This window comes from Pseudophryne corroboree, chromosome 9 (genome assembly GCF_028390025.1).
Source record: "Pseudophryne corroboree isolate aPseCor3 chromosome 9, aPseCor3.hap2, whole genome shotgun sequence".
Taxonomy (NCBI): Eukaryota; Metazoa; Chordata; class Amphibia; order Anura; family Myobatrachidae; genus Pseudophryne; species Pseudophryne corroboree.
In genome coordinates, this window is record NC_086452.1 from 475,197,288 (window position 1) to 475,269,376 (window position 72,089).

Here is a 72,089-nt window from a genome sequence, read left to right on the forward strand (position 1 = left end):
TACGTTATATGCATTCAGTTGTCACGCAGTGTCCTCTATGGCTGAGGGACACCGGTTCCAAGCATTCTGCGTGTCATATAACAAGGTACCAGGCCCAGATTTTAAAGATCTGTCTCAGAAAATTTCACTTTTTTCCATATTGACCAACTACATACTGTAATACAGTTGTTCTTTTTCTACATGTAAATGCAGGTGTGACCATAGTGAGAGCATGCATCAGACTGCAGGTTGTGATGGCTTCTGTCAGATTGCAGAGGGATCGCTTGCACCCTGTACAGGGCTACCTTACCAAGCGCATGCATAGGAGCGATGTGGCCGCTTGGCATACGGGCAAACATACGCATCTACGGGGTCATTCCGAGTTGATCGCTAGCTGCATTCGTTCGCTGTGTAGCGATGAGGCAAAAAAACGGCACTTCTGCGCATGCGTATGTGGCGCAATGCGCACGCGCGTTGTACTATTACAACAAACAATGTAGTTTCACACAGGGTCTAGCGATGTTTTTCAGTCGCACTGCTGGCCACGGAGTGATTGACAGGAAGTGGGAGTTTCTGGATGTCAACTGACCGTTTTCAGGGAGTGTTAGGAAAAACGCAGGCGTGCCAGAAAAAACGCAGGCGTGGCTGGGCGAATGCAGGGCGTGTTTGTGCCGTCAAATCCGGAACTGAATGGTCTGAAGTGATCACAAGCGCTGAGTAGGTTTTGAGATACTCTGAAACTGCACAAAAAAAGTTTGCAGCTGCTCTGCGATCCTTTCATTCGCACTTCTGCTAAGCTAAGATACACTCTCAGAGGGCGACGGCATAGCGTTTGCACGGCTGCTTCAAACTGCTAGCGAGCGATCAACTCGGAATGACCCCCTAGTTCCATGAGGGCAACTTGCGTGCAAACCCACATTTGGCACAGCTATGGCTGGCACGCTCAGTACATGTACAATGCAGACTCAGCTCCGCCGTTTGGGCTCTGCCCCCAATCTCTCTCTCTATCTTCCCACTGCGCCTCCTTTGTGTCTGATCCTCACATCTCACATAAACGTCACTTTCATTAGTGTTTGCAGTCAGTGGATTCTCTCTGATTACAGCGACACTGTTATTACCGTGGATTGCAGTGCCGGAGATGTGACGTGAACTGCAAGCTGTGTTTTTTCATTTGTGTCTGCCATCTGCCAAGTCTTAGCATGTCTGCATTACATACATGCCAGCTTAGTACACGCATGTGTAACACAATCAGCAGAGCCAGATTAAGTAAGTACCCCCGGGCCCCCCTTGTCTCCAGGGCCCCCCTTCCCTGGCTGTAGCTACTCTGCCCCAGCTCTGATGCTGCTGCCTCCCCTCTCCAGCCTCCACTGCCAGCAGCAGCATCTCTCCTAACAGTAGCGGAGGCCGGAGATTACAGATAAGCCAGAACGGTTATGGCTAAATTCAAGTTGGCGAAAGGACTTGGTGGCTCACCGGGTTACTAAGGGGAGTAGTTGATGGCGTGGATAGTGACACCCGGATCTTCTGCATCAATGCCCTGATCTCCTGCTGCTGGGAGCATCCCAGACTCCTCTGTGTCCGGCCACTTCCACACGGGGAAGGGGGGACACAGTCGCACATGAGATGGAATTTGCAGAAACTGGTCCCAGGCACTCGTGTCCTAAAAGTTATCAGATCTCAGTGTATATGAAAATACATTTGTTTCACCTTCGCTCTCAGAAGGAGACATGCATGAACAATGACAGCGCTGCCTCTGTATATTCCAAAGTAACATCTGTCTCTCACTAAGTCCTGTGCCTGCATAGCAACTATTCTATAGTGTTAGGTCCTGTGTCTGCATAGCAACCATTCTATAGTGTTAGGGCCTGTGTCTGCATAGCAACCATTCTATAGTGTTAGGGCCTGTGTCTGCATAGCAACTATTCTATAGTGTTAGGGCCTGTGTCTGCATAGCAACCATTCTATAGTGTTAGGGCCTGTGTCTGCATAGCAACTATTCTATAGTGTTAGGTCCTGTGTCTGCATAGCAACCATTCTATAGTGTTAGGGCCTGTGTCTGTATAGCAACTATTCTATAGTGTTAGGTCCTGTGTCTGCATAGCAACCATTCTATAGTGTTAGGGCCTGTGTCTGTATAGCAACTATTCTATAGTGTTAGGTCCTGTGTCTGCATAGCAACCATTCTATAGTGTTAGGGCCTGTGTCTGTATAGCAACTATTCTATAGTGTTAGGTCCTGTGTCTGTATAGCAACTATTCTATAGTGTTAGGTCCTGTGTCTGCATAGCAACCATTCTATAGTGTTAGGTCCTGTGTCTGCATAGCAACTATTCTATAGTGTTAGGGCCTGTGTCTGCATAGCAACCATTCTATAGTGTTAGGTCCTGTGTCTGTATAGCAACTATTCTATAGTGTTAGGTCCTGTGTCTGCATAGCAACTATTCTATAGTGTTAGGGCCTGTGTCTGCATAGCAACCATTCTATAGTGTTAGGTCCTGTGTCTGCATAGCAACCATTCTATAGTGTTAGGTCCTGTGTCTGCATAGCAACCATTCTATAGTGTTAGGTCCTGTGTCTGCATAGCAACCATTCTATAGTGTTAGGTCCTGTGTCTGCATAGCAACCATTCTATAGTGTTAGGTCCTGTGTCTGCATAGCAACCATTCTATAGTGTTAGGTCCTGTGTCTGCATAGCAACCATTCTATAGTGTTAGGTCCTGTGTCTGCATAGCAACCATTCTATAGTGTTAGGTCCTGTGCCTGCATAGCAACCATTCTATAGTGTTAGGGCCCGTGCCTGCATAGCAACCATTCTATAGTGTAAGGGCCCGTGCCTGCATAGCAACCATTCTATAGTGTAAGGGCCCGTGCCTGCATAGCAACCATTCTATAGTGTTAGGTCCTGTGCCTGCATAGCAACCATTCTATAGTGTTAGGGCCTGTGCCTGCATAGCAACCATTCTATAGTGTTAGGGCCCGTGCCTGCATAGCAACCATTCTATAGTGTTAGGGCCCGTGCCTGCATAGCAACCATTCTATAGTGTTAGGGCCTGTGCCTGCATAGCAACCATTCTATAGTGTTAGGGCCGTGCCTGCATAGCAACCATTCTATAGTGTAAGGGCCCGTGCCTGCATAGCAACCATTCTATAGTGTTAGGGCCGTGCCTGCATAGCAACCATTCTATAGTGTTAGGGCCTGTGTCTGCATAGCAACCATTCTATAGTGTTAGGGCCTGTGTCTGCATAGCAACCATTCTATAGTGTTAGGGCCTGTGTCTGCATAGCAACCATTCTATAGTGTTAGTGCCTGCATAGCAACTATTCTATAGTGTTAGTTAGAGCCCATACCACGGGCTACAATATGGGATGGAGAAGTTGGGGGACATGATTGTAGCACCAAGCCCCCTGTACCTCCCACTTCTAAGCAGGTGCTTTCAGCAGGCAGGCATGGGGAAATGGTGGGAAATGCTTGCCAAAGGCGGGGACAAGGATGGTGCACAGTGCACATGGGGAAAAGGAGAGGCAGGAGTGGGGCTGAGGTAGGTGTGTGTGGTAGGTTCTCAGAGCTTTAGCTACACTAGGCATCACGCTGTATGACACTTGGGCCTCATTCAGAGGTGGCCGTAATTTTCACGTTGCACACAAGCAGCGCACAAGCGGCGGTAGTTTTAGGTCTGTGCATGTGTCCAAGCCACAGTGCAAGCATGCATATGTCACATCCTGCGCAGTGCTTACGTGGAGCCTAGGGCAACAGTACAACTGCGCAATTCAGTGCGAGCGCACATGTTTCAGATAATGGGGGAGATTCAAATGTTTCAAAAATCAGTTGGGAGTCAGTTTTTTCCTATCTAATAGACAGGAAAAAAAAGACACCCAACCAACTTTTCAAACATTTGAATTCCACCCAATGTGTCCTTTATTGCACGCTTAATGTGGCCAATTCCTGGTTTACGTTCATCTCACGTTTGCTGAACTGCACATGCGTAGATCGGGTCCTGCGCTGTGATTGTCATGCAGCGGCGGTTTGGGGGCGTAGCAGGGGCGGCGATGGAGAACATTTTCGAGGCCTGGCGAAACCTCTGTATGCTTCTTGCAGCTGCACTGGCCCCGGAGGCGTGATGATACTGGTTATCCCGAGTAACTCGTGAGATGCTCAGATGACCGATGTTCATGCAGATGTCTATTCACACAAGACGCCTCCTGCGGCATTTGCATATTATCGCACAGCGGCTGCGCAGACTGGCACAATGCAATGCCGGTGTATAAATCACACGGTGATGACTGAGCGTGGGAGCATGGAATCCATGTGCTGAACCTCTGCTGCCATCTAGTGGACATTTCACGGCTCAGACGCACAAAGTGCCACAGACGCTATGCACTGGTAATCTTAAACATAGAAACAGAGAATTTGACGGCAGATAAGAACCACTTGGCCCATCTAGTCTGCCCCCTTTTTTTTTTTATCCTTTAGGCAATCTCTTATCCAAAGCCACATCCCCCTCCCACAGTCATGGGGGCCTCTTTATTAAATGACTGTTGTGGACAGACCCCTGTAAATGGAAGTTTTCAGAAGTTTGACACATTATTTAAAGTGCTGTGGGCAATCATTATGCGGGAACTGCAGCGGGTAGTAGAGATATCTGCGGCAGTCATTGCCATCACAATATAATAATGATCTATAGGGTATCTATCATCTATAGGCTCCCCTGAGAACAGACCTTCTAATGGCCCCAGCCAATAAGAAAACACGCATCGTGTGACATCATTCCGCCTAACAACGGCATTTAATTAATGTATAAGAACTCTGGATAGCACATCTATAGTCTAACTGTACAGTGAGCGGCTGACCGTGGATGGGGCTCTGTGGGATACATACATACAGGACAAACCCCCTATAGGAGTCATTGTCAGGGGGCCACCCAATGTGTAACCTTCTACAGGACTCTCTGTACAGCCTCACCAGTATATACAGATAACAGGACAGGTTCTGGAGTGCTAAATGCATAGAACGGGGGTTCAGAGCTGTGTTTGTATAAAAGTGGAATGAGGGCTGATATTATTACATGGCCATTGCAGATACAGTGAGCCTCCTAATCTCTGGGTGCTAGTATTATATGACCAGCACTGACGCTCAGGGACTATTCCAGGGCCACATCTTGGGGTGTTTTCCAGTCTGCTACAAAAGTGCATTATAAACAGGCTAGCAGCCCCCCACCTGGATCTGCCCCCATTTCTGGACCAGAGAGGTCATCAATGTCTGTATCTCTCCATGGTCACTGACGTGCAGCACTGGACAGGTCTTATGGCGTTTGCAGGTGGCGTTTGCGTTCCTCAGGCAGACAATCTGGTGGACGCTAACACAGTAATTTGTACATTATAGCGGTATTATGCAGGAGGGAAGCTGTACAGTGGATATCTACATGGATTGCTGTGTCTGGACACATATTACCGATGGTGATGTGACGTACAACGCTCTCGCTGGGAAGGATTACTAGCAATGACTGCAATGTTATTAGACAGTTGGCGCTACTGAGGGCTTATTCTCTACAACCCTCTACTTTCTGCTGTATAAAAACAATAGAACAGGTGCAGCATCATTCCGGTGGCTCCATCGCTGTGAGGCTCAGTGAGCTCGTGGGGCAAGAGGACGGCACGGGCAAAACCCTCCGATGAAATTCTGCGGCGGTCTGTCAGAGAGAGACATGAACAGAAGGTGAGGACGGAGCTGTGACAATCACACCCTGCAAACATCCACGCCCGCAATGCAACCACCATTCTGTGACTTTGGGCCTAATTCTGAGTTGATCGCAGCAGCAAATTTGCTAGCAGTTGGGCAAATCTATGTGCACTGCAAGGAGGGGGGGGGGGAGATGTAACATGTGCAGAGAGAGGTTAGATTTGGGTGGGGTGTGTTCAAACTGAAATCTAAATTGCAAAGTAAAAATAAAGCAGCCAGTATTTGCCCTGCACAGAAACAACATAACCCACCTAAATCTAACTCTCTCAGCACATGTTACATCTGCCCCCCCCCCCCCCCTGCAGTGCACATGGTATTGCCCAGCTGCTAACAACTTTGCTGCTGCGTTCAACTCTGAATTATCCCCTTTATATACACCCATCTTTATTGGAAGAGTGAGGCCTTGTATTGTAAGATGTATGGATCAGTGGCAGAGCGGCGTGAACTAGAGAATCTTCTCTTGGGACAAGTGGGGGGGGGGGGGGGGCTGATAAGAACAATAATAAAGTGCTTAGGCCATCTGAAGCATTATGGTAAAGGATAAATTAATTCCTGAAACAATAAAAAAAAAAAAAATCAGTGCTGCTTCATCCCCAGCGCTACTGGCCCGACCAAGTAAAGGTTAAATTACCACTTTGCCTGGCCACTCTCTGCAGAAATGTGCAGCAAGCGCCAATGCTATCGCCAGCGGTTACCACTGAAACAAAAAAAAAAACATATGCATGTAAGAGCCAATAACACCCTAGACCCCTGAATGGACACTAAACACTCCCCAGTCTGTCCCCGAGAGACACCTGTAGAAGGTTTATAGGGAACCTAATCAGGGGCTTCTGCCTGGCTGTTGGGAAAGACATTATTGTGTGTGGAGTGAGGGACCGCCATGGGGTCCATACCTCCTTAGAACAGGCCGCAGTCCTTCAGGTTCTCTTTGATGATAATGTCTGTGACCGCATCAAACACAAACTTTACGTTCTCTGTGTCGGTGGCGCAGGTCATGTGGCTGTAGATTTCCTTCACGTCTCGTTGCATGTTCAGTTCCAGAAACTGAGTCTTGATGTAGTTCCCGGCATCCTCATATGTGTTTGGACCTGTGTGACAAGATTAAAACACTCACAATTGGGGCGGATGTACAAAGTGTAGGACAGTCTCCCTGCCCGGGATTGCACCGCTCACCGTCATAGTCTGGGAAGCAGATGCTCAGGTGGGCCTTCTTGATCTTTTCTGTGAACACATCTTTCTTGTTGAGGAAAAGTACAATGGAGGTAGCGGCGAAGTAACGGTGGTTACAGATACTGTTGAAGAGGTGCAGGCTTTCATGCATTCGGTTCTGCGAGAGGAGAAAGTGTGCAGCAGATTACAGCCAGACCCAGGTCTGCCTTCTAGCCAGATACATGTAACATTATGTGTGTGTTCTGCATTGTGTAGTGCTTGGGGCCTGGTGCAACTGTATAGAAGTGTACTATGCCAATGCACAGCAATCATCCCCTATTGTTCCTTACTCAGTGTCATTCCCCAGACAGTGAGATCTCGGCTAGGGATTTGTCCATGTAACTCTGGCTCCATCTTTGTATAACTGGAAAAATGCACAAGTCAACCTTTCTGGTTCCGGATGCATCTGTCTTCCTCTATAAATTAATATCCGATAGATCGTAAGCTCTCATGCACAAGGTCCCATCTACCCTCTGTCTCATGTTCGCAGTCGCTCCTCAACCTTACCTGTGATTGTTTTGTATTATTTGTGTTGAGAGTTTTGTGGCATCTTACGAAAAAAGGATGATGATGTACTAAAGGATCTTTGTGAAGTACAATAGAATTGTGTCAGGGAGTCACTTCATACTTTGGGGTGTGGGTCGCCCCTATTATAAAGAATGGAGCAAACAGCACCCAGAGTAATCTCTCCGTCAGAAACTCAGGGCCTAATTCAGACCTGATCGCAGCAGCAAAATCTTTCTCTAATGGGCAAAACCATGTGCAGTGCAGGTGGGGCAGATGTAACATGTGCAGAGAGAGTTAGATTTGGGTGGGTTATATTGTTTATGTGCAGGGTAAATACTGCCTGCTTTATTTTGACACTGCAATTTAGATTTCAGTTTGAGCACACCCCACCCAAATCGAACTCTCTCTGCACATGTTACATCTTCCCCACCTGCACTGCAAATGGTTTTGCCCATTAGAGAAAAACTTTGCTGTTGTGATCAGGTCTGAATTAGGCCCACTGTCCGTACAAATTGCAATCTAATGACGCCTCCTTTCTGTGCTGTACATGGCGCTTGTGGATTCCTTACACTCCCACTGTCACATCTGGTCTCCTCTTCTCCTTCTTACTTCTAACATTTATCAGTGTATGGAAATGTGACTATGATGTATTGTATAAGACCCTGTTCTGTCACTTACCACCTCATCATCCTCTACCAGAACCATATCGTACGCGCTCAGTGCAGCAATGAAGATGATACAGGTGACACCTTCGAAGCAATGGATCCACTTCTTACGCTCGGATCGCTGACCTCCCACATCAAACATCCTGCAACGAGGCAAAGTGTCAGCAGTACAGGATGAGCGGGGAAAAGCTGTGAAATGGGGTACAGGGGTTACACTGGGTTACTGGGTAGAAAAGATGCTAGAATATGCACATGTATACCCTGCACGCAGTGGTGACACTACAGAGATTGTGGGCGATACGGAGGCCGGAGGTAAGGGAGGCCTACCAATTCCATGTCATCCATCTCTCTGAGGATTCCGCTTTCCCTGAAGCCCGAATAGAAGAGCAAATGGCCCAGTAGACTATAGTGGCATCGCAGAGCTATTACCCAAATATACTGTAGCTATATTTCCACCCCGGTTTGTACAGGAATTGAGTTTACCTAAAGTTAAGATCTTTTAAGCCAAACTGTGTTTCGATAATACCAGTGGTCTTCACTCTGGACCTCAGCACGTCCTGCTCCGTAGGGACATACCCTGGGGCCACAAGCCGGTCCAGATCATTGAGATAACTAGAATTGGAAAAGAATGCAGACAGTCTATAGAACACACACTTCCCATATCAGACAGTTCCTCAGGGGGATATAAGTCATTGGAAAACTGGGAATAATGTAATCGGGACATTTATGGAAAGATCTATTCCAGACATTACTGTATAACAAACAATAGATAAGTGACTGTTATTAAAAGCACCCATGTACATGTAGATTGTTTTCGTAGTGATAGCTCATTATAATGCTGCGTACTGTGATAGCTCATTAAAATGCTGTGTGCTGTGATAGCTCATTACAATGCTGCGTACTGTGATAGCTCATTACAATGCTGCGTGCTGTGTTAGCTCATTATAATGCTGCGTGCTGTGATAGCTCATTAAAATGCTGTGTGCTGTGATAGCTCATTACAATGCTGCGTACTGTGATATCTCATTACAATGCTGCGTGCTGTGTTAGCTCATTATAATGCTGCGTGCTGTGATAGCTCATTATAATGCTGCGTGCTGTGATAGCTCATTACAATGCTGTGTGCTGTGATAGCTGATTATAATGCTGTTTAATGGTAGCTCATTATAATGCTGTGTGCTGTGACAGCTCATTATAATGCTGTGTGCTGTGATAGCTCATTATAATGCTGTGTGCTGTGATAGTTGATTATAATGCTGTTTACTGATAGCTCATTATAATGCTGTGTGCTGTGATAGGTCATTATAATGCTGTGTGTTGTGATAGCTGATTATAATGCTGTGTGCTGTGATAGCTCATTACACTGTTGTGTGCTGTGATAGCTGATTATAATGCTGTCTGCTGTGATAGCTCATTATAATGCTGCGTGCTGTGATAGCTCATTACAATGCTGTGTGCTGTGACAGCTTATTATAATGCTGTTTACTGATAGCTCATTATAATGCTGTGTGCTGTGACAGCTCATTATAATACTGTGTACTGATAGCTCATGATAATGCTGTGTGCTGTGATAGCTCATTACAATGCTGTGTGCTGTGATAGCTAATTATAATGCTGTGTGCTGTAATAGCTCATTATAATGCTGTGTGCTGTGATAGCTCATTATAATGTGGTGTGCTGTGATAGCTCATTATAATGCAGTGTGCTGTGATAGCTCATTACAATGCTGTGTGCTGTGATAGCTCATTATAATGCTGTGTGCTGTGATAGCTGATTATAATGCTGTGTGCTGTGATAGCTCATTATAATGCTGTTTACTGATAGCTCATTATAATGCTGTGTGCTGGGACAGCTCATTATAATGCTGTGTACTTATAGCTCATTATAATGCTGTGTGCTGTGATAATTCATTACAGTGCTGTGTGCTGTGATAGCTCATTATAATGCTGTGTGCTGTGATAGCTCATTATAATGCTGTGTGCTGTGATAGCTCATTACAGTGCTGTGTGCTGTGATAGCTCATTATAATGCTGTGTGCTGTGATAGCTCATTACAATGCTGTGTGCTGTGATAGCTGATTATAATGCTGTGTGCTGTGACAGCTCATTACAATGCCATGTACTGTGACAGCTCATTATAGTGCTGTGTACTGCCATAGCGCATTATAATGCTGTGTGCTGTGACAGCTCATTATAATGCTGTGTGCTGTGATAGCTCATTACAATGCTGTGTGTTGTGACAGATCATTATAATGCTGTGTACTGCCATAGCGCATTATAATGCTGTGTGCTGTGACAGCTCATTATAATGCTGTGTGCTGTGATAGCTCATTACAATGCTGTGTGCTGTGACAGCTCATTACAATGTCGTGTACTGTGACAGCTCATTATAATGCTGTGTACTGCCATAGCGCATTATAATGCTGTGTGCTGTGACAGCTCATTATAATGCTGTGTGCTGTGATAGCTCATTACAATGCTGTGTGCTGTGACAGATCATTATTATGCTGTGTACTGCCATAGTGCATTATAATGCTGTGTGCTGTGACAGCTCATTATAATGCTGTGTGCTGTGATAGCTCATTAAAATGCTGTGTGCTGTGACAGCTCAATACGTTGTGTGCTGTGACAGCTCATTATAATGCTGTGTGCTGTGACAGCTCATTACAATGTCCTGTACTGTGACAGCTCATTATAATGCTGTGTGCTGTTACAGCTCATTAGAATGCTGTGTGCTGTGACAGCTCATTAGAATGCTGTGTGCTGTGACAGCTCATTAGAATGCTGTGTGCTGTGATAGCTAATTATAATGTTTTGTGCTGTGACAGCTCATTATAAGGCTGTGTGCTGTGATAGCACATTATAATGCTGTGTGATGTGACAGTTCATTACAATGCTGTGTGCTGTGACAGTAGATTGTAATGCTGTGTGCTGTGACAGCTCATTATAATGCTGTGTACTGATAGCTCATTATAATGCTGTGTGCTGTGATAGCTCATTACAATGATGTGTGCTGTGATAGCTCATTATAATGCTGCGTGCTCTGATAGCTCATTATAATGCTGCGTGCTGTAATAGCTCATTACAATGCTGCGTGCTGTGATAGCTCATTATAATGCTGTTTACTGATAGCTCATTATAATGCTGTGTGCTGTGACAGCTCATTATAATGCTGTGTACTGATAGCTGATTATAATGCTGTGTGCTGTGATAGCTCATTACAGTGCTGTGTGCTGTGATAGCTCATTATAATGCTGTGTGATGTGATAGCTAATTACAATGCTGTGTGCTGTGATAGCTGATTATAATGCTGCGTGCTGTGCCAGCTCATTACAATGCTGTGTGCTGTGACAGCTCATTATAATGCTATGTACTGATAGCTCATTATAATGCTGCATGCTGTGACAGCTCATTATAATGCTGTGTGCTGTGATAGCTCATTATAATGCTGTGTGCTGTGAATGTGATAGCTCATTATAATGCTGTGTGCTGTGATAGCTCATTATAATGCTGTGTGCTGTGATAGCTCATTACAATGCTGTGTGCTGTGATAGTTGATTATAATGCTGTGTGCTGTGACAGCTCATTATAATACTGTTTACTGATAGCTCATTATAATGCTGTGTGCTGTGACAGCTCATTATAATGCTGTGTACTGATAGCTCATTATAATGCTGTGTGCTGTGATAGCCCATTACAGTGCTGTGTGCTGTGATAGCTCATTATAATGCTGTGTGCTGTGATAGCTTATTACAATGCTGTGTGCTGTGATAGCTGATTATAATGCTGTGTTCTGTGCCAGCTCATTACAATGCTGTGTGCTGTGACAGCTCATTATAATGCTATGTACTGATAGCTCATTATAATGCTGCGTGCTGTGACAGCTCATTATAGAGCCATGTACTGTGATTGCTCATTATAATGCTGTGTGCTGTGATTGCTCTTTATAATGCTGTGTGCTGTGATAGCTCATTATAATGCTGTGTGCTGTTATAGCTCATTACAATGCTGTGTGCTGTGATAGCTCATTATAATGCTGTGTGCTGTTATAGCTCATTACAATGCTGTGTGCTGTGATAGCTGATTATAATGCTGCGTGCTGTGCCAGCTCATTACAATGCTGTGTGCTGTGATAGCTCATTATAATGCTGTGTGCTGTGATAGCTCATTACAATGCTGTGTGCTGTGATAGCTCATTACAATGCTGTGTGCTGTGATAGCTGATTATAATGCTGTGTGCTGTGACAGATCATTACAATGCTGTGTGCTGTGACAGCTCATTACAATGTCGTGTACTGTGACAGCTCATTATAATGCTCTGTACTGCCATAGCACATTATAATGCTGTGTGCTGTGACAGCTCATTATAATGCTGTGTGCTGTGATAGCTCATTACAATGCTGTGTGCTGTGACAGATCATTATAATGCTGTGTACTGCCATAGCGCATTATAAAGCTGTGTGCTGTGACAGCTCATTATAATGCTGTTTACTGATAGCTCATTATAATGCTGTGTGCTGTGACAGCTCATTATAATACTGTGTACTGATAGCTCATGATAATGCTGTGTGCTGTGATAGCTCATTACAATGCTGTGTGCTGTGATAGCTAATTATAATGCTGTGTGCTGTAATAGCTCATTATAATGCTGTGTGCTGTGATAGCTCATTATAATGCTGTGTGCTGTGATAGCTCATTATAATGCAGTGTGCTGTGATAGCTCATTACAATGCTGTGTGCTGTGATAGCTCATTATAATGCTGTGTGCTGTGATAGCTGATTATAATGCTGTGTGCTGTGATAGCTCATTATAATGCTGTTTACTGATAGCTCATTATAATGCTGTGTGCTGGGACAGCTCATTATAATGCTGTGTACTTATAGCTCATTATAATGATGTGTGCTGTGATAGCTCATTACAGTGCTGTGTGCTGTGATAGCTCATTATAATGCTGTGTGCTGTGATAGCTCATTATAATGCTGTGTGCTGTGATAGCTCATTACAGTGCTGTGTGCTGTGATAGCTCATTATAATGCTGTGTGCTGTGATAGCTCATTACAATGCTGTGTGCTGTGATAGCTGATTATAATGCTGTGTGCTGTGACAGCTCATTACAATGCCATGTACTGTGACAGCTCATTATAGTGCTGTGTACTGCCATAGCGCATTATAATGCTGTGTGCTGTGACAGCTCATTATAATGCTGTGTGCTGTGATAGCTCATTACAATGCTGTGTGTTGTGACAGATCATTATAATGCTGTGTACTGCCATAGCGCATTATAATGCTGTGTGCTGTGACAGCTCATTATAATGCTGTGTGCTGTGATAGCTCATTACAATGCTGTGTGCTGTGACAGCTCATTACAATGTCGTGTACTGTGACAGCTCATTATAATGCTGTGTACTGCCATAGCGCATTATAATGCTGTGTGCTGTGACAGCTGATTATAATGCTGTGTGCTGTGATAGCTCATTACAATGCTGTGTGCTGTGACAGATCATTATTATGCTGTGTACTGCCATAGTGCATTATAATGCTGTGTGCTGTGACAGCTCATTATAATGCTGTGTGCTGTGATAGCTCATTAAAATGCTGTGTGCTGTGACAGCTCAATACGTCGTGTGCTGTGACAGCTCATTATAATGCTGTGTGCTGTGACAGCTCATTACAATGTCCTGTACTGTGACAGCTCATTATAATGCTGTGTGCTGTTACAGCTCATTAGAATGCTGTGTGCTGTGACAGCTCATTATAATGCTGTGTGCTGTGACAGCTCATTAGAATGCTGTGTGCTGTGATAGCTAATTATAATGTTTTGTGCTGTGACAGCTCATTATAAAGCTGTGTGCTGTGATAGCACATTATAATGCTGTGTGATGTGACAGTTCATTACAATGCTGTGTGCTGTGACAGTAGATTGTAATGCTGTGTGCTGTGACAGCTCATTATAATGCTGTGTACTGATAGCTCATTATAATGCTGTGTGCTGTGATAGCTCATTATAATGCTGTGTGCTGTGACAGCTCATTACAATGCTGTGTGCTGTGATAGCTCATTATAATGCTGTGTGCTGTGATAGCTCATTACAATGATGTGTGCTGTGATAGCTCATTATAATGCTGCGTGCTCTGATAGCTCATTATAATGCTGCGTGCTGTAATAGCTCATTACAATGCTGCGTGCTGTGATAGCTCATTATAATGCTGTTTACTGATAGCTCATTATAATGCTGTGTGCTGTGACAGCTCATTATAATGCTGTGTACTGATAGCTCATTATAATGCTGTGTGCTGTGATAGCTCATTACAGTGCTGTGTGCTGTGATAGCTCATTATAATGCTGTGTGATGTGATAGCTAATTACAATGCTGTGTGCTGTGATAGCTGAGTATAATGCTGCGTGCTGTGCCAGCTCATTACAATGCTGTGTGCTGTGACAGCTCATTATAATGCTATGTACTGATAGCTCATTATAATGCTGCATGCTGTGACAGCTCATTATAATGCTGTGTGCTGTGATAGCTCATTATAATGCTGTGTGCTGTGAATGTGATAGCTCATTATAATGCTGTGTGCTGTGATAGCTCATTATAATGCTGTGTGCTGTGATAGCTCATTACAATGCTGTGTGCTGTGATAGCTGATTATAATGCTGTGTGCTGTGACAGCTCATTATAATACTGTTTACTGATAGCTCATTATAATGCTGTGTGCTGTGACAGCTCATTATAATGCTGTGTACTGATAGCTCATTATAATGCTGTGTGCTGTGATAGCCCATTACAGTGCTGTGTGCTGTGATAGCTCATTATAATGCTGTGTGCTGTGATAGCTTATTACAATGCTGTGTGCTGTGATAGCTGATTATAATGCTGCGTTCTGTGCCAGCTCATTACAATGCTGTGTGCTGTGACAGCTCATTATAATGCTATGTACTGATAGCTCATTATAATGCTGCGTGCTGTGACAGCTAATTATAGAGCCATGTACTGTGATTGCTCATTATAATGCTGTGTGCTGTGATTGCTCTTTATAATGCTGTGTGCTGTGATAGCTCATTATAATGCTGTGTGCTGTTATAGCTCATTACAATGCTGTGTGCTGTGATAGCTCATTATAATGCTGTGTGCTGTTATAGCTCATTACAATGCTGTGTGCTGTGATAGCTGATTATAATGCTGCGTGCTGTGCCAGCTCATTACAACGCTGTGTGCTGTGATAGCTCATTATAATGCTGTGTGCTGTGATAGCTCATTACAATGCTGTGTGCTGTGATAGCTCATTACAATGCTGTGTGCTGTGATAGCTGTTTATAATGCTGTGTGCTGTGACAGATCATTACAATGCTGTGTGCTGTGACAGCTCATTACAATGTCGTGTACTGTGACAGCTCATTATAATGCTCTGTACTGCCATAGCACATTATAATGCTGTGTGCTGTGACAGCTCATTATAATGCTGTGTGCTGTGATAGCTCATTACAATGCTGTGTGCTGTGACAGATCATTATAATGCTGTGTACTGCCATAGCGCATTATAAAGCTGTGTGCTGTGACAGCTCGTTATAATGCTGTGTGCTGTGATAGCTCATTACAATGCTGTGTGCTGTGACAGATCATTATAATGCTGTGTACTGCCATAGCGCATTAAAATGCTGTGTGCTGTGACAGCTCATTACAATGTTGTGTGCTGTGACAGCTCATTATAATGCTGTGTGCTGTGACAGCTCATTACAATGTCCTGTACTGTGACAGCTCATTATAATGCTGTGTGCTGTTACAGCTCATTATAATGTTGTGTGATGTGACAGCTCATTAGAATGCTGTGTGCTGTGACAGCTCATTAGAATGCTGTGTGCTGTGATAGCTCATTATAATGTTTTGTGCTGTGACAGCTCATTATAAGGCTGTGTGCTGTGATAGCACATTATAATGCTGTGTGATGTGACAGTTCATTACAATGCTGTGTACTGATAGCTCATTATAATGCTGGGTGCTGTGATAGCTCATTACAATGCTGTGTGCTGTGATAGCTCATTATAATGCTGTGTGCTGTGACAGCTCATTACAATGCTGTGTGCTGTGATAACTCATTATAATGCTGTGTGCTGTGATAGCTCATTACAATGATGTATGCTGTGATAGCTCATTTTAATGCTGTGTGATGTGATAGCTAATTACAATGCTGTGTGCTGTGATAGCTGATTATAATGCTGCGTGCTCTGATGGCTCATTATAATGCTGCGTGCTGTAATAGCTCATTACAATGCTGCATGCTGTGATAGCTCATTATAATGCTGTTTACTGATAGCTCATTATAATGCTGTGTGCTGTGACAGCTCATTATAATGCTGTGTACTGATAGCTCATTATAATGCTGTGTGCTGTGATAGCTCATTACAGTGCTGTGTGCTGTGATAGCTCATTTTAATGCTGTGTGATGTGATAGCTAATTACAATGCTGTGTGCTGTGATAGCTGATTATAATGCTGCGTGCTGTGCCAGCTCATTACAATGCTGTGTGCTGTGACAGCTCATTATAATGCTATGTACTGATAGCTCATTATAATGCTGCATGCTGTGACAGCTCATTATAATGCTGTGTGCTGTGATAGCTCATTATAATGCTGTGTGCTGTGAATGTGATAGCTCATTACAATGCTGTGTGCTGTGATAGCTCATTATAATGCTGTGTGCTGTGATAGCTCATTACAATGCTGTGTGCTGTGATAGCTGATTATAATGCTGTGTGCTGTGACAGCTCATTATAATACGGTTTACTGATAGCTCATTATAATGCTGTGTGCTGTGACAGCTCATTATAATGCTGTGTACTGATAGCTCATTATAATGCTGTGTGCTGTGATAGCTCATTACAGTGCTGTGTGCTGTGATAGCTGATTATAATGCTGTGTGCTGTGATAGCTTATTACAATGCTGTGTGCTGTGATAGCTGATTATAATGCTGCGTTCTGTGCCAGCTCATTACAATGCTGTGTGCTGTGACAGCTCATTATAATGCTATGTACTGATAGCTCTTAATAATGCTGCGTGCTGTGACAGCTCATTATAGAGCCATGTACTGTGATTGCTCATTATAATGCTGTGTGCTGTGATTGCTCATTATAATGCTGTGTGCTGTAATAGCTCATTATAATGCTGTGTGCTGTGATAGCTCATTATAATGCTGTGTGCTGTGACAGCTCATTATAATGCTGTGTACTGATATCTCATTATAATGCTGTGTGCTGTGATAGCTCATTACAATGCTGTGTGCTGTGACAGCTCATTATAATGCTATGTACTGATAGCTCATTATAATGATGCGTGCTGTTACAGATCATTATAATGCTGTGTGCTGTGATAGCTCATTATAATGCTGTGTGCTGTGATAGCTCATTACAATGCTGTGTGCTGTGATAGCTCATTATAATGCAGTGTGCTGTGATAGCTCATTACAATGCTGTGTGCTGTGATAGCTGATTATAATGCTGTGTGCTGTGACAGATCATTATAATGCTGTTTACTGATAGCTCATAATAATGCTGTGTGCTGTGACAGCTCATTATAATGCTGTGTACTGATAGCTCATTATAATGCTGTGTGCTGTGATAGCTCATTACAGTGCTGTGTGCTGTGATAGCTCATTATAATGCTGTTTGCTGTGATAGCTTATTACAATACTGTGTGCTGTGATAGCTGATTATAATGCTGCGTTCTGTGCCAGCTCATTACAATGATGTGTGCTGTGACAGCTCATTATAATGCTATGTACTGATAGCTCATTATAATGCTGCGTGCTGTGACAGCTCATTATAATGCCATGTACTGTGATTGCTCATTATAATGCTGTGTGCTGTGATTGCTCATTATAATGCTGTGTGCTGTGATAGCTCATTATAATGCTGTGTGCTGTGTCAGCTCATTATAATGCTGTGTGCTGTGATAGCTCATTACAATGCTGTGTGCTGTGATAGCTCATTACAATGCTGTATGCTGTGATAGCTGATTATAATGCTGTGTGCTGTGACAGCTCATTACAATGCCATGTACTGTGACAGCTCATTACAATGCTGTGTACTGCCATAGCGCATTACAATGCTATAGTATATAATGGGGCAGGTATATAAGGGGAGTCTGGTTGGGGAGTGGGGTAATGGGGGACAGTACATTATACAGTTGCTATAGTATATAATGGGGCAGGTATATAAGGGGAGTCTGGATGGGGAGTGGGGTAATGGGGGACAGTACATTATACAGTTGCTATAGTATATAATGGGGCAGGTATATAAGGGGAGTCTGGTTGGGGAGTGGGGTAATGGGGGACAGTACATTATACAGTTGCTATAGTATATAATGGGGCAGGTATATAAGGGGAGTCTGGTTGGGGAGTGGGGTAATTGGGGACAGTACATTATACAGTTGCTATAGTATATAATGGGGCAGGTATATAAGGTGAGTCTGGATGGGGAGTGGGGTAATGGGGGACAGTAGTTCCTTACTATCCTGCTGAGTCATTAAGCTGATATTCCGATGCCCGATCGTAGCACGCCTGGATGCCCGTGTCTTTCCACAGGCGCCCGATAATCTCTGCCATGTCTTTAGGCATGCTGCCTTCATCGATGGTGTCTGCCAGGTGCATGAGTTTGCGAGAATCGTCCTGAAAGCATATTGCGGTTGTTACCAGGTACAGTCACAGCTGCGATCTGTCTCCATATTGTGATATAACAATCAGTAACCAGTGGCGGATGTTACCCCCATCCCCCCAGGTAATATCCGCCACCCAGCTCAGTGTCAGTGAGTCTGATGCAGTCTGTGACCGCACTGCCTGTTGGAAGTCCTACCTGTCAGTCACAGACACACAAGGCAGTCACATTGGCAGGCGTTTCCTTCCTCCGGGACTGTCAGACCAGGCTGAAATAAGTAGAGAGCTGGCTTCCTGTAGGAAGCCATTCCCTGCCTTTGGCGCAGCCCAATATGGCTTCTATGTGCTGCAGCCGATGCAGTCCATAGAAGCCGGGATTTGTACATTCGCAGTCGCACCGCAGCATTTGCAGATGCACTGGTCCGGGCACCTGCTGGATCCATTGCGTAGGTGCCGGGACCAGGGCGGGATAGGTTGCGGGGGAGGGTTAGGGTTAGGCACCAGGGGGAGGTTGGGGTATGGTTGTGGGGTAGTGTTAGTCACTAGGGGGAGGATAGGGTTAGGTTGCGGGGGAGGATTAGGGTTAGGCACTAGGGGGAGGTTAGGGTTAGGTTGTGGAGGAGGGTTAGGGTTAGTCACTAGGGGGAGGTTAGGGTTAGGTTATGGGGGAGGATTAGGGTTAGTCACTAGGGAGAGATTGGGGTTAGGTTGTGGGGGAGGGTTAAGGTTAGGCACTAGGGGGAGGTTAGTGTTAGGTTGTGGGGGAGGGTTAGGCACTAGGGGGAGGTTAGTGTTAGGTTGTGGGGGAGGGTTAGGGTTAGGCACTAGGGGGAGGATTAGGGTTAGTCACTAGGGGGAGATTGGGGTTAGGTTGCGGGGAGGGTTTCGGTCAGGCACTAGGGGGAGGTTGGCGTTAGGTTGCGGGGGAATATTAGGGTTAGGCACTAGCGGGAGGTTGGGGTTAGGTTGCGTGGGAGGGTTTGGGTTAGGCACTAGAGGGAGGTTGGGGTTTGGTTGCGGGGTAGTCTTAGGCACTAGGGGGAGGATGATGTTAGGTTGCGGGGGACAGTTAGGCACTAGGGGGAGGTTGGGGTTAGGTTGCGGGGGATGGTTACAGTTAGGCACTAGGGGAATTTAGGGTTAGGTTATGGGGGAGGGTTAGGGTTAGGCACTAGGGGGAGGTTGGGGTTAGGTTGCTGGGGAGGGTTTCGGTTAGGCACTAAGGGGCGGTTAGGGTTAGGTTGCGGAGGAGGGCTAAGGTTAGGCACTAGTGGAATTTAGAGTTAGGTAAGGGTTAGGCACTAGTGAGAGGTTAGGGAAAAGTTGCGGGGGAGGGGTAGTGAGGCACTAGGGGAAGGTTAGGGTTAGGTTACGGGGGAGGGTTAAGGTTAGGGACTAGGGGAATTTAGGGTTAGGTTATGAGGGAGGGTTACGGTTAGGCACTAGGGGGAGGTTAGGGTAAGGTTGCAGGGAGGGTTAGGGTTAGGCAATAGGGGGAGGTTAGGGTTAGGTTGCGGGGGAGGGTTAGGGTTAGGCACTAGAGGGAGGTTGGGGTTTGGTTGCGGGGTAGTCTTAGGCACTAGGGGGAGGTTGGTGTTAGGTTGCGGGGGACAGTTTGGGCACTAGGGGGAGGTTGGGGTTACGTTGCGGGGGAGGATTAGAGTTAGGCACTAGGGGAATTTAGGGTTAGGTTATGGGGAGGGTTAGGGTTAGGCACTAGGGGTGGGTTGGGGTTAGGTTATGGGTTAGGGTTAGATACTAGGGGGAGGTTAGGGTTAGGTTACGGGTTAGACACTAGGGGTAGGTTGGGGTTAGGTTATGTGTGAGGGTTAGATACTAGGGGGAGGTTAGGGTTAGGTTACGGGTTAGGCACTAGAGGTAGGTTGGGGTTAGGTTATGGGTTAGGGTTAGATACTAGCGGCAGGTTAGGATTAAGGTTAGGCACTAGGGGTAGGTTGGGGTTAGGTTATGGGTTAGGGTTAGATACTAGGGGGAGGTTAGGGTTAGGTTACGGGTTAGAGTTAGGCACTAGGGGTAGGTTAGGGTTAGGTTATGGGTGAGGGTTAGGTACTAGGGGGAGGTTAGGGTTAGGTTACGGGTTAGGGTTAGGCACTAGGGGTAGGTTGGGGTTAGGGTTAGTTAGATACTAGGGGGAGGTTAGGGTTAGAGTTAGGCACTAGGGGTAGGTTGGGGTTAGGTTATGGGATAGTGTTTGATACTAGGGGGAGGTTGGGGTTAGGTTACGGGTTAGGGTTAGGCACTATGGGTAGGTTGGGGTTAGGTTATGGGTGAGGGATAGGTACTAGGGGGAGGTTAGGGTTAGGTTACGGGTTAGGGTTAGGCACTAGGGGTAGGTTGGGGTTAGGGTTAGTTAGATACTAGGGGGAGGTTAAGGTTAGAGTTAGGCACTAGGGGTAGGTTGGGGTTAGGTTATGGGATAGTGTTTGATACTAGGGGGAGGTTGGGGTTAGGTTACGGGTTAGGGTTAGGCACTAGGGGTTGGTTGGGGTTAGGTTATGGGTGAGGGTTAGGTACTAGGGGGAGGTTAGGGTTAGGTTACGGGTTAGGGTTAGGCACTAGGGGTAGGTTGGGGTTAGGGTTAGTTAGATACTAGGGGGAGGTTAGGGTTAGAGTTAGGCACTGGGGGTAGGTTGGGGTTAGGTTATGGGATAGTGTTTGATACTAGGGGGAGGTTGGGGTTAGGTTACGGGTTAGGGTTAGGCACTAGGGGTAGGTTGGGGTTAGGTTATGTGTTAGGGTTAGATACTAGGGTTAGGGTTAGGGTTAGTCACTAGGGGGAGGTTAGGGTTAGGTTATGGGTTAGGGTTAGGGTTAGTTAGATACTAGGGGTAGGTTGGGGTTAGGGTTAGTTAGTTAGATACTAGGGGGAGGTTAAGGTTAGAGTTAGGCACTAGGGGTAGGTTGGGGTTAGGTTATGGGATAGTGTTTGATACTAGGGGGAGGTTGGGGTTAGGTTACGGGTTAGGGTTAGGCACTAGGGGTTGGTTGGGGTTAGGTTATGGGTGAGGGTTAGGTACTAGGGGGAGGTTAGGGTTAGGTTACGGGTTAGGGTTAGGCACTAGGGGTAGGTTGGGGTTAGGGTTAGTTAGATACTAGGGGGAGGTTAGGGTTAGAGTTAGGCACTGGGGGTAGGTTGGGGTTAGGTTATGGGATAGTGTTTGATACTAGGGGGAGGTTGGGGTTAGGTTACGGGTTAGGGTTAGGCACTAGGGGTAGGTTGGGGTTAGGTTATGGGTTAGGGTTGGATACTAGGGTTAGGGTTAGTCACTAGGGGGAGGTTAGGGTTAGGTTATGGGGGAGGATTAGGGTTAGTCACTAGGGAGAGATTGGGGTTAGGTTGTGGGGGGGGGTTAAGGTTAGGCACTAGGGGGAGGTTAGTGTTAGGTTGTGGGGGAGGGTTAGGCACTAGGGGGAGGTTAGTGTTAGGTTGTGGGGGAGGGTTAGGGTTAGGCACTAGGGGGAGGATTAGGGTTAGTCACTAGGGGGAGATTGGGGTTAGGTTGCGGGGAGGGTTTCGGTCAGGCACTAGGGGGAGGTTGGCGTTAGGTTGCGGGGGAATATTAGGGTTAGGCACTAGCGGGAGGTTGGGGTTAGGTTGCGTGGGAGGGTTTGGGTTAGGCACTAGAGGGAGGTTGGGGTTTGGTTGCGGGGTAGTCTTTGGCACTAGGGGGAGGATGATGTTAGGTTGCGGGGGACAGTTAGGCACTAGGGGGAGGTTGGGGTTAGGTTGCGGGGGATGGTTACAGTTAGGCACTAGGGGAATTTAGGGTTAGGTTATGGGGGAGGGTTAGGGTTAGGCACTAGGGGGAGGTTGGGGTTAGGTTGCTGGGGAGGGTTTGGGTTAGGCACTAAGGGGCGGTTAGGGTTAGGTTGCGGAGGAGGGCTAAGGTTAGGCACTAGTGGAATTTAGAGTTAGGTAAGGGTTAGGCACTAGTGAGAGGTTAGGGAAAGGTTGCGGGGGAGGGGTAGTGTTAGGCACTAGGGGAAGGTTAGGGTTAGGTTACGGGGGAGGGTTAAGGTTAGGGACTAGGGGAATTTAGGGTTAGGTTATGAGGGAGGGGTACGGTTAGGCACTAGGGGGAGGTTAGGGTAAGGTTGCGGGGAGGGTTAGGGTTAGGCAATAGGGGGAGGTTAGGGTTAGGTTGCGGGGGAGGGTTAGGGTTAGGCACTAGAGGGAGGTTGGGTTTGGTTGCGGGGTAGTCTTAGGCACTAGGGGGAGGTTGGTGTTAGGTTGCGGGGGACAGTTTGGGCACTAGGGGGAGGTTGGGGTTACGTTGCGGGGGAGGATTAGAGTTAGGCACTAGGGGAATTTAGGGTTAGGTTATGGGGGAGGGTTAGGGTTAGGCACTAGAGGTGGGTTGGGGTTAGGTTATGGGTTAGGGTTAGATACTAGGGGGAGGTTAGGGTTAGGTTACGGGTTAGACACTAGGGGTAGGTTGGGGTTAGGTTATGTGGAGGGTTAGATACTAGGGGGAGGTTAGGGTTAGGTTACGGGTTAGGCACTAGAGGTAGGTTGGGGTTAGGTTATGGGTTAGGGTTAGATACTAGCGGGAGGTTAGGATTAAGGTTAGGCACTAGGGGTAGGTTGGGGTTAGGTTATGGGTTAGGGTTAGATACTAGGGGGAGGTTAGGGTTAGGTTACGGGTTAGAGTTAGGCACTAGGGGTAGGTTGGGGTTAGGTTATGGGTGAGGGTTAGGTACTAGGGGGAGGTTAGGGTTAGGTTACGGGTTAGGGTTAGGCACTAGGGGTAGGTTGGGGTTAGGGTTAGTTAGATACTAGGGGGAGGTTAGGGTTAGAGTTAGGCACTAGGGGTAGGTTGGGGTTAGGTTATGGGATAGTGTTTGATACTAGGGGGAGGTTGGGGTTAGGTTACGGGTTAGGGTTAGGCACTAGGGGTAGGTTGGGGTTAGGTTATGGGTGAGGGTTAGGTACTAGGGGGAGGTTAGGGTTAGGTTACGGGTTAGGGTTAGGTACTAGGGGTAGGTTGGGGTTAGGGTTAGTTAGATACTAGGGGGAGGTTAGGGTTAGAGTTAGGCACTAGGGGTAGGTTGGGGTTAGGTTATGGGATAGTGTTTGATACTAGGGGGAGGTTGGGGTTAGGTTACGGGTTAGGGTTAGGCACTAGGGGTAGGTTGGGGTTAGGTTATGGGTGAGGGTTAGGTACTAGGGGGAGGTTAGGGTTAGGTTACGGGTTAGGGTTAGGCACTAGGGGTAGGTTGGGGTTAGGGTTAGTTAGATACTAGGGGGAGGTTAGGGTTAGAGTTAGGCACTGGGGGTAGGTTGGGGTTAGGTTATGGGATAGTGTTTGATACTAGGGGGAGGTTGGGGTTAGGTTACGGGTTAGGGTTAGGCACTAGGGGTAGGTTGGGGTTAGGTTATGGGTTAGGGTTAGATACTAGTGGGAGGTTAGGGTTAGGGTTAGGCACTAGGGGTAGGTTGTGGATAGGTTATGGTATAGTGTTAGGTACTAGGGGGAGGTTAGGTTAGGTTACGGGTTACGGTTAGGCACTAGGGGTAGGTTGGGGTTAGGGTTAGTTAGATACTAAGGAGAGGTTAGGGTTAGAGTTAGGCACCAGGGGTAGGTTGGGGTTAGGTTATGGGATAGTGTTTGATACTAGGGGGAGGTTGGGGTTAGGTTACGGGTTAGGGTTAGGCACTAGGGGTAGGTTGGGGTTAGGTTATGGGTTAGGGTTAGATACTAGGGGGAGGTTAGGGTTAGGCACTAGGGGTAGGTTGTGGATAGGTTATGGGATAGTGTTAGGTACTAGGGGCAGGTTGGGTTAGGTTACAGGTTAGGGTTAGGCACTAGGGGTAGGTTGGGGTTAGGTTATGGGTGAGAGTTAGATACTAGGGGGAGGTTAGGGTTAGGTTGCGGGGGAGGGTTAGGGTTGGGTATTAGGGGGAGGTTAGAGTTTAAGAAGGCTTGAAGTCTAATGCGCATAGGCAGATCTCCAGTAACACAACGCGGCAGCCATTTTCCTGCTGATTTCTCTACTGCACATGTGCAAAATGCCGGGAAACTGTCCGCCACACCATTTACCCGGTAATTTACGCCAGCGCTGCTGCCATCGGCGTGTGACTCTGCAGGGGCAACTATTCAAGCAGTGGGTGCAGGGAGTGAGGTGTGAGCCCCCTGTACCGCACACTGCACCCAGTATATATACAGTACGCCAGTGATTACACCATATTAGGAGACAGCTACATTGGATTACTGTAGGGTCAGCAGCCCCATAACGGTGACTTGGGTTGGCAGAATCACCTAGGTGGAGGTGTATAGTAGTAAGCCCCCTATTGAGGACATATGGAGATGTTTGCCCATATCAGATAATCAGACTGTAGCTGTCATTTATCTGGCTCAGTGGCTCCCACATGTCTCTGTATCACGGCGTCCCTAGGCCAATAGTTTCATATTGAGAAATTCAGATGGCTGGCCTTCAGTATACATGTGTTCCCTTATGTAGCCCGGGAAGCCATACTGCCCAAATATCCCCCAACAGCTGCAGCGCTTCTACCTGCGACACCGCAGTGCTGCAGCAGGTTATATGACCAGTCGCTCACCTGTCTAGCTGGGTCACCATACTGGATGTTCAGCGTGTTCATAGCTCGGACGATGGCGAGCATAGACTGCAGCGTGTTTCCGTTAATAATGGTAATAAACTCCAGACATTCCTCAAGGGAGTAACCATCTTGATGGATAATTCTGGAAGAAAAAGTAATAAAGACTAACGTGACTGTGAGAGCGCGAAGCTAGGAGGCAACAAAGTACTTGGCGTCCAATCACTATGCAGTAAGAAATGGGCGGGGTGCTGACCCTACAGCATAGAGCGGCAGCAGAAATGGCCGGCACCAGAGGCGATGAACAGAAGCTTCCAGCGGAAGCTCTTTATCTTCCTGACGGGGGGCTCTGCATCATGTCTGGGGCTGATTCCAACTCCTCCCTGCCCATCCCGGTGATCAACGCCCGACATTACTGGGGTGGGTCTTAAGTGCGTTGGGAGGCGGAGTCTAAAAATTCGGGAGTTAGCTTAACTCCGGCACTGCCAGGTACTACACGGTAGATTCTAGGGACTGCATCAGCTGCAGCCGATAGAAGACCGATAGGGCTGGGGTGGGGGGCGGCTTCCCATGGGGAGCGCTGTCTTTCATACAGCAGTCCGGACTGGCAGTCCCAGGGGCGATGTATCCAAATATCACAATGCAAGTCAGGCAAATATGTCACATCCCATTCACATCTGAGGTGTGGACTGTGACAAATACGCCTCCAGGGGGTACATTTACTAAAGGTCGATTTTGTATGGTTTTTGTTCGATTTTAGATCGATGTTAAATCGATTTTGCTCAATGTTGGACTTTTACTAACATTTAAAAAGTAAAATAAAAAAAATAATCTGCTAGTAAATTTAACATCGATCTAAAATTGAACAAAAACATACAAAATCGACCTTTAGTAAATACATGGGTTGGATGGGTTGGTATCGATATACCGGCGGCCGTCATCCTGGCGGTCAGAATCCTGACCGCGGAATGCCGGTAGCAGGGCGAGCACAAAAGAGCCCCTTGCGGGCTTACTGCGCTTGCTAAACTGCGGGCACGGTGGAGCGCTGCCACGCTATTTATTCTCCCTCCGGGTGAGTCGTGGACACCCCAAAAAAGAGAATAGGTGTCAGTATCCCGGTGGTTGGGATCCCGGCGCCCGTATGCTGAACGCCGGGATATTGAATGTATCCGTTTTGGATATTTGGAATGATTATTAAATTAGTTATAGGAACTGATGACTTCCAGACATATCATATACCACGTCATTCACAATAAAATACATTTATGTCACGCCTAAACCATATCTAACCCACTTTTGAACACGTATAGTCTGGATCTTGGGTTAAAAAAGGGGTGGGCTTTCTTAAGAAGGAGGCGGAGCCTCACTGTGGGGGTGTGGCTGTGTCCCCCAGCTCTCCCTGCACCGTTTATAGACACTGCGGTCGGTGGGCGGGACAGCAGGACAGTCCCTGTATAAATGACTGTAGGGGACAATGCTCCTCGTCTTGTGAAGTGAGGTTGTTCATCAGACGGCGTTTTGCTGCCGGGATCCCGCCATCGGTCACCCATACCCAACCCAGATAATGGGGTCTATGTACTAATCCCGGGACAGGGAGCAGTAGACTCACTTCATCTGTTTTACAATGGTGCTTTTCCCGGACTCTCCGGCTCCTGGAACATAGGAAAGATCAGATCAGTCATTCAGCTGGTATACAGATATATATATACATGGCGGCTTCCAACGTATGGACAGTCAATAGGGCGGCACCATATCATTGACATGCATTAGGCCGACATGGTCAAGAGGTCGACAAGTAAAAGGTAGACCGTACGTAAGGTCGACACGACAATGGATGACACGCCTATGATCAACAAAAGTTTTTTTGGGTTTTTCACATTTCTCTGACGTCCTAGTGGATGCTGGGAACTCCGTAAGGACCATGGGGAATAGCGGCTCCGCAGGAGACTGGGCACAAAAGTAAAAGCTTTATGACTACCTGGTGTGCACTGGCTCCTCCCCCTATGACCCTCCTCCAAGCCTCAGTTAGATTTTTGTGCCCGGCCGAGAAGGGTGCATGCTAGGTAGCTCTCCAGAGCTGCTTAGAGTAAAAGTTTTAAATAGGTTTTTTTATTTTCAGTGAGACCTGCTGGCAACAGGCTCACTGCATCGTGGGACTAAGGGGAGAAGAAGCGAACTCACCTGCGTGCAGAGTGGATTGGGCCTCTTAGGCTACTGGACATTAGCTCCAGAGGGACGATCACAGGTTCAGCCTGGATGGGTCCCGGAGCCGCGCCGCCGGCCCCCTTACAGAGCCAGAAGAGCGAAGAGGTCCGGAGAAATCGGCGGCAGAAGACGTTCCTGTCTTCAATAAGGTAGCGCACAGCACTGCAGCTGTGCGCCATTGCTCTCAGCACACTTCACACTCCGGTCACTGAGGGTGCAGGGCGCTGGGGGGGAGCGCCCTGAGACGCAATAAAACATGTTTTAAACCTTATATGGCTAAAGAAATGCATCACATATAGCTCCTGGGCTATATGGATGCATTTAACCCCTGCCAGTTTTCCTAAAAAAAAAAAAGCGGGAGAAAAGGCCGCCGAAAAGGGGGCGGGGCCTATCTCCTCAGCACACAAGCGCCATTTTCCCTCACAGCTCCGCTGGAAGGACGGCTCCCTGACTCTCCCCTGCAGTCCTGCTACAGAATCAGGGTAAAACAAGAGAGGGGGGGCACTAATTGGCAGAATATACATATACAGCAGCTATAGAAGGGAGAAACACTTATATAAGGTTATCCCTGCATATATATAGCGCTCTGGTGTGTGCTGGCAAACTCTCCCTCTGTCTCCCCAAAGGGCTCGTGGGGTCCTGTCCTCTATCAGAGCATTCCCTGTGTGTGTGCTGTGTGTCGGTACGATTGTGTCGACATGTATGAGGAGGAAAATGATGTGGAGGCGGAGCAATTGCCTGTAATAGTGATGTCACCCCCTAGGGAGTCGACACCTGACTGGATGGTAGTATGGAAGGAATTACGTGACAGTGTCAGCACTTTGCAAAAAACTGTTGACGACATGAGACAGCCGGCAAATCAGTTAGTGCCTGTCCAGGCGTCTCAAACACCGTCAGGGGCTCTAAAGCGCCCGTTACCTCAGATGGTCGACACAGACCCAGACACGGATACTGACTCCAGTGTCGACGGTGACGAGACAAACGTAATGTCCAGTAGGGCTACACGTTACATGATCACGGCAATGAAGGAGGCTTTGAACATTTCTGATACTACAAGTACCACAAAAAGGGGTATTATGTGGGGTGTGAAAAAACTACCCATAGTTTTTCCTGAATCAGATGAATTAAATGAGGTGTGTGACAAAGCGTGGGTTTCCCCCGATAAAAAACTGCTGATTTCTAATAAATTATTGGCATTATACCCTTTCCCGCCAGAGGTTAGGGCGCGTTGGGAAACACCCCCTAGGGTAGATAAGGCGCTCACACGCTTATCAAAACAAGTGGCGTTACCGTCTCCTGATACTGCCGCCCTCAAGGAACCAGCTGATAGAAAGCTGGAAAATATCCTAAAGGGTATATACACACATAGTGGTGTTATACTACGACCAGCAATCGCCTCAGCCTGGATGTGCAGCACTGGAGTGGCTTGGTCGGATTCCCTGACTGAAAATATTGATACCCTGGATAGGGACAGTATATTATTGACTATAGAGCATTTAAAGGATGCATTACTATATATGCGAGATGCACAGAGGGATATTTGCACCCTGGCATCAAGAGTAAGTGCGTTGTCCATTTCTGCCAGAAGAAGTTTATGGACACGACAGTGGTCAGGTGATGCGGATTCCAAACGGCATATGGAAGTTTTGCCGTATAAAGGGGAGGAGTTATTTGGGGTCGGTCTGTCAGACCTGGTGGCCACGGCGACGGCTGGGAAATCCACCTTTTTACCCCAGGTCACCTCTCAGCAGAAAAAGACACCGTCTTTTCAAACTCAGTCCTTTCGTCCCCATAAGGGCAAGCGGGCAAAAGGCCACTCATTTCTGCCCCGGGGCAGAGGAAGGGGAAAAAGACTGCAGCAGGCAGCCTCTTCCCAGGATCAGAAGCCCTCCCCCGCTTCTGCCAAGTCTTCAGCATGACGCTGGGGCTTTACAAGCGGACTCAGGCACGGTGGGGGCCCGTCTCAAAAATTTCAACGCGCAGTGGGCTCACTCGCAAGTGGACCCCTGGATCCTGCAGGTAGTATCACAGGGGTACAAATTGGAATTCGAGACGTCTCCCCCTCGCCGGTTCCTGAAGTCTGCTCTACCAACGTCTCCCTCCGACAGGGAGGCAGTATTGGAAGCTATTCACAAGCTGTATTCCCAGCAGGTGATAATCAAGGTACCCCTCCTACAACAGGGAAAGGGGTATTATTCCACGCTGTTTGTGGTACCGAAGCCGGACGGCTCGGTGAGACCGATTTTAAATCTGAAATCATTGAACACTTACATAAAAAGGTTCAAATTCAAGATGGAATCACTCAGAGCAGTGATAGCGAACCTGGAAGAAGGGGACTATATGGTGTCTCTGGACATCAAAGATGCTTATCTCCATGTCCCAATCTACCCTTCTCACCAAGGGTACCTCAGGTTTGTGGTACAGAACTGTCATTATCAGTTTCAGACGCTGCCGTTTGGATTGTCCACGGCACCACGGGTCTTTACCAAGGTAATGGCCGAAATGATGATTCTTCTTCGAAGAAAAGGCGTCTTAATTATCCCTTACTTGGACGATCTCCTGATAAGGGCAAGATCCAGGGAACAGTTAGAGGTCGGAGAAGCACTATCTCAGGTGGTGCTACGTCAGCACGGGTGGATTCTAAATATTCCAAAATCGCAGCTGATTCCAACAACACGTCTACTGTTCCTAGGGATGATTCTGGACACAGTCCAGAAAAAGGTGTTTCTCCCGGAGGAGAAGGCCAGGGAGTTATCCGAGCTAGTCAGGAACCTCCTGAAACCAGGACAAGTGTCAGTGCATCAATGCACAAGGGTCCTGGGAAAGATGGTGGCTTCTTACGAGGCGATTCCATTCGGAAGATTCCATGCAAGAACTTTTCAGTGGGATCTGCTGGACAAATGGTCCGGATCGCATCTTCAGATGCATCAGCGGATAACCCTATCTCCAAGGACAAGGGTGTCTCTCCTGTGGTGGTTGCAGAGTGCTCATCTTCTAGAGGGCCGCAGATTCGGCATTCAGGACTGGATTCTGGTGACCACGGATGCCAGCCTGAGAGGCTGGGGAGCAGTCACACAGGGAAAAAATTTCCAGGGCTTGTGGTCAAGCATGGAAACGTCTCTTCACATAAATATCCTGGAACTAAGGGCAATTTACAATGCCCTAAGCCAAGCAAGGCCTCTGCTTCAGGGTCAGTCGGTATTGATCCAATCGGACAACATCACGGCAGTCGCCCACGTAAACAGACAGGGCGGCACAAGAAGCAGGAGGGCAATGGTAGAAGCTGCAAGGATTCTTCGCTGGGCGGAAAATCATGTGATAGCACTGTCAGCAGTGTTCATTCCGGGAGTGGACAACTGGGAAGCAGACTTCCTCAGCAGACACGACCTCCACCCGGGAGAGTGGGGACTTCATCCAGAAGTCTTCCACATGATTGTAAACCGTTGTGAAAAACCAAAGGTGGACATGATGGCGTCCCGCCTCAACAAAAAACTAGACAGGTATTGCGCCAGGTCAAGGGACCCTCAGGCAATAGCTGTGGACGCTCTGGTAACACCGTGGGTGTACCAGTCAGTGTATGTGTTCCCTCCTCTGCCTCTCATACCCAAGGTATTGAGAATTATAAGACGGAGAGGAGTAAGAACTATACTCGTGGCTCCGGATTGGCCAAGAAGGACTTGGTACCCGGAACTTCAAGAGATGCTCACAGAGGACCCGTGGCCTCTACCTCTAAGGAAGGACCTGCTCCAGCAGGGACCTTGTCTGTTCCAAGACTTACCGCGGCTGCGTTTGACGGCATGGAGGTTGAACGCCGGATCCTGAAGGAAAAAGGCATTCCAGATGAAGTCATCCCTACCCTGGTCAAGGCCAGGAAGGATGTAACCGCAAAACATTATCACCGCATTTGGCGAAAATATGTTGCGTGGTGTGAGGCCAAGAAGGCCCCTACAGAGGAATTTCAACTGGGTCGTTTCCTGCATTTCCTGCAAACAGGACTATCTATGGGCCTAAAATTAGGATCCATTAAGGTTCAAATTTCGGCCCTGTCGATCTTCTTCCAAAAAGAACTGGCTTCAGTGCCTGAAGTTCAGACGTTTGTCAAAGGGGTACTGCATATACAGCCTCCTTTTGTGCCTCCAGTGGCACCTTGGGATCTCAATGTAGTGTTGAGTATCCTAAAATCACATTGGTTTGAACCACTAACCACTGTGGAATTGAAATATCTCACATGGAAAGGGGTCATGCTGTTAGCCCTGGCTTCAGCCAGGCGTGTCTCAGAATTGGCGGCTTTGTCGTATAAAAGCCCTTACCTAATTTTTCATTCAGACAGGGCAGAACTGAGGACTCGCCCTCAATTTCTCCCTAAGGTGGTTTCAGCGTTTCACATGAACCAGCCTATTGTGGTGCCTGCGGCTACTAGGGACTTGGAGGACTCCAAGTTGCTGGACGTAGTCAGGGCCCTGAAAATATATATTTCCAGGACGGCTGGAGTCAGAAAATCTGACTCGCTGTTTATTCTGTATGCACCCAACAAGCTGGGTGCTCCTGCTTCTAAGCAGACTATTGCTCGCTGGATTTGTAGCACAATTCAGCTGGAGCATTCTGCGGCTGGATTGCCACAGCCAAAATCTGTAAAAGCCCATTCCACAAGGAAGGTGGGCTCATCTTGGGCGGCTGCCCGAGGGGTCTCGGCTTTACAACTTTGCCGAGCAGCTACTTGGTCAGGGGCAAACACGTTTGCTAAATTTTACAAATTTGATACCCTGGCTGAGGAGGACCTGGAGTTCTCTCATTCGGTGCTGCAGAGTCATCCGCACTCTCCCGCCCGTTTGGGAGCTTTGGTATAATCCCCATGGTCCTTACGGAGTTCCCAGCATCCACTAGGACGTCAGAGAAAATAAGAATTTACTTACCGATAATTCTATTTCTCATAGTCCGTAGTGGATGCTGGGCGCCCATCCCAAGTGCGGATTGTCTGCAATACTTGTACATAGTTATTGTTACAAAAAAATCGGGTTGTTATTGTTGTGAGCCGTCTGTTCAGAGGCTCCTTTGCGTTTATCATACTGTTAACTGGGTTCAGATCACAAGTTGTACGGTGTGATTGGTGTGGCTGGTATGAGTCTTTCCCGGGATTCAAGATCCTTCCTTATTGTGTACGCTCGTCCGGGCACAGTATCCTAACTGAGGCTTGGAGGAGGGTCATAGGGGGAGGAGCCAGTGCACACCAGGTAGTTCAAGCTTTTACTTTTGTGCCCAGTCTCCTGCGGAGCCGCTATTCCCCATGGTCCTTACGGAGTTCCCAGCATCCACTACGGACTACGAGAAATAGAATTATCGGTAAGTAAATTCTTATTATTAAACTTCTGCTTGGTTACCCCTCCAGGTGGAGTATGACTGGGAATAATAATCTGCCCGAGGCGCGGTCAGGGTCAGCGTTTGCTATGATTGTGGTCAGGACCAGATTAACAATGGGGCGGATGGAGCTCCAGCTCCAGGCCACCCCATAAAAATAGGCCCATCACACTATAGGCCATAAATTGTAAGTATTTAAATAGTTTTTCTAGTTTTCTCAGAAATATATGCATTTTTTGTGTGTTTTTATGTACTTAGCGAAACAGTGGGACTGGTAGTGTAAGAGGTGTACACACCCATGTGGCTCTTGCCCGTACTTGCCTACTCTCCCGGGAGGCTCCCGTTTTTTGGGGTAGCCCCCTGCTGCCCCGGAAGAGTAGGCAGGTCTCCCGCATCCTGCTCGCACCCTAGTGATGGGGGCAGGATGCGGGTCCGTGTGGAGGGGAAGGGTTCGAATGACACGAATTGCGTAATTTTAGCCCCGCCCCCTTCCCGCAGACCTGAGAATCGTGGCATTTACCCGATGTGGTGGCGGGACTTGATGATGTCACAGTCCGGCCCCGCCCCCCGCAGTCTACTGCATTGTCTCCTCTCTGGGTATGTAAGTATGCTCTGGCCCCACCCACACTGATCACAGCTCCTCCGCATCTCACAGGCCCTTGTGGCTCTTAATCCGGCCCTGATTGTGGTCACAGATGATGAAACATAGATAATAATACCCAAACAAAAACTTGTGTCGACCATTTCCATGGTGACCTTATGACCTTGTCAACATTTTGTATCGGTTGATATTTTCTACAGTCTACAGTTTCCATGTCGACCTTTGAACCTGCCGACATGTAGATCTTCCTGCGCTGTGGACGCTGTGTCACTGATGACTGGGTGTGCGATACGCTGTGGACGCTGTGTCACTGATGACTGGGTGTGCGATACGCTGTGGACGCTGTGTCACTGATGACTGGGTGTGCGATACGCTGTGGACGTTGTGTCATTGATAACTGGGTGTGCGATACGCTGTGGACGTTGTGTCACTGTTGACTGGGTGTGCGATACGCTGTGGACGTTGTGTCACTGTTGACTGGGTGTGCGATACGCTGTGGACGTTGTGTCATTGATGACTGGGTGTGCGATACGCTGTGGACGTTGTGTCACTGTTGACTGGGTGTGCGATACGCTGTGGACGTTGTGTCACTGTTGACTGAGTGTGCGATACGCTGTGTCACTGATGACTGGGTGTGCGATACGCTGTGGACGCTGTGTCACTGATGACTGCGTGTGCGATACGCTGTGGATGCTGTGACACTGATGACTGCGTGTGCGATACGCTGTGTCACTGATGACTGGGTGTGCGATACGCTGTGGACGTTGTGTCACTGTTGACTGAGTGTGCGATACGCTGTGTCACTGATGACTGGGTGTGCGATACGCTGTGGACGCTGTGTCACTGATGACTGCGTGTGCGATACGCTGTGGACGCTGTGTCACTGATAACTGGGTGTGCGATACGCTGTGTCACTGATGACTGGGTGTGCGATACGCTGTGGACGCTGTGTCACTGATGACTGCGTGTGCGATACGCTGTGGACGCTGTGTCACTGATAACTGGGTGTGCGATACGCTGTGTCACTGATGACTGGGTGTGCGATACGCTGTGGACGCTGTGACACTGATGACTGCGTGTGCGATACGCTGTGGACGCTGTGTCACTGATAACTGGGTGTGCGATACGCTGTGTCACTGATGACTGGGTGTGCGATACGCTTATATGCTTGTACCCTTCAACAGCTGGCACTGGCCCACGCCAGTCCCACCAACAGGGTCTGGCCCGGGTATATAGTACCCTCCTCTTTCACAGTGCCCCTGTCATGCCCTAACATAATAATGGTGGCCGGGCATGGTGGAATGTGCGCAGTGCCGTTTCTTGCGGCAGGTGAGTCGTGCGACCACACAGAGCTCCCGCCACGGGACTTTTGGCTCCATAAGCTCCCCCTCCTTCCTCTAGCATAGTACTCCACTTGGGGGGGTGGAGTTTCATGGAATGATGCAGTTGCGTCATGATGTCACATCACGCTGGCGCACGCCAGCCAATATACTTACACCCCCTTGGCAACAAGCATTCACCTTGGCAACGAGCATGGATGCCAGAGCATGAAACCCCTGGCAACAAGCGTGACACCCAGTGCATGAACCCCTGACAATGAGCATGTCACCCAGCGCATGATACCCCTGGCAACGAGCATGACACCCAGTGCATTAAACCCCTGGCAATGAGCATGACATCCAGCACATGAAACTCCTGGCAATGAGCATGACACCCAGATCATGGGACCCCTGGCAACGAGCATGACACCCAGCGCATGAAACCCCTGGCAATGAGCAATACACCCAGTGCAGGAAACCCCTGGCAATGAGCATGACACCCAGCACATGAAACCCCTGGCAACAAGCAAGATACCCAGCGCGTGAAACCCCTGGCAACGAGCATGACACCCAGCGCATGATGCCCCTGGCAACGAGCATGACACCCAGTGCATGAAACCCCTGGCAATGAGAATGACACCCAGCACATGACACTCCTGGCAATGAGCATGACACCCAGTGCATGAAACTCTTGGCAATGAGCATGACACCCAGCGCATGAAACCCCTGGCAATGAGCATGGATCTCAGAGCATGAAACCTCTGGCAATGAGCATGGATCTCAAAGCATGAAACCCCTGGCAACGAGTAAGACACCCAGCGCGTGAAAACCCTGGCAACGAGAATGACACCCAGCGTGTGAAACCCCTGACGAGAATGACACCCAGCGTGTGAAACCCCTGGCAAAGAGCATGGATCTCAGAGCATGAAACCCCTGGCAATGAGAATGACACCCAGAGCATGAACCCCCTGGCAACAAGCTGGCAATTTAAAAGTAATTAGAAGCTTTACTGTAGTGGATAATGTATCACGGGCGTTGCGGTGTGTGGCATAATATGGTGCAGGGGTCATAATATGGTTAAGGAGGCATAATATGGTGCAGGGGTCATAATATGGTTAAGGAGGCATAATATGGTGCAGGGGGCATAATATGGTTAAGGAGGCATAATATGGTGCAGGGGTCATAATATGGTTAAGGAGGCATAATATGGTGCAGGGGTCATAATATGGTTAAGGAGGCATAATATGGTGCAGGGGGCATAATATGGTTAAGGAGGCATAATATGGTGCAGGGGTCATAATATGGTTAAGGAGGCATAATATGGTGCAGGGGTCATAATATGGTGTAGGGGTCATAATATGGTGCAGGGGTCATAATATGGTTAAGGAGGCATAATATGGTGCAGGGGTCATAATATGGTGCAGGGGTCATAATATGGTTAAGGAGGCATAATATGGTGCAGGGGTCATAATATGGTTAAGGAGGCATAATATGGTGCAGGGGTCATAATATGGTGCAGGGGTCATAATATGGTTAAGGAGGCATAATATGGTGCAGGGGTCATAATATGGTTAAGGAGGCATAATATGGTGCAGGGGTCATAATATGGTTAAGGAGGCATAATATGGTGCAGGGGGCATAATATGGTTAAGGAGGCATAATATGGTTAAGGAGGCATAATATGGTGCAGGGGTCATAATATGGTTAAGGAGGCATAATATGGTGCAGGGGTCATAATATGGTTAAGGAGGCATAATATGGTGCAGGGGTCATAATATGGTTAAGGAGGCATAATATGGTGCAGGGGTCATAATATGGTTAAGGAGGCATAATATGGTGCAGGGGGCATAATATGGTTAAGGAGGCATAATATGGTGCAGGGGTCATAATATGGTTAAGGAGGCATAATATGGTGCAGGGGTCATAATATGGTGCAGGGGTCATAATATGGTGCAGGGGTCATAATATGGTTAAGGAGGCATAATATGGTGCAGGGGTCATAATATGGTGCAGGGGTCATAATATGGTTAAGGAGGCATAATATGGTGCAGGGGTCATAATATGGTTAAGGAGGCATAATATGGTGCAGGGGTCATAATATGGTTAAGGAGGCATAATATGGTGCAGGGGTCATAATATGGTTAAGGAGGCATAATATGGTTAAGGAGGCATAATATGGTGCAGGGGTCATTACTGTGTGGGGTTTAATATGGTCTCATTTTTTTTTATTACTGTGGTGGCCGAGGTCTGTTGTTGCAGGGTCAAAAATTGGGGTGTAAGGTTGTCTTTTCCTGCGAGACCACACCCATGTTAGTGAGGCCACGCCCCCTTACTTGAAATGTGTGCAAAATATATATTTTTTACATCTATGGGGAGGGGGGGGCACAATTTTAAATGTCTAGCGGGGCGCGTTTTATTAATATTCGCACTGAGAGCCAAATGGTCTAGAAACAGCCCCGAATGTGAGAGGCACGGAGCCTGTGCCTGCCATATAACACACAATATCATGTCTGACAGTGTTATTATTACAGGTAGCCGTCAGCGCCCGGATCTCTACACCCAGTAATGTTCTGGCTCTGTTCCTGTCCGCAGTCCGGCGTCTGGAACGTAAGATGTCACCCTGAAGATTATCTCATGAAGGAAATGTTGATCTGTAAGTTGGGCTGTTTGTCGCTATGATAATTACAGACGGTGTAATGTGATAAGGGGCAGACGTGTGTTGTACTTGGGATTACTCTGCTGACCTAGCACTCAGGGTGTTAGCTCTAAGCTTCTCCATATAATGAGATAGAAGATCTGGGATCAGCTGCTGATCCCCCTTATTACCCTTGTACCAGGGCAGAAGTAGGGAGCACTACATACAGGCTGTGAGATCGCTGATATAGCGCAAATGTGACAGAAGGAGAGATTCCCCATCTCATCACCAAGTGGGACAGCCGGTAACGGAGATGATGTAGTATTTCCATGTCTGCCTGTAGCCGTATACTGTATGTAGCGTCATTACACCGCTTGTGTTATTATCCCAGCGACCAAATAGCATCAGTGGCATTAATCAGATTACTGTCCCCAAGGTGTCACTTCCATAACACTGCTCCAGAGCCTGGCCTGTCCTTAATCTGTGTACACAGCAATAGAGGATTACCGTCCTCACCCAGATCCCCGGCAGACTGACACCGGTGTAACTGGATGCGGCCAGACCTCCTCTGGCCACTGTCACCTTCAGAAAGCAGCATCATTGTGCCTCCAGGACCGGCCCGGCCCGGCCTCTCATAGACACCAGTAGTATTCTGGGCAATGCTGGATTTGGGGCCTGCTCTAGAGCTGATTTGGGTATTAGCTGGGATGGTATAATAGATGGAAGGTGGAATTTGGTGGCTGTATAGTGTCTGCGCTGTATATGGGAATCTGCGTTATGTGGTTTTAAACACCAGGCACCGATGTAGAACTGACTCATCTGTAGTTACACTGTTATTCTGTGCAGGGAACTACATGTGGATATTTGCCTGTATGCCGAGGTGTACGCACAAATGTGAGCGCACTGCTGTACACAAGATCAGTGCGCACTTGCACCATCCCTATCCCTGGTGCAGGAGCCACCACTATGCAAAGCCTGCAGTTCTGTCTACACTCCCCCAACGTGCCCCTACCAAGGACCAGATTAAGCCTTGGTGGGGCCCAGGGCACTTAAAACAAGGGGGCTCGGGGAAAGGGGTGTGTGTGTGTGGGGGGGGGGGGGGGGGAGGGTCCATATTAGATTGTGTTTATTAAATTTAAACCAGTAGCGCATATTAGATTTAAAGTAATAGTTTAATAATGCCTGGGTACTGGTTATAGCTCCACCTAAGTGAGAGACCACTATATTATAGTTTTTTGTAGTTTTCTTGTAGTGGAGTAAAGACAATTTAAACAATGTTAAAATACACATAGAGAATTAAATCTAAAATGTCTTGTCACATGCAAGAACAGCAGCAGGCTCTGTACCACTTACACACTGGGACAGGACTCAGGAGGACTCTGTGTGTGTGTGTGCGTGTGTGTGTGTCTCTCTCTCTCTACACCTGAATGCTCTCATTAGATAGCAGGTTACACAGGACCCAGGCGGAGAGGAGGAGAAGCTGGGATCCCTGTGTCACTTACAGCTCTCTCCACCCTCCTATCTCTCCTCTGGTCGAGAAGCTCTGTCGGTAGCTCATGAAACCTGATAATCCTGTGTCTCTGCCTGTACTGCATACTGTCCTGCCAGATGCCTTCCAGCAGTGAAATACCGGGGTTCTGAAGCCCAGGCTAAGAGAAAACACATTACGCCTCAGTACTAATGCTCTCTGGATAAGTGTGGCCATGGATAGCGCCCTCCTGGCACCGCTAAAGCCTGATGTCCGACACTCACCCAGTAGCAGCAGTTTCACCGTCCTGGCGTCTTTTTCCGCATCTTCCTTCAGCTTTTTCTCTAATTCCCGGGAATGCTTCTCTTCGGCACTTGCTCCGGCTCCCATCTTCCCGAATCCCAAGGGGTGGGGGGAGTCAAGCTATTGGAAATAGTCCTCCTTAGTGATGTGGAGATGGGTGTCCTTCCTTAAGGGGGGTGGGAGTCGCAGTGGCGAGCTGGCTGTGTGACCACCACTCGGACTGCCGGAGGAATGAGTCCTCTCCCCCTGCCCTTCTTCCAAATCTCATCTGCACTAATTCCCAGCAGGATTTTACAGCCACAGGTTGTCATATGACTCTCTATGCCCTATGATGGCCAAGGACAGGTAGAGGGGCAGAGCAGGTGCGGGTTCTGCTGAGCTCAGCTGAAGTGTCTGACCCAGGCCACATAGGTTTCCTTATCCAGGGAAGAGGTTTATCTTAAATCTGTGTATACGCTGAGTCCAGAGAGGGAAGACTTACAGTGAGCCATCTGTATCCTGCAATCACAGCTCATCGCGTCTACAGATACACCCCAGACAATCGCTGCAGGGAATATTCACATCTTCTCTGACCTGCTTTACATTGTACAGTCTCAGGAGGGGAATTAGCAGCATCTCCTGCAAGTGAGCTTGCTATATATACAGTACTGTGCAAAAGTTTTAGGCAGGTGTGGAAAAAAATGCTGCAATGTAAGAATGCTTTAAAAAATAGAAGTGTTAATAGTTTATTTTACTCAATTAACAAATGCAAAGTGAATGAACATAAATCAGTATTTGGTATGACCACCCTTTATCTTCAAAACAGCATCAATTCTTCTAGGTACACTTGCACACAGTTTTTAAAAGGAACTAACCACAGATCTTCTGTGGGTGTAGCTTGCTCAAATCCTTCTGTCTCTTCATGTAAGCCCAGACAGACTTGATGATGCTGATATCAGGGCTCTGTGGGGCCATATCATCACTTCCAGGACTCCTTGTTCTTCTTTACTCTGAAGATAGTTCTTAATGACATTGGCTGTAAGTTTGGGGTCGTTGTCCTGCTGTAGAATACATTTGGAGCCAGTCAGACGCCTCCCTGATGGTACTGCATGATGGATAAGTACCTGCCTGTGTTTCTCAGCATTGAGGACACCATTAATCCTGACCAAATCCCCCTCTCCATTTGCTGAAATGCAGCCCCAAACGTGCAAGGAACCTCCACCATGCGTCACTGTTATTGTACCACTCTCCAGTCCTTTGGCGAACAAACTTTGTGACCGCAATTCTTCCATGAAGACCACTTCTGGCCAGACTTCTCCAGACAGTAGATGGGTCCACTGGTTTCTGCCAGTTCTGAGCTGATGGCACTGCTGGATATCTTCTGAAGGGAAGTAACAACGATGTGTCTTTCATCTGATGCATTGTTTTCTTGGCCAACCACTGCGTCTACAGTCCTCAAAGTTGCCCGTTTCTTTGTGCATCTTCAAAAGAGCTAGAACAGCACATCTTGAAACCCCAGTCAGCTTTGCTCTTCGCCAGGGAGAGACCTTTCTGATGCACTATATACCTTGTGTCTTGTTGCTGTGCTCACTCTAGCCATGGTATATGACCTGTGACATGAAACTGTCTTCCACAACCTCACCTTTGTAGCAGAGTTTGACTGTTCCTCACCCAGTTTTAAACCTCCTACACAGCTGTTTCTGTTTCAGTTAATAATCATTATCATCTGTCTGGTATGATTGGTTAATCAAACACCTGACAATAATCCTACAAAATCCCTGACTATGTGCAAGTGTACCTAGATGAACTGATGCTGTTTTGCAAAGGGAGGACACAACACAAATTGATTTGATTTAGATTTCTCTTGTGTTCATTCACTTTGCATTTTGTTAACTGATCAAAATAAACTATTAACACTTCTATATTTGAAAGCATTATTACTTTTCAGCATTTTTTTTCCACACCTGCCTAAAACTTTTGCACAGTACTGTATACTGTTCCAATGACTAATTGTGGGTAGTGTGGCCAATCCCGGGATCGGGGTTGGCGGGGTTCCCGGGATTTAGGCCAGAAATAGGTTGGGATTCAAACCCGGGATTGGAAGGTCCAATCTCGGGGATTGCAGGGTCAGCGTTGAGCGTCCTCAGGACGCTCAGACCCTGCCCGGCTCCCTCCTCCCAGCGCAGCATGACCTCTGACTGTGAGGTCATGCTGCGCAGTGACCTGCAGCTGAGGCCGCTGGTAAGGCAGCCATCACCCGCCGCCTCCTCCCGGATGCCCGTGCAGTCTCCGCTGGTAAGGCGACCGTCATCCGCCGCCTTCTCCCGGATGCCCGTGCAGTCTTCGCTGGTAAGGCTGCCGTCACCCGCTGCCTCCTCCCGGATGCTCGTGCAGTCTCTGCTGGTAAGGCGGCCGTCACCCGCTGCCGCCTCCCGGATGCCCATGCAGTCTCCGCTGGTAAGGCTGCCGTCACCCGCTGCCTCCTCCCGGATGCCCGTGCAGTCTCCGCTGGTAAGGCTGCCGTCACCCGCTGCCACCTCCCGGATGCCCGTGCAGTCTCCGCTGGTAAGGCGGCCATCATCCGCCGCCTCCTCCAGATGCCCGTGCAGTCTCCGCTGGTAAGGCGGCCGTCATCCGCCGCCTCCTCCTGGATGCCCGTTCAGTCTCCGCTTGTAAGGCAGCCATCACCCGCCGCCTCCTCCTGTATGCCCATGCAGTCTCCGCTTGTAAGGTGGCCATCACCCGCCTCCTCCTCCTGGATGCCCGTGCAGTCTCCGCAGCTGATTTATGTGTGTGAGCAGTGACTGTCTACAGCACTGACTGATCTATCCAACTCACTCAATCACCGTTGACAGAATACCACAACACACACAGACGTGTGACATGCTGGGAGTAGGAGTCAGGAGGACAGTGTCTTCCGATGCCGACTCCCAAGCTGGTTAATAGTTAACAAAATATATCCTCCTGAGCTGTGTAGCTAGCTAGCTGGCTGCTGCTGCAAGGGCTGAACTCTGATTGGTTTTCACCACGTCAGAGAACCAATCAGAGCTAGTTTTGTTACCTGTTGCCTAGTTGCAGCCTAGAGAGGGGAGGGATCATTGGAGCAGGCAGGCAGAGTTGCAGAGACATCCTCCAACGAACCCGAGATGCCCTGAAGCAGACACACAGCAGCCAGGAAGGAGCCAGGAACAGAGAAAGCTCTCAGGAACGAAAAAAACAGTAAACATCGCTACACCATCATTACCATTCGATGGTGACAAACATCGGGATGCCACCCTCGAATGGTAAAACCACTAACATCGGAAGAAAAACATCGATGGCTATCAAACATCGACCATCGTTGTCCATCCCTAAACTGAGGTCTGGAGGAGGGGCATAGAGGGAGGAGCCAGTGCACACCCATTCTAAAGCTTTACAGTGGCCATGTCTCCTGCGGAGCTGTCGATACCCCATGGTCCTTACGGAGTCCCCAGCATCCTCTAGGACGTAAGAGAAATACACATAGTCCTCCAGTTACCCGCACAGACTTCACATATACACTACAGTCATGACCGCGGGGAGGTGTGTGTGTGTGTGTGTTATGTTTATACTTCTGAGAGGGGGGTGATAGTGGGACGGGGGGGGGGGGGGGGGGGAAGGTAAGTATACTTACCTTCCACTGTCGGGATTACGGTCCTCAGGTTGCTATAAGAATATGCATAATCCCCCCCCCCCCCCCCCCTTGTACAGCTACACTCTTCACCAAGAGAATTGTTGCAACAACAAACAAAAGTTGCAGATGGCCAATGCACTGTGGGATTTGGGAAATACTGAAATAGACTCTCTGTTAAGGCCCATAGACTTCTTCTCGGGGGTGTAGTATGGTTTGCCGGCGGCCGAGTTCCCGGTGGCCAGCACACCGGCGCAGGGATCCCGACCGCTGGCATGCTGACAGCGGGGCGAGCACAAATTAGCCCCTTGCGAGCTCGCTGCGCTCGCCATGCTACACTTGCCATGCTGCGGGCACGGTGGCGCGCTAAGCGCGCCATGCTATTTATTCTCCCTCCAGGAGGGGTCATGGATCCCCAATAGGGAGAATAGGTGTCGGTATGCCGGGTGTGGGGATTCCGGCGCCGGTATACTGAGCACCACCCCTTCTCTGGGGTTTTCAGCTCCTCAGAATTCTCTGCTCTTGGTGGAGTTGAGATGATAAAAATAGTGCAAGAAATATTTCTGCTGCGGGGTACACTGGGCTCCACAAGGATTGGACAATGGGGTGTAGAGTAGGATCTTGATCCGAGGCACCAACAAGCTCAAAGATTTGACTGTTCCCAGAATGCACAGCGCCGCCTCCTATATCACCCCGCCTCCCAGCACAGGAGCTCAGTTTTGTAGTTGGTGCTGCAGTAAGCAGGCACATAACAGAGGGGCTGCTCCAAGCAGCCCTGAGAAAAGCTTTTTATGAGGTAAAAAGTGAAGACTTCAAGGGCAGCAGCGGTGGTAAATGTCTTCTGACATTCTCTGCTGCAGCTCCGGCTCTCCCCAGCGGCGCTGTACACTCCCGAGCCCTGGTTGCCGGGTAACTACAGCGGAGGCTCCGGTTTTCTTCATGTTAGACACACACGGCTGGGGCTTTCCAGGATCGCGTGGCAGCGCTTCAGGAGGTGGTAAGTGGGTCCCGCTTGCGGGACCCCGTCTTTATCGCGATCCGGCGCGGTCAGTGGGAGGCGGGCCGCGCGCGCTGGCGGTGGACACTGTGGATACAGGCGATCCCACTAGATCACCAGGGCATGGGCGCAGGTCAGGTTTTCTCTCTAAACCAGTTTAATAAGAGCCCACAGTACCCGGTGGTTTTGCCAGCAGAGGGGATAAGGCTTAGACCTGAAGCCCCTCCCCCAGCCCCAGGGCGCCATTTCTAGCAAGTGTTCCCGCCCTGGAGCTGCATATCTGTCTTTTCCTCACTCCCTGTCAGTGTCTGCGGCACCATTATCCCTCAGCTCACTGTTCCTGGGACTGCCTGGACAAATCCTCCTATGTAAAGCCGCCTGGTTGTCAGCGCTGTGCCTTTACATGACACTTAAGTATTCTACCTGCCTATTAGTCAGTGTTAGTAAGAAAGAGTGCATTTAGTCAGGGTTTATAGTACAATTACCCTGTGATATACATCCAGTTCTTACTGTGTACTGTTATATCTATTGTTATATAGCTGTGTAAGCTAGTCCAGTGCAGTATTATTGTCAGTGATAACCTCTGCATTGTACAGACTGTGACTATCTGTGTGTGCATTTGATAGCTGAGTGGTGTCCATCTCGTGTCTTTCACTCAACCTGCTATCCCTATATTCTATAACCTGAGGGGGCTTGGTGCGTCAGGTGTTATCTAATATAGGATTTTCACAAAGATATACTGTATTACGTATTTCTCTGACGTCCTAGTGGATGCTGGGAACTCCGTAAGGACCATGGGGAATAGACGTGCTCCGCAGGAGACTGGGCACTCTAAAAGAAAGATTAGGTACTATCTGGTGTGCACTGGCTCCTCCCTCTATGCCCCTCCTCCAGACCTCAGTTAGATTTCTGTGCCCGGCCGAGCTGGATGCACACTAGGGGCTCTCCTGAGCTCCTAGAAAGAAAGTATATGTTAGTTTTTTTATTTTACAGTGAGACCTGCTGGTAACAGGCTCACTGCATCGAGGGACTAAGGGGAGAAGAAGCGAACCTACCTGCTTGCAGCTAGCTTGGGCTTCTTAGGCTACTGGACACCATTAGCTCCAGAGGGATCGACCGCAGGACCCGTCCTTGGTGTTCGTTCCCGGAGCCGCGCCGCCGTCCCCCTTACATACCCAGAAGCATGAAGATGGTCCGGAAAATCGGCGGCAGAAGACTTCAGTCTTCACCAAGGTAGCGCACAGCACTGCAGCTGTGCGCCATTGCTCCTCATACACACTTCACACTCCGGTCACTGAAGGTGCAGGGCGCTGGGGGGGGGGGGGGGGCGCCCTGAGCAGCAATAAAAACACCTTGGCTGGCAAAATAATCACAATATATAGCCCCAGAGGCTATATATGTGATAATTACCCCTGCCAGAATCCATAAAAAAGCGGGAGAAAAGTCAGCAAAAAAGGGGCGGAGCTATCTCCCTCGGCACACTGGCGCCATTTTCTCTTCACAGTGTAGCTGGAAGACAGCTCCCCAGGCTCTCCCCTGTAGTTTTCAGGCTCAAAGGGTTAAAAATAGAGGGGGGGGGCACTAAATTTAGGCGCAATATTGTTTATACAAGCAGCTATTGGGGAAAATTCACTCAGTGATAGTGTTTATCCCTACATTATATAGCGCTCTGGTGTGTGCTGGCATACTCTCTCTCTGTCTCCCCAAAGGGCTGTGTGGGGTCCTGTCCTCAGTCAGAGCATTCCCTGTGTGTGTGCGGTGTGTCGGTACGGCTGTGTCGACATGTTTGATGAGGAGGCTTATGTGGAGGCGGAGCAGATGCCGATAAATGGGATGTCGCCCCCTGTGGGCCGACACCAGAGTGGATGGATAGGTGGAAGGTATTAACCGACAGTGTCAACTCCTTACATAAAAGGCTGGATGACGTAACAGCTATGGGACAGCCGGCTTCTCAGCCCGCGCCTGCCCAGGCGTCTCAAAGGCCATCAGGGGCTCAAAAACGCCCGCTCCCTCAGATGGCAGACACAGATGTCGACGCGGAGTCTGACTCCAGTGTCGACGAGGTTGAGACATATACACAATCCACTAGGAACATCCGTTACATGATCCCGGCAATAACCCAAGTACCACTAAAAAAGGGTTTTATGTTTGGGGAGAAAAAGCAGGCAGTGTTTTGTTCCCCCATCAAATGAGTGAATGAAGTGTGAAAAAGCGTGGGTTCCCCCGATAAGAAACTGGTAATTTCTAAAAAGTTACTGATGGCGTACCTTTTCCCACCAGAGGATAAGTTACGCTGGGAGATATCCCCTAGGGTGGATAAGGCGCTCACACGTTTGTCAAAAAAGGTGGCACTGCCGTCTTAGGATACGGCCACTTTGAAGGTACCTGCTGATAAAAAGCAGGAGGCTATCCTGAAGTCTGTATTTACACACTCAGGTACTAGACTGAGACCTGCAGATAGTGCTGCTGCAGCGTGGTCTGTAACCCTGTCAAACAGGGATACTATTTTGCGAACATAAGACGTCGTCTTATATATGAGGGATGCACAGAGGGATATTTTGCCGGCTGGCATCCTGAATTAATGCAATGTCCATTCTGTCAGGAGGGTATTAGAGACCCGACACTGGACAGGTGATGCTGACTTTAAAAGGCACATAGAGCCTTATAAGGGTGAGGAATTGTTTGGGGATGGTCTCTGGGACCTCGTATCCACAGCAACAGCTGGGGGGGGGAAAAAAAAAATTTACCTCAGGTTTCCTCACAGCCTAAGAAAGCACTGTATTATCAGGTACAGTCCTTTTGGCTTCAGAAAAGCAAGCGGGTCAAAGGCGCTTCCTTTCTGCACAGAGACGAGGGAAGAGGGAAAAAGCTGCACCAGTCAGCCAGTTCCCAGAATCAAAATTCTTCCCCCGCTTCCTCTGAGTCCACCGCATGACGCGGGGGCTCCACAGGCGTAGCCAGGTACGGTGGGGGGCCGCCTCAAAAATTTCAGCGATCAGTGGGCTCGCTCACAGGTGGATCCCTGGATCCTTCAAGTAGTATCTCAGGGGTACAGGCTGGAATTCGAGGCGTCTCCCCCCCGCCGTTTCCTCAAATCTGCCTTGCCGACAACTCCTTCAGGCAGGGAGGCTGTGCTAGAGGCAATTCACAAGCTGTATTCCCAGCAGGTGATAGTCAAGGTGCCCCTACTTCAACAAGGACGGGGTTACTATTCCACACTGTTTGTGGTACCGAAACCGGACGGTTCGGTGAGACCCATTTTAAATTTGAAGTCCTTGAACACATACATAAAAAAATTCAAGTTCAAGATGGAATCGCTCAGGGCGGTTATTGCAAGCCTGGAGGAGGGGGATTACATGGTATCCCTGGACATCAGGGATGCTTACCTACATGTCCCCATTTACCATCCTCACCAGGAGTACCTCAGATTTGTGGTACAGGATTGCCATTACCAATTCCAAACACTGCCGTTTGGACTGTCCACGGCACCGAGGGTCTTTACCAAGGTAATGGCAGAAATGATGATACTCCTTCGAAAAAAGGGAGTTTTTAATTATCCCGTACTTGGACGATCTCCTTATAAAGGCGAGGTCCATGGAGCAGTTGTTGGTCGGAGTAGCACTATCTCGGGAAGTGCTACAACAACACGGATGGATTCTATACATTCCAAAGTCACAGCTGGTTCCTACCACACGCCTGCTGTTCCTGGGGATGGTTCTGGACACAGAACAGAAAAAAAGTGTTTCTCCCGCAGGAGAATGCCAAGGAGCTGTCATCTCTAGTCAGAGACCTCCTGAAACCAAAACAGGTATCGGTGCATCACTGCACACGAGTCCTGGGAAAAATGGTAGCTTCTTACGAAGCAAAATTCCATTCGGCAGGTTCCATGCAAGAACCTTTCAGTGGGACCTCTTGGACAAGTGGTCGGAATCGCATCTTCAGATGCATCGGCTGATAACCCTGTCTCCAAGGACCAGGGTATCTCTACTGTGGTGGCTGCAGAGTGCTCATCTTCAAGAGGGCCGCAGATTCGGCATACAGGACTGGGTCCTGGTAACCACGGATGCCAGCCTTCAAGGCTGGGGGGCAGTCACACAGGGAAGAAATTTCCAAGGACTTTGGTCTAGTCAGGAGTCGTCCCTACACATAAATATTCTGGAACTGAGGGCCATTTACAATGCCCTAAGTCTGGCAAGGCCTCTGCTTCAAAACCAGCAGGTACTGATCCAATCTGACAACATTACGGCAGTCGCCCATGTAAACCGACAGGGCGGCACAAGAAGCAGGATGGCGATGGCAGAAGCCACAAGGATTCTCCGATGGGCGGAAAATCACGTCTTAGCACTGTCAGCAGTGTTCATTCCGTGAGTGGACAACTGAGAAGCAGACTTCCTCAGCAGACACGACCGACACCCGGGAGAGTGGGGACTTCATCCAGAAGTCTTCCAACTGTTGGTAAACCGTTGGGAAAGGCCACAGGTGGACATGATGGCGTCCCGCCTAAACAAAAAAACTAGATATTGCGCCAGGTCAAGGGACCCTCAGGCAATAGCTGTGGACGCTCTAGTGACACCGTGGGTGTACCAGTCGGTTTATGTATTCCCTCCTCTGCCTCTCATACCAAAGGTACTGAGAATAATAAGAAAACGAGGAGTAAGAACGATACTCGTAGTTCCGGATGGGCCAAGAAGAGCTTGGTACCCAGAACTTCAAGAAATAATATCAGAGGACCCATGGCCTTGACAATGCTAAATTCCCTTGTCGTATAAACAACCCTTTATGAAGTCTAAGAACACTGTACGCTGTTTACTTAAGAAGTACCGTAATGGTACGCTAGTTGCGTAACGATCGCTCAGCCGTAGGCGAGACGCTCAAGCGTCACGTTCGCTCACGGCCCAGTGATCACAGGACACGTTATTGGCTATGACTAGAGTAATGATTCGCTATGGCGTAGCGGACGCTCGAGACCACGAGGAGATCACCAGCGGCGCAGACGCTCACAACGCTATACCTTTATGTCTAAACCTTATACCAATAAAATTCACAGAATACCTTAATGTGAGTACAGGGTGTAAGTGCAACCTTGTGTAACCTGACTAACTACAAAGCTGCTTGAGCGTCACCGACGCTCAAGTGAACACTTAACACTATAGGAAATACACAGATACTGGTTTAGGGTCCAAAGCCTATTAACTGTATTATATCTAATGTATTTGTAAAAGGGGATAACAGTACAAATGATACACTACAATATAACAGAGACTTCCTAACCAAAATACAATACTATCTAATACAATACAATACTAGTCTAGGGGAGATACGAGAGAAAGAGAAGGGAAAGAGAGAGAGAGAGACGGAGAGAGATGAGAGAAATTGGCTCACAGAAAGACAATGATTACGGAGAGAAACTTACGCACAGGGTAAACGATCGCATGCGCCTGGACATCCAGCACCCGATTTTCAGCAATGAGAACCGTTGAAGAGTGAGAGCTGGATGTGGTCGGCCTGCCTATTTATGCCCCACACACAATGCAATCTCATAGTCCCTACAATCCCATTGTCCATTGGATGAAGGAATTCGACCCTGTATCACAACAAAAGGTCATAGGTTGATTCATACAGGTGGGCTGTGACGATTTCCAACAGCTCAGGTGGGTGGGAAACTAGGTTTCCCGCCGCATACCTGAGTATGAGTAAATAATAGAAATGGACATAAACTTCTTATGTCCATAACTATTCGCACGAGCGATTAATACGCTCCAAACCAACACCGGAATATTGCTAATTAAATACTCTTCCGATGGGTACCAAACACTGCTGTATGATTCCTGTTAGACCCTTCGTACAATACAAAGAGGGATTACTTTAAACAGGGACCTTCTATATTAACCAAACTTTCAGAAACTATCAAAGGGATCATGATCTATAAACTACATTAATTGTGAAAATATGTAACGAATGAGTCGCACGCTACGACTACATAAACTCTACCGTAAATACGCATACCGCGCCTGCGAGTGCACGCTATTGCGGGTATGCGCCTTCACGGGAGAGCGTACGCATGCGCAGCACGGACCAGTGTGCGGTGCAAATATGGCAACGTGCATGGGGATATTTTTCTGACTTTGACAGTCCACCCTTTGGCAGTCAATAATAACTGCCACCTTCTAAAACATTTCAAAAGGAGAAAAATATATGTCAGGGGTTAATTCATTTCCATGGTTGGGTGAGGGAGGAGAGAGGAGTAGGTGTGAAGAGGGTATGACCTAGTGTGATAGCAGAAGCATGTGTGTATGAGTCCATGTTTGGAGGGTCATGTATCATCGTGCCGTACGTGTTGTAAATCAAGCTTCGAGGTATTGCGAAGTATACATTTGAATTCCTTCTTATCCTGTGGTACAGGTCTGTGGATGGGCTGTCAAACTTTACCGAGCTCTTTTCGGATTTTGAACAAAATGGGGAGCACATTTTAGTTGATGATACATGAATGGGGAAGGTATGTGGTTGCTGATATCTGTGCCTGTATTCCCTATCGTCTATGTGTGTCATTACCTGAGGGTTGTAGAGATGAAGATAAAGAACACTTATGGAAAATGCAATGATATTCTATGTCAGGGAAATGTACATCTGTCGTCGAAGTTGTGTTCGGTATCTGTTGAGAGTCGTCTTCTTTGCGCTGTATTGCTCCTTGGGCATGAGCAAATAGCTTTGTCAGAGCCATCGGATTTACAAAAAAATGTTGGGCTAGCGTGAGTTTAAAAGTACTAGGGAAACTGGGGATCCATGGCAAAGTTCATCAAATGTCCATTTCTCAAGTGGTCAAAACTTCATCTTTGGTGCTTGTCTGTTGTCTGTATAGCGTCTCGTCAACTTCCTCGTCCAAGGGGGTCTTTGTATCTTGGAAAAAAGCAGAAAAACAGGTGAAAGAAACGGACCGTATAATCGCATTTTCATCACATTCTGGTTTCTATTATTGGGTCATAAATCAAATCCAGGTTAATTACAGTTTCCTCACTCCTCAAGCTCATCACTTTTGTACTTTGTTTGCACCTCATTAAAGCCTGCCCGCATCTAAATATCAATCCAATCGATATAACGACACCCAAGATACATAGTAGAAACTTTCCAACATCCATTATGACTCCTTGAGCCCAGTCTCCTAAACCGGAGAACCAATTTCGCGGGTTCAACCATGACACCCAACCAGTCAGCTCATTACCTACAGCAGCAAGGGTGAGATTGTGTTTTCGACGAAATTCCCACTTTAATTGCAGAATATCGTCCATCTTTTGGTCTATGACCTCTACCGAATCCTCGGTGCTATTCGTGATATAAGTGCAACACTTTATGCCGTACTGTGTTGCCAATGTAACACAATATCCGCCTGTTACTGCTGTAAGATAATTAAGAACCATCCTATGCTGAACTAGTTCCGTTTTGTAAGCTTGAAGTTCTCTTCCAGTGTATCTGAACGTGTCATCATACATTTCAGTGATATTATCTAACAAATTGGCGAGTGCGGAAATGTATCTATAATTCATCACTCCTCGAGCGGTGCGAGTGAAATCTAACGCTACCAGAACCTGAATCCCGGTGGATTCATGGATAAGATCAGAGGCCGGATGCTCTAACCTTTCTGACAGTTGTCTTTTAACTCGGTGCTCGTAATGAGTGTGAGTATAAGGAGCTTGGGCACCACGGTGTATGTCCTTCATTTTGTCATGTGTAACAGTCATCACTTCAGGCAATACTTTTCCAATATAACACAATCCTTCAGAGTTTGGGGCAAGCCATTTGTACGCCTTTCTCCCGCATATGAAATATGCATCATCGGGGAGAACATATGGGACGGAGAAGGACATGACCATGTTACAAACCTTCCAGGTGAAATCTCCTGACCCTAATTCTTCCATCTGCTTAAGGCACGTATCAGTTTGTACGATATGTGCACAGTATCCTGGTGATACTTCTCCAACTCTAGTAATCCTATTTCCTAAGGTATATCGATACCGGAAAGATTTTCCTCTACTGGCTATGTGGCGTACAAGCTCTGTATCTGTAGGCATTCTATCTGCTCTGTGTGAAAAGGTCATGGTAAGGTTGCTCCATGACACTTCCCAATTTCCCGGCTTACGGGGATTGGAGATATTAAAACATAAGAGGGACCTATCCACATGGTATTGGTGGAGCTTCAAACTAGGAGGGCTGGAGATGTTAAATCTCCGGTCCACCGGTCTCCCACCACTTAGCTCAAGTACCTCCCCTAACGTTAAAGGAAATGGTACTAGCCCTGATTTGCTATGACCCTGAGGTACTTGAGAGCATACCCAACAATCTGTTTTGTTTAACACATTACCCACTAAAGAGTGATAGTCACTCAATGGATGCCGGTCCATATGGATATTAAAACTGGATTGGCATTTCTTTATGCATCCATCTTCAATCAAATTGTCACAGAGCCTACAGATACAGTTTTCTTCAGCTAACAATCCATCACAATTTCTTCTATCGGATCGTTTTCTGATACTCGCCTTTGCTTGTTGGTTTGGTTGATCTTGGAAAACTGCGCCTCCATCATCATAATCGGAACCCATTCCAGAACCTCTCTCGACCTCTATGGTACTCTCGCCGGAACAGACTGCTCTGGTCAACATCATGGTTAACATCAAAATCCGGATCACAGTCTCTTGGGGCAAGTCCATCTTTGAGGAGGAAATAGAGAAGAATGAGAAGGGGGAAAAAGAAATTTTTAAGGGAGAGGGGGATGGGAAGTGGAGAAAACAATAAAAGGGAGAAGGGAGTCAACAACTGCTTTCGGTCTTCAAGGCTCAGGTGCCGCCTCAGTCCTCCTGGAACAGACACTCCAGTGATACAACCTCTACCGTCTGTTCCTTATCACGGGACTTCTCTGGATCAGCAACCTTTTTGCAGTGGGATGAATGGACCCAAGTCTCTCTCTCAGCAACCTTCAATGCTGTGGTGCTAGTCAATAAAACCTGGTATGGTCCTTCCCATCTATCAATAAGACAACCTGAGCGTAGAAAATTTCGTATCATTACATAATCCCCAGGTTCAATGTCATGACAATTACTATCTGGTAAATCAGGAATCACCAACTTCAGATTATCATTTTGATTCCTCAACTGCTTACTCATGTTAATCAAGTACTTTACAGTTACTTCATTGTTACATTTCAAATCATCCTGAGGGTTAATCATGACATGCGGTTGTCGACCAAACAAGATTTCAAAAGGAGACAGATTAAGAGGGGACCTGGGAGTGGTTCTGATGCTATACAAAACAATGGGTAAAGCTTCTGGCCACGTCAATCCTGTCTCTGCCATTACTTTACTCAATTTATTTTTAATAGTGCTGTTCACTCTTTCGACCTTCGCACTCGCCTGTGGACGGTACGGAGTGTGCAGCTTGCTATCAATACCCATTAATTTACACATTCCTTGAAAGACATCACCTGTAAAATGGGTACCCCTATCACTTTCAATGATTCTAGGGATACCATATCTACATACAAATTCCTGCACAATTTTCTTAGCTGTAAACATAGCGGTATTTGTAGCTGCTGGGAAAGCTTCGACCCAATTCGAGAAAACATCTATACAAACAAGTACATATTTCAAATTTCGACATGGGGGTAATTGAATGAAGTCGATTTGTATTACCTGGAAAGGGCCGCCGGCAGGTGGGATATGGGATGGTTCTGTAGGTATTGCCTTTCCAATATTCTTTCTCAGACAGGTAAGGCATGACATTGCTCTTTTACTCGCATGAGAGGAGAATCCTGGGGCGCACCAGTATGCTCTTACCAATTTGCACATCCCCTCCTTGCCTAGATGAGTCAGCCCGTGAGCTGCTTCAGCCAGACATGGAAGGTATGCCCTGGGGGCCACTGGTTTACCATGTCCATCCGTCCAGAGCCCTGAGGACTCCTGGCCATATCCCTTTGCCTTCCAGACTGCTCTTTCCTGTGTGGAACACAAATTCTGCATCTCACACAACTTTTGTGTGTTGATGGTATTAAATACCATCAGTTGTGTGGTGTCTGTCTGTATGGGGGTAGCAGCTGCAAGCTTTGCGGCTTCGTCTGCTCGGCTGTTACCAAGGGATACTGGGTCTTGGCTATATGTATGTGCTTTACATTTGATAACAGCCACTCTGTCGGGTTCCTGTATCGCTGTTAGAAGCCTTTTTATATATGCTGCATGCGCTATCGGTGTACCAGCTGCCGTCATGAAATTTCTGAGGCGCCATAGGGCTCCGAAATCATGTACTACCCCGAAGGCGTATCTAGAGTCGGTGTAGATATTGGCTGACTTACCCTTAGCCAATTCACATGCTCTGGTTAGGGCGACCAGTTCAGCAACCTGGGCTGAGTGAGGTGGGCCTAGCGGTTCCGCTTCTATGGTGTCTTGGTCATCTACGACTGCGTATCCAGTACACAAGTCTCCCGAGTCTGACTGTCTATGACAACTACCGTCAGTGTAGAACGTGAGTTCTGCATCTTCCAGTGGATTGTCACTGATGTCAGGCCTTGCGGTGAAATTTTGGGTCAAATATTCCATACAATCATGTGTATCTTCCTTTGCATTAAATCCTCCTTCCCCATCACTCTCACCTTCCACCCTTTGTGCCTGACCAGGCACACCTGGGAGAAAAGTTGCAGGATTTAATGCGCTGCATCTCCTTATGGTGATGTTTACTGGGGCCATTAATGCCAATTCCCATCTTGTAAACCTTGCAGATGAGACGTGTCTGGTTTGGGCAGAATTCAATAAGGCAGATACCGCATGTGGTGTATGGATTGTGAGGTTGTGGCCTAGCACGACATCTTCGCTTTTTGTCACTAGCAATGCTATCGCCGCAACGCTACGCAAGCATGTGGGGAGGGATCGCGCTACCGTGTCTAGCTGGGCGCTGTAGTATGCGACTGGCCTGCTGGCGTCACCGTGTTTTTGGGTTAGTACACCTGCTGCGCACCCAGCACTTTCTGTTCCGTATAGTTCAAAGGGTTTCCCATAGTCTGGCATACCTAGTGCTGGTGCCTGCGTTAGGCACTGTTTGAGTCTCTCAAATGCTGTTTCGGATTCGTCTGTATGCGAAATCCGATCAGGTTTGTTTGAAGAGACCATTTCCTGCAAAGGTAACGCCAATATGGAAAACCCTGGGATCCAATTACGGCAATACCCACACATTCCTAAAAACGTCCTGATCTGTTGCTGGGTTTGTGGCAGTGTCATGTCTCTAATGGCTTGGATTCTATCAGCGGTCAGGTGTCTCAGTCCTTGTGTTAGACAGTGTCCCAAATATTTTACCTTAGTCTGGCATAATTGTAACTTGTCTTTGGAAACCTTGTGACCTGTGTCTGAAAGATGAAACAGGAGCTGTTTCGTATCCTTCAGAGATGCTTCCAGTGAATCTGAACACAGTAATAAATCGTCCACATACTGTATCAATACTGATCCACTGTCTGGTTGGAAAGACTGTAAACAATCATGCAAAGCCTGAGAAAATATACTTGGACTATCTATGAAACCTTGGGGTAACCGAGTCCACGTGTATTGGACTCCTCTGTATGTGAATGCAAACAAATATTGGCTGTCAGGGTGCAGAGGTACCGAAAAGAAAGCGGAGCAGAGGTCAATAACAGTGAAAAATTTGGCAGTGGGAGGAATTTGCATTAGGATGACAGCTGGATTAGGCACTACGGGGAACTGACTTTCAACTATTTTGTTAATCCCCCTTAGATCCTGCACTAGCCTGTAACCCCTCCCCCCACTCTTTTTAACAGGGAAGATGGGACTATTTGCTGTGCTGGACGTTCTTACTAGAATGCCCTGTTGTAGCAAGCGCTCTATTACGGGAAAAACTCCTAACTCCACCTCTGGCTTCAGAGGATACTGTGGGATTTTTGGAGCTATCCTACCATCTTTTACTTGTACAATTACTGGAGCTACGTTTGCCATTAATCCAGTGTCCTGTCCATCTTTTGTCCAAAGTGACTCTGGTATCTGAGATATCATCTCTTCTACTTGGGATGGATTCCTATTTGTCATAATGGAATGTGACATTAATTTTGATGGGGAGTCTAACATGTCTCGTACCTCCTGAGCGTGATTCTCAGGAATGTCCAAGAATACACCTTCAGGAGTACAATAAATGACGCAACCCATTTTACATAGTAAGTCTCTACCCAGGAGATTAGTTGGTGCCGATGCAGCCAGCAAAAAGGAATGCTTGGTATGCAAAGGCCCTATTGTAATCTCGGCTGGTTTGCTAACAGGGTAGTGCTGGACTACTCCTGTTACTCCCATGGCTGGAATTGTCCTACCAGTGGTTCTCATGCCCACTGTCGAATTTATCACTGACTTGGCCGCCCCTGTGTCTACAAGAAAGTTTAAAGTTTTACCAGCTACATTGATTGCAATCTCTGGTTCACTTCCAAGACTGGCAATCAACTTAACTGGCTGCAGATTACAGGTATGGCCACACCCCTAGTGGGTATGCTGACCTCCCTGAATCCCGCTGGCAGCGACTACTTGTGAGGGGGTTAGCTGGGAACTACCAGAGGCATGCCAATCTCTGTTCGGGGGATATCTTTTTGTTTCCCCTGTATGTGGCTCAAAACTCCGCCTCTGTGGACCCTGCTCCCAATGTCGTGTGTCGTGTCGTTGTCTAGGGGGTTGAAAAGATCTTTGTACACTCTTTGTTCTACATTCTCGTGCATAGTGTCCCGGTCTGTTACAAGAAAAACATGTCATTACACTTGCCTTACCCACAGGATTCGGTGGTACATACGCAGGCTGCCTTGTGGTCAGCGCCTGTATACTTACGGACATCAACTTATCACTTTGCGACTCCCTGTGCCTAGTGATGTTTCTGTCGTGATCAATAGCAGCCTCTCTCAATGTGGACACTGACAGACCTCGCCAACATGGTTGTGTGGTCTGTACCCTAGCTTTTAATGTTTCTTTCAAACCATCCATCAGTACAGATACTGCTACTTCTCGATGGTTTGGGTTGGTCTTAATGTCTTCTATACCAGTGTACTTTGCCATTTCTAATAGTGCCCGGTGAAAATATTCTGTTGCCGTTTCGGACTCCTTTTGCTTAATGGAGAATATCTTGTTCCATTTAACAACGGCTGGGAAATACTCCTTTAGCTATAAATTTATCCTTTTTACATTATCCTTGTTGTACACGTCTGTAAGCGGTACATCTTTATCCAAGGCGCAGTCAACTAAGAATTGAGTTGCGTCGACATTGGAAGGTAAACAAGCTCTTAGCAGTATCTGCCAATCCTTGTTGTTGGGTTCTACAGTGTTACCTAGATCCCTGATGTATTTTTGTCTAGCAACTAAGTCTTTCCTGGGGTCAGGAAATTCGGACACTATTGTTCTTAATTCCATTCGGGAAAATGGAGTGTACATGGCAATGTTCCTTATGGGAGTGGCTCCAGACACATCTGTTTTTCCATTGGGAACTGCTATTACCCTTACAGGAGCAATTCTAACAGCCTCATTCTGCGTAGATTCTACAACTTGTGGTACAATTGTTTCAGTGTAGTGCATGGTGCCGTACTTACCCGTTGACACGACCTCACCTATCCCTCCGCTAGGGGCTTTCACTAATCTCGTGGGTGTCGCTGTGCCTACTGTGGTCTCTGCTATGGTGGCCGCAAGAGAGAGAGCTGAAATTGTTGCTGAATCTTCTTCTTGATCACACTCCTGAGGAAGGTTCAAAACAGGGTACAACTTGCACGGGTTAATAAACAGGGTACAACTTGCACGGGTTAATAATAGCATGAGTTACTTGGTTAACATCATTTACATTTACAGGGCTACTAAGTGTTTGTGTTTTACAACCCAGTGCGTTTCTCTCCGCAATCAACTTCTCTCCTGCAATGTATGGTGGAGGAGGGGCTGTGGCTATCAGCTTACTGACTGCCCCAGATCCTGCCGCCAGAGCCAAACCTCTCTGTATCTCACCTTCCTGGTGCCATAACTGTAAATAATCATGATGCTGAATTCGTCTCTTTGTTGATTTTACGAGACATATCCTCCTCCTTAAATTTTGTAACACGTCTGGACTGAAGCTACCTATTCTTGGGAATTTGTCCCTGTCTTGTACAGTCATTCTCTCCCATTCATCACATAAAGATTCTGTGTGACTTCCGTATTTTTCACACATGATGTACCTTGCCGACCCAACGGGTCGGTTCTCTGAATCAACCCGAACCGAGGTTGATCGCCCCCTACCTGAACAACTGGCCCCCATAATTCTGCAGGTGTTGCTTATTCCTCCTTGGATCTTTATATCAAGGTTTTCAGCGAACCCTTACAAACAAACCAAGATGTCCTGGGCAGGCCGGCGGTGGCGGTTTACCAAGTACCCCACTTACTTCTCGCCCACGTTGGCCAGTACTGCAATCACTGTAACCAGAGCTGCTGTACCCAACCCAGGGCCCCTGTGAACCTTCTGTTTACTGGAACATATGAGGGTTACCCGAAGGACACTTACTCTTTCCAGTAAAGTTGGGGTTGTTAGATAGTTCCTGAGTGACCAGCGAACTTCCCTTTAAAAATAAAAAATTACACAAATCACGTCAGAATGTACAGATAGCGTTTGTGACCACTTTACTCTAATGGTATTAGGTCAGATTACTAACTACTGCACACAATTACGTGCGGTCCAATCGTTCAGTACATAAGCACTACTTGTCATGTACTGAAAGATCAATGGAATCGATGTTTCCGGCCGCGATTCCTTCAGCAAGAGCTTATGGCCTATATGGGTTCTGCACCAACACCCCAGGCGTTGTGCCTCTTGTACCTTTATAGCGGACCTCTTTGTCTATTTTACCTGTTACCTTATGACCTCCTGGTCTGTTACCGTCTGTTAATGACCTCCTGGTCTGTTACCTTATGACCTCCTGGTCTGTTACCTTATGGTCCGCTATACTCTAATGCTCAAATATTATTTAACCAAGGATGCCTCCCTAGCCACCGTATATGTCACTTACACGTGTGTCCCTTGACGAGTACCCGACTTTCCTTTTGGTTCAACCTCTAAGTTATATAAACTTATGTGATAAAAAACACACTCACTCAACACATGTACACTTTGTTTCTATATCTATTTCTGCGCAGAAATTGTCTTCAGTCCAACTGTGTTACCAATTAGGAGCAGGATCTGTTAAACTAAATTTCAGATTTTTCCAAAAAAAAGATTTGCGTTATTTACCGCGTCGCGTTATTTACCGCTGTGCGTTACTTATCGCCTTTGCGCTAATTATCGCTTTGCTCTAATTCAACTTTTCGTGACTTGAGCTACGTGGGCGTAACCAGACGCTACGTTGCGTAATGTACGCTGCGTGCGTCTGCCGTTTGGATTGCGTACGCAAGTCTTTTGTTAGGGACACGTGTACGCAAAACAAAGATCCACCGTAACACAATTTCTACCTTTATCAATGTAGATGATCCCTGATCATCTACCGCACACCACACTGACTGCCTTATCTCCCAGACAAGCCGTGTGTTGGTCTATACTTTAACTATTACCTCTACTATGAAATAACAGCAAATCTCTTTTAGCACTTTCTATCAACTATAAAACTTGGCAAACAGGAATAGTGATATACGAAATTTGAAAAAGAAATGCAGATAAATGTATGCGTGCGTGTATACGCAAGACAGAAGAGAAATAAAACAGTTTTAAAAGACACAAGCGTTTTGTTCTTACTTCCGGTTCCCGGATTCCTTCAGCACTCTTTATCTAAGCGAAGCAGACGCTTATCCCGTCAGCACTGCGAGACAACCTCCCACCCTTTGCTGGGGGGATAATGTCTGCTGATCTACTTAGTGCAGATATGAGAAGGATAGGACGAGTCCCCAATTGACAATGCTAAATTCCCTTGTCGTATAAACAACCCTTTATGAAGTCTAAGAACACTGTACGCTGTTTACTTAAGAAGTACCGTAATGGTACGCTAGTTGCGTAACGATCGCTCAGCCGTAGGCGAGACGCTCAAGCGTCACGTTCGCTCACGGCCCAGTGATCACAGGACACGTTATTGGCTATGACTAGAGTAATGATTCGCTATGGCGTAGCGGACGCTCGAGACCACGAGGAGATCACCAGCGGCGCAGACGCTCACAACGCTATACCTTTATGTCTAAACCTTATACCAATAAAATTCACAGAATACCTTAATGTGAGTACAGGGTGTAAGTGCAACCTTGTGTAACCTGACTAACTACAAAGCTGCTTGAGCGTCACCGACGCTCAAGTGAACACTTAACACTATAGGAAATACACAGATACTGGTTTAGGGTCCAAAGCCTATTAACTGTATTATATCTAATGTATTTGTAAAAGGGGATAACAGTACAAATGATACACTACAATATAACAGAGACTTCCTAACCAAAATACAATACTATCTAATACAATACAATACTAGTCTAGGGGAGATACGAGAGAAAGAGAAGGGAAAGAGAGAGAGAGAGACGGAGAGAGATGAGAGAAATTGGTTCACAGAAAGACAATGATTACGGAGAGAAACTTACGCACAGGGTAAACGATCGCATGCGCCTGGACATCCAGCACCCGATTTTCAGCAATGAGAACCGTTGAAGAGTGAGAGCTGGATGTGGTCGGCCTGCCTATTTATGCCCCACACACAATGCAATCTCATAGTCCCTACAATCCCATTGTCCATTGGATGAAGGAATTCGACCCTGTATCACAACAAAAGGTCATAGGTTGATTCATACAGGTGGGCTGTGACGATTTCCAACAGCTCAGGTGGGTGGGAAACTAGGTTTCCCGCCGCATACCTGAGTATGAGTAAATAATAGAAATGGACATAAACTTCTTATGTCCATAACTATTCGCACGAGCGATTAATACGCTCCAAACCAACACCGGAATATTGCTAATTAAATACTCTTCCGATGGGTACCAAACACTGCTGTATGATTCCTGTTAGACCCTTCGTACAATACAAAGAGGGATTACTTTAAACAGGGACCTTCTATATTAACCAAACTTTCAGAAACTATCAAAGGGATCATGATCTATAAACTACATTAATTGTGAAAATATGTAACGAATGAGTCGCACGCTACGACTACATAAACTCTACCGTAAATACGCATACCGCGCCTGCGAGTGCACGCTATTGCGGGTATGCGCCTTCACGGGAGAGCGTACGCATGCGCAGCACGGACCAGTGTGCGGTGCAAATATGGCAACGTGCATGGGGATATTTTTCTGACTTTGACAGCCTCTACCGCTCAGACAGGATCTGCTACAGCAGGGGCCCTGTCTGTTCCAAGACTTACCGCGGCTGCGTTGGACGGCATGGCGGTTGAATTCCGGATCCTAAAGCAAAAGGGCATTCCGGAGGAAGTCATTCCTACGCTGATAAAAGCCAGGAAAGAAGTAAACGCAAACCGTTATCGCCGTATTTGGCGAAAATATGTTGCGTGGTGTGAGGCCAGGAAGGCCCCAACAGAGGAATTTCAGCTGGGTCGTTTTCTGCACTTCCTACAGTCAGGAGTGACTATGGGCCTAAATTTGGGTTCCATTAAGGTCCAGATTTCGGCTCTGTCGAATTTCTTCCAGAAAGAACTGGCTTCACTGCCTGGAGTTCAGACATTTGTAAATGGAGTGCTTCATATTCAGCCCCCTTTTGTGCCTCCTGTGGCACCTTGGGATCTCAATGTGGTGTTGAGTTTCCTAAAATCACATTGGTTTGAGCCACTTAAAACTGTGGATTTGAAATATCTCACGTGGAAAGTGGTCATGTTATTGGCCTTGGCTTTGGCCAGGCGTGTGTCAGAATTGGCGGCTTTGTCATGTAAAAGCCCTTATCTGATTTTCCATATGGATAGGGCAGAATTGAGGACTCGTCCCCAGTTTCTCCCTAAGGTGGTTTCAGCTTTTCACTTGAACCAACCTATTGTAGTGCCTGCGGCTACTAGGGACTTGGAAGATTCCAAGTTACTGGACGTAGTCAGGGCCTTAAAAATTTATATTTCCAGGACGGCTGGAGTCAGGAAAACTGACTCGTTTTTTATCCTGTAGGCACCCAACAAAATAGGTGCTCCTGCTCCTAAGCAGACTATTGCTCGCTGAATTTGTAGCACAATTCAGCTGGAGCATTCTGCGGCTGGATTGCCGCATCCTAAATCAGTAACAGCCCATTCCACGAGGAAAGTGGGCTCATCTTGGGCGGCTGCCCGAGGGGTCTCGGCCTTACAACTTTGCCGAGCTGCAACTTGGTCAGGGGCAAACACGTTTGCTAAATTCTACAAATTTGATACCCTGGCTGAGGAGGACCTTGGGTTCTCTCATTCGGTGCTGCAGAGTCATCCGCACTCTCCCGCCCATTTGGGAGCTTTGGTATAATCCCCATGGTCCTTACGGAGTTCCCAGCATCCACTAGGACGTCAGAGAAAATAAGATTTTACTCACCGGTAAATCTATTTCTCGTAGTCCGTAGTGGATGCTGGGCGCCCATCCCAAGTGCGGATTGTCTGCAATACTTGTATATAGTTATTGCCTAACTAAAGGGTTATTGTTGAGCCATCTGTTGAGAGGCTCAGTTATTTTTCATACTGTTAACTGGGTATAGTATCACGAGTTATACGGTGTGATTGGTGTGGCTGGTATGAGTCTTACCCGGGATTCAAAATCCTTCCTTATTGTGTCAGCTCTTCCAGGCACAGTATCCTAACTGAGGTCTGGAGGAGGGGCATAGAGGGAGGAGCCAGTGCACACCAGATAGTACCTAATCTTTCTTTTAGAGTGCCCAGTCTCCTGCGGAGCCCGTCTATTCCCCATGGTCCTTACGGAGTTCCCAGCATCCACTACGGACTACGAGAAATAGATTTACCGGTGAGTAAAATCTTATTTTTTCTCTGTGATTTAGTCACCATGGCCCTCATTCCGAGTTGTTCGCTCGTTCTTTTTCATCGCATCGCAGTGAAAATCCGCTTAGTACGCATGCGCAAAGTTCGCACTGCGACTGCGCCAAGTAACTTTACTATGAAGAAAGTATTTTTACTCACAGCTTTTTCTTCGCTCCGGCGATCGTAATGTGATTGACAGGAAATGGGTGTTACTGGGCGGAAACACGGCGTTTCAGGGGCGTGTGGCTGAAAACGCTACCGTTTCCGGAAAAAACGCAGGAGTGGCCGGAGAAACGGTGGGAGTGCCTGGGCGAACGCTGGGTGTGTTTGTGACGTCAACCAGGAACGACAAGCACTGAACTGATCGCACAGGCAGAGTAAGTCTGGAGCTACTCAGAAACTGCTAAGTAGTTAGTAATCGCAATATTGCGAATACATCGGTCGCAATTTTAAGAAGCTAAGATTCACTCCCAGTAGGCGGCGGCTTAGCGTGTGTAACTCTGCTAAATTCGCCTTGCGACCGATCAACTCGGAATGAGGGCCCATATCTCTCCTTTATCTCTGCTGGTGCTGACTACACTGCGCAGGGGTTTGGGTTTAGGGATATAGTGCTGCTAATAATTGTACTGTGTTAACCTCATACTGCAAGTTATATCATGTCTGCTTCTGAGGGTAACGGTTCTGGGGCTGAACACACTGCCGGTGTTGCTGACGCCATGGGGCCATATGAGGAGAATATAGCAGCTGTGGGCTCTGGTTCTGGGGGCTCCTTGCCCCCCAGTGGGACTGTGGCAACGGAGGCACATACTGACCCACCGTGGGCCGCTTTTTCCACGCTTCTGCATAAACTAACTCCCCCTATGGGACCCCCAATGCCGGTACAACCGTATGTGGTCCCTGCAGCTAACCCTCCGTGGACGGACGATTTATCTGCTCAATTAAAGAAGTTGAACCAGTCCTTGACTACTAAAAAGTCTGACCAACGCTCGCCTAAGTCCAAGAGGTCCTCTTATCTCCTCACAATCCACTGCTGTCACTGACACCTCGTCTGATGAAGACGGCACATATACTGACCCCTCAGGTTCTGACTCAGATACGGCTGATGGGGAGGGTAGTTCACATGTGGATGTTCCTGATCTTTTGGAGGCTATTAAGTTAATTCTACAGATTACGGATGATCCCGAGCCATCCGTCCCTCCTAAGAAACCAGATAGGTTCAAGCGTCAGAAGGTGGTTAAGCAAGTTTTACCTCACTCTGACCACCTAGTGGATATACGTCAGGAACCCTGGGAAAACCCGGGTACGAAGTTTGTGCCTCAAAAGACGATGCTGATTCGCTATCCCCTCGCGCCAGAGCTGTCTAAAAATTGGGAAACGCCTCCTCCAGTGGACTCACATGTGGCTAGGATGGTGGTTTCCTCAGCTCTACCTGTCACTACCGTCACGTCTCTAAAAGAGCCTACGGATAAACGTGTGGAGGGTTGTCTGAAAGCGATTTACACCCTCACGGGTGCTGCACAAAGGCCCACTATTGCAGCTACATGGGCTGCAGAGGCTATTGAAGCATGGGCCTTGGAGTTAGAAGCTGAAATCTCTTCTGACCATGCTAGACAATGCTTGTCATATATTGTCACAGCTTCTAAATATATTAAAGAGGCGGCTTCTGATGCCGGCATCCTAGCAGCTAAGGCCTCTACTACGTCAGTCCTGGCTCGCCGGATATTGTGGCTGAGATCCTGGTCTGTGGATCTGGACTCTAGAAAAACCCTGGAGGTACTCCCTTTCAAGGGAGATATTCTGTTTGGGGAGGACTTAAATAAGATTGTGGCTGACTTGGCTACTGCCAAAACTGCCTGTCTGCCTAATACCGCTCCTTCTGTGTCGAAGGCTCAAGGTACGTCCTTTCGCCCCTTTCGTCCTTCAGGTAAAGCAAAAGGTCAGGCGTACCATAAGCAGGCCGCACTTCCAAACCTGGTAAGCCGAAGCCCAAAAGAGCCTGGGCTGCCCGTCAGCCAGCTGCCAAGACCGATAAGCCTGCCGCATGACGGGGCGGGCCTCCCCCCGGGGTGGGGGGCCGGCTTCTAGGATATACCCAGGAATGGTTGAAGACCACTTCAGATGCCTGGGTACGGGAAGTCGTCACTCGAGGTTACGCCATAGCCTTCAAATACCGACCCCCTCATCGATTTTGCCAGACAGACATCCCTTTGGACCAGACAAAGGCAAAAGCTCTACACTCGGTGGTACAGACCCTCCTGGATACAGGAGTCGTCGTACAGGTGCCTCTTGCTCAGAGGGGCCGGTGGGTACTATTCTCTGCTCTTTCTGGTCCCGAAACCGAATGGGTCCTCCCGGCCCATTCTCAACCTCAAGGCATTGAACAGGTTTGTGAAGGTTTCCAAGTTCCGTATGGAAACCCTTCGCTCTATAGTTCTGGCCTCGGAACCTGGGGACTACATGGTCTCCCTGGACATACAGGATGCTTACCTGCATATTCCTATAGCAGTGTCACATCAACAATACCTGAGGTTCGCTATTGGCAACCTACATTACCAGTTTCGGGCGTTACCTTTTGGTTTAACAACGGCTCCGTGAGTATTCACCAAAGTTATGGCGGTGATGACGGTGGTACTCCGCCGTCGAGGGGTCAGGATACTGCCGTATCTGGACGACTTGTTAATCCTGGCAAATTCCCCAGATCTTCTCCTGCGTCATCTGGATATGACGGTCCGGTTTCTACAAGCCCACGGATGTCTCATCAACTGGAAGAAATCCTCCCTGGTACCTGCTCAGAGCATGGTGCACCTGGGAGCGTTGTTGGACACTCACAACCAGAGGTTGTTCTTGTCTCAGGAGAAAGTCCTGAAGATTCAGGACAGGATTCGTTGCTTCCTTTCTCGTCCGCAAGTGTCGATACATTCGGCAATGCAGGTGCTGGGCCTAATGGTATCAGCATTCGACATGGTGGAGTATGCTCAATTCCATTCTCGCCCCCTCCAGAGGCTGATTCTAGCCAAGTGGGACGGCCTGCCTCACCGGATCAGATCTCAAATGATCTTCTTGACTCCGGAGGTCCGTCTGTCGCTACACTGGTGGCTCCGGAACCAACAATTGTGCAGGGGTCGTCCCTTCTGGATATCCAACTGGGTCCTGTTGACGACAGATGCCAGTCTAAGAGGTTGGGGCGTGGTGCTGGAGCAACACTCCCTTCAGGGTCGGTGGACTAAGGAGGAATCTCTCCTCTCGATCAACATTCTGGAATTGCGGGCGGTCTTCAATTCGTTGAACCTGGCCCAGCATTTAATTCAGAATCGTTCTGTTCAAGTACAGTCGGACAACGCCACCACAGTGGCTTACATAAATCATCAAGGCGGCACTCGAAGCCGTTTGGCAATGAAGGAAGTCTCACGTATTCTACGTTGGGCGGAACGCCATCTACCGGCCATGTCGGCAATATTCATTCCGGGAGTCCTGAATTGGGAAGCTGACTTTCTCAGTCATCAGGACGTGCATGCCGGGGAGTGGGGCCTCCATCCAGAAGTGTTTCAACTCCTCGTGGAAAAGTGGGGTCTTCCAGACGTGGATTTGATGGCGTCTCGACACAATCACAAGGTTCCGGTATTCGGAGCAAGGACAAGGGATCATCAAGCAGCATTCGTGGATGCGCTGGCGGTGCCGTGGAGGTTTCGGCTGCCGTATGTGTTCCCTCCGATGTCACTCCTGCCCAGGGTAATTCGGAAGTTCAAGCAAGAAAAAGGAAATCTGCTTCTCATAGCTCCAGCGTAGCCCAGACGGCACTGGTTCTCAGACCTGCAAGTCCTATAGTCAGAGCGTCCACTTCTACTTCCACAATGCCCAGACCTCCTCGTTCAGGGCCCCTGTGTCTACCAGGACCTAGCCCGGCTGTCTTTGACGGCGTGGCTCTTGAAGCTTCCGTCTTGAGGGCTAAGGGTTTTTCTGAAGAGGTCATTAAAACTATGTTGCGGGCCCGGAAACCGGCTTCTGCTCGGATTTACCATAGGGTCTGGCATTCCTACTTTGTTTGGTGCGCATCTAACAATTATGACGCTTCCAAGTTTAGTACAGCCAAGCTTTTGGCTTTTCTGCAGCAAGGCCTAGAGTTGGGCCTGCGTCTGGCCTCCCTAAAGGTTCATATTTCTGCCTTGTCGGTGTGGTTTCAGAGTAAAATTGCGACTTTGCCTGATGTTCATACTTTCACTCAGGGTGTGTTGCGTATCCAACCTCCCTATGTCCCGCCTGTAGCTCCTTTGGACTTGTTGGTGGTTTTGGAGGCGTTGCAGGAGCCTCCGTTTGAACCCCTTGGTTCAGCTGACCTTAAGTGGCTTTCCCTTAAGGTGGTGTTCTTGCTGGCTATTGCCTCTGCTAGAAGAGTGTCGGATTTGGGTGCCTTGTCTTGTAGTTCCCCATATCTGATTTTTCACCGTGACCGGGCGGTTCTTAGGACTCGTCCCGGATATTTACCTAAGGTGGTTTCTTTGTTTCACCTTAATCAGGAGATTGTGGTTCCGGCCTTTGTCTCTCCTGATTTGTCTCCCAAAGAGCAGTCTTTGGATGTGGTATGGGCTCTCCGTATCTATGTGTAGAGAACTGCCTCTATCCGAAAAATTGATTCTCTCTTTGTTTTGTTTGGATTTCACAAACATGGCTGGCCTGCTCACAAGCAGACCCTGGCCAGATGGATTAGAATGGTGATTGCACATGCTTATGTGAGGGCTGGTCTCTCTGCTCCTGTTCACATTAAGGCCCATTCTACTCAGTCTGTTGGACCTTCTTGGGCGGCCCAACGTGGTGCGACCCTTGAACAATTGTGCAAGGCGGCTACGTGGTCTTCCGGGAACACGTTCATAAGGTTCTATGCCTTCTTGTGCCCGCTACAGTGCGTCCCCTCCCATAAGGAACTGCTTTGGGACATCCCCATTGTCCAATCCTTGTGGAGCCCAGTGTACCCCGCAGCAGAAAATGAGTTTTATGGTAAGAACTTACCTTTGTTAAAACTCTTTCTGCGAGGTACACTGGGCTCCACAAGGCGCCCACCCTGACGCACTTGGCTTCTTTGGGTTGGTATGGCATTAGCCGCTGACACTTCTCTTGTCGTGAGAGTGTGGTGTATGGGGCTACTGACTGTTGTCGTCTCTTTTCCTGCTACTGCATTGGGCTGGTTAACTAAAAACTGAGCTCCTGTGCTGGGAGGTGGGGTGATATAGGAGGCGGCGCTGTGCATTCTGGGAACAGTCAAAGCTTTGAGCCTGTTGGTGCCTCGGATCAAGATCCTACTCTATACCCCATTGTCCAATCCTTGTGGAGCCCAGTGTACCTCGCAGAAAGAGTTTTAACAAAGGTAAGTTCTTACCATAAAACTCGTTTTTATGTCACAAAGTTTACAAATATCCTGCTGGGGGCACTCTAAACACACATAACTGATAATTGTGTGTAACATTGTACTGCTGTACCCCATCTGTGTCACCCCTGTCTGTCTGACCCTCTCCTTTCGAATGTAAGCTCTCACGAGCAGGGCCCTCGCCCCTCATGTGCTTTCCTTCCCATACTCCCTGCAACAACACCTAATCCTCGGTTTCTGCCGCCCCGCTGCTTATGTCAGTGTCATGACCGCTGATGCAGCAATGTTTATACACCATGTACTTACCGTGCATTGTCTTGTACTGTAAGTCATAATTTTATTGTTTTACTCAACTGTTTATGCACTTTCTTATACGCTGCAGAACCCTCGTGGCGCCATATAACTCTGTATGTAAAATAAATCTGTAGGGGCTGTGTCTGTACATAGCATGTTTTCACTTCTAGGGACTGTTTATGTTCTATGGAGCTGGAAAAATACATTTTTGTCTGTCGTTCGTTCATTCAGGCATCACTCATAAACTACTGGATGAACGTGGATGGCATTCTGACTATTGTATGGCTTAGTGACCTAGAAAGAAGCTGAGATATGTATGATCTCGCTGTGACATCAGGGAGAGGAGCAATAAAGGAAAAAGCAGACACTCGGTGCACTGAAAGTTGGTGTTCCGATCATGTTCCTGCAGAACCAAACTCTGCCCAAGTTATGCAACAGAGCCTGACTTATGCTGGCCATACAGTGTCCGCCTACTTGTTCCTCATCAGTGCCGGAGTCAGCCCAGGATCCTCGGCAGTGGCAGCATTGTGGTGCGGGAGCCGGGGTGAGGTTCAGGGGCAGTTGCAGCAGTCCATCACTGTTGCCAGGCTGCCCCTGTCATTTTGGCAGTGGCAGGAGGAGAACCCAGGGCAGCAGCGGTAGCGCTTCACTGCTGTGCTGCCCCTGTGACCCCCAGCAGCATTACAGGTCTGAGCGGGAGGAGAGGATCAGTCCCTCAATCACCCGGAACACCCCCCCCCCCCCCTCCCGGTGATCAGTTCCCGGCCACAGCATGTCACCTGCCGTAACTGCAACAGCAATCGTTCTGCACCCCCAGCGCAATCACTACCTGCAGCAGCATCCCCTATCCACACGCACGCACGGCAACCATTCACCTGGCTCTGCCGTCTGCCACTGTCGTGTCCGCACCACTGCAGGGACGCAACGCCTTGCCGCCACCGGGACCGGACACCTCACTGCCTCCGCCATCCCACTCCAGGTCTGGGCGACACATCAACGCTGTCATACAGGTCCTGTAGCCTCATCAAAGCTGCAGTCCGGGTCCAGCCTCCACCATTCTGCTCCACGCAAAGGTCCAGGTGACACTTCCCCGCCGCAAACCTGCTAAAGCCGCAGGGTCCAGCCACCACTTCCCCAGCACCATCCTGCTCCAGCTGCAGGGTCCAGCCACCACTTCCCCAGCACCATCCTGCTCCAGCTGCAGGGTCCAGCCACCACTTCCCCAGCGCCATCCTGCTCCAGCTGCAGGGTCCAGCCACCACTTCCCCAGCACCATCCCGCTCCAGCTGCAGGGTTCAGCCACCACTTCCCCAGCGCCATCCTACTCCAGCTGCAGGGTCCAGCCACCACTTCCCCAGTGCCATACTGCTCCAGCTGCAGGGTCCAGCCACCACTTCCCCAGCGCCATCCTGCTCCAGCTGCAGGGTCCAGCCACCACTTCCCCAGTGCCATACTGCTCCAGCTGCAGGGTCCAGCCACCACTTCCCCAGCGCCATCCTGCTGCAGCTGCAGGGTCCAGCCACCACTTCCCCAGCGACATCCGGCTCCAGCAGCACTCACCCACAGGTCCGTCTGCCCACAGGTCCATCTGCCTAAGCAGCCCACCCACCAGCAGGTCCGTCTGCCCACCTACCGGCAGGTCCGTCTGCCCAAGCAGCCCACCCACCCACAGGTCTGTCTGGCCAAACAGGACCATCTGTCCACCCACAGGACCGACTGCCCTAACAGGGCCATCTGCCCAACACAGGTCCGTCTGCCCAAGCAGCCCACCCACCAGCAGGTCCGTCTGCCCACCCACAGGTCCGTCTGCCCACCCGAACACCCACCCGCTAGTCCGCCCACCCACCTGCAGGTCCGTCTGCCCACCCGCAGGTCCGTCTGCCCACCTGGAGGTCCGCCTGTCCAGAACACAAACAGGAGGAGGTCAGAGAATGCCTTGCAGGTGGGGAGTTGGGACTTCCTGGTTAGGGCTGGAGAGGGAGGGTGTAAACAGTTGGGTAGAGCAGCAGACTGTGGGTTATGACTAAGGGGGTTATGCAGGTTGTTTTGAAAAAGCAGAATCTGCAATCCTTTTTTTTTCATGCAGGGGGTTGCCCGTTGCAGGGCAAGGCCACCCAGCATGCTGACTGTGCCACTCAGCAGCTGCCACCGCAATTTAAATGCGACCGACCCCCTGCCTCTGTAGCTCGGCTGGTGGCCTGCCGCCATTTTTTCCATTGGAGCGACTACGCGTGACATCACGTGGCCGACCCGCCCGTTTTTCCCATGCCGCCCCCCACAACGGTCCGTCACCACTCCCCTGCCCGTCACCGAATGTCTCTACCTGTCAATCAGGTAGAAGCCGGGACGCGCACGCGCAGGATGGGACCTGCGCATGCGCATTAGCACTGGGAACGGGGAAATTGCGGTCACAACTTAGCGACCTGAATAACCCCTAAATCCAAGTTGGCTGCGTGCACACTGAGAGATAGCAGATAGGAGCTGAGAAGATAGTTGTGAATACAGAGGTGTAACAAAGGCGTGGCGAGCACAGCTTGTGCCCTGGGCTATGCACCAGACCCCGTAGAAGTGGCCAGAGCAGTTTACTCCTGGCGGAGTGTCATCCTACTTCGGTGACATCACAAGTTGGACAGAAGTTGGCAGGTTGGTTGGTCTGATGAAAAGTTGGTGAGATGTGTGGAGCACTGATGGAAAATTGGTGAGATGTGTGGAGCACTGATGAAAAGTTGGTGAGATGTGTGGAGCACTGATGAAAAGTTGGTTAAATGTGTGGAGCACTGATGAAAAGTTGGTGAGATGTGTGGAGCACTGATGAAAAGTTGGTGAGATGTGTGGAGCACTGATGGAAAGTTGGTGAGATGTGTGGAGCACTGATGGAAAGTTGGTGAGATGTGTGGAGCACTGATGGAAAGTTGGTGAGATGTGTGGAGCACTGATGAAAAGTTGGTTAAATGTGTGGAGCACTGATGAAAAGTTGGCGAGATGTGTGGAGCACTGATGGAAAGTTGGTGAGATGTGTGGAGCACTGATCAAAAGTTGGTGAGATGTGTGGAGCACTGATGAAAAGTTGGTGAGATGTGTGGAGCACTGATGAAAAGTTGGTGAGATGTGTGGAGCACTGATGAAAAGTTGGTGAGATGTGTGGAGCACTGATGAAAAGTTGGTGAGATGTGTGGAGCACTGATGAAAAGTTGGTGAGATGTGTGGAGCACTGATGAAAAGTTGGTGAGATGTGTGGAGCACTGATGAAAAGTTGGTGAGATGTGTGGAGCACTGATGGAAAGTTGGTGAGATGTGTGGAGCACTGATGAAAAGTTGGTGAGATGTGTGGAGCACTGATGAAAAGTTGGTGAGATGTGTGGAGCACTGATGAAAAGTTGGTGAGATGTGTGGAGCACTGATGGAAAGTTGGTGAGATGTGTGGAGCACTGATGAAAAGTTGGTGAGATGTGTGGAGCACTGATGAAAAGTTGGTGAGATGTGTGGAGCACTGATGAAAAGTTGGTGAGATGTGTGGAGCACTGATGAAAAGTTGGTGAGATGTGTGGAGCACTGATGAAAAGTTGGTGAGATGTGTGGAGCACTGATGAAAAGTTGGTGAGATGTGTGGAGCACTGATGAAAAGTTGGTGAGATGTGTGGAGCACTGATGGAAAGTTGGTGAGATGTGTGGAG

At 48.2% G+C, this 72,089-nt stretch overlaps 1 protein-coding gene across 1 annotated transcript; it reads right to left on the minus strand.

The window, feature by feature from the left end:
- Positions 1-5,577: 5,577 nt before the first annotated feature.
- Positions 5,578-39,834, minus strand: GNAT1 (G protein subunit alpha transducin 1). Its single transcript, XM_063941405.1, has 9 exons — positions 39,187-39,834; positions 26,929-26,971; positions 25,323-25,464; positions 18,600-18,757; positions 8,580-8,708; positions 8,110-8,239; positions 6,889-7,042; positions 6,609-6,803; positions 5,578-5,665 (listed from the first exon to the last, which is right to left on the minus strand). Exons 1-8 carry the CDS (start codon positions 39,290-39,292, stop codon positions 6,613-6,615), a joined length of 1,053 nt encoding a protein of 350 aa, XP_063797475.1. The 5' UTR covers positions 39,293-39,834; the 3' UTR covers positions 5,578-5,665; positions 6,609-6,612.
- Between the last annotated feature and the right edge of the window lie 32,255 nt (positions 39,835-72,089).

Coding starts and splice junctions, on each gene's coding strand:
- GNAT1 (XM_063941405.1), bottom strand. CDS start 39,292: ATGGGAGCCGGAGCAAGTGCCGAAGAGAAGCATTCCCGGGAATTAGAG. Junction 8,709..18,599: donor CTTAATGACTCAGCAGGATA/GTAAGGAACTAC, acceptor TTCCAATTCTAG/TTATCTCAATGATCTGGACC. Junction 6,804..6,888: donor CTGCTTCCCAGACTATGACG/GTGAGCGGTGCA, acceptor CTTGTCACACAG/GTCCAAACACATATGAGGAT.